The 72,089-nt window shown below is 36.4% G+C and overlaps 4 protein-coding genes across 4 annotated transcripts; all 4 read left to right on the top strand.

Annotated features, from left to right (window-relative positions):
* Window positions 1–7,652: 7,652 nt before the first annotated feature.
* LOC133882209 (receptor-like protein kinase FERONIA) lies at window positions 7,653–10,565 on the top strand. Its single transcript, XM_062321327.1, has one exon. The coding sequence runs from the start codon at window positions 7,686–7,688 to the stop codon at window positions 10,344–10,346; it is 2,661 nt and encodes an 886-aa protein (XP_062177311.1). The 5' UTR covers window positions 7,653–7,685; the 3' UTR covers window positions 10,347–10,565.
* Window positions 10,566–23,417: 12,852 nt separating this feature from the next.
* LOC133880955 (peptide methionine sulfoxide reductase B5-like) lies at window positions 23,418–25,896 on the top strand. Its single transcript, XM_062319926.1, has 3 exons — window positions 23,418–23,855; window positions 25,279–25,435; window positions 25,531–25,896. Exons 1-3 carry the CDS (start codon window positions 23,518–23,520, stop codon window positions 25,693–25,695), a joined length of 660 nt encoding a protein of 219 aa, XP_062175910.1. The 5' UTR covers window positions 23,418–23,517; the 3' UTR covers window positions 25,696–25,896.
* An 837-nt stretch (window positions 25,897–26,733) lies between these two features.
* Window positions 26,734–28,336, top strand: LOC133880954 (uncharacterized). The gene is made up of 2 exons (XM_062319925.1): window positions 26,734–27,099; window positions 27,174–28,336. Exon 2 carries the CDS (start codon window positions 27,252–27,254, stop codon window positions 28,119–28,121), a length of 870 nt encoding a protein of 289 aa, XP_062175909.1. The 5' UTR covers window positions 26,734–27,099; window positions 27,174–27,251; the 3' UTR covers window positions 28,122–28,336.
* A 682-nt stretch (window positions 28,337–29,018) lies between these two features.
* LOC133880953 (K(+) efflux antiporter 3, chloroplastic) lies at window positions 29,019–51,133 on the top strand. The gene is made up of 19 exons (XM_062319924.1): window positions 29,019–29,390; window positions 30,378–30,767; window positions 31,489–31,590; window positions 32,920–33,000; window positions 36,291–36,392; window positions 37,724–37,801; window positions 39,884–39,952; window positions 40,132–40,182; window positions 42,845–42,958; window positions 43,035–43,136; window positions 43,242–43,376; window positions 44,282–44,463; window positions 44,558–44,693; window positions 45,166–45,237; window positions 45,367–45,468; window positions 47,971–48,132; window positions 49,247–49,336; window positions 49,438–49,599; window positions 50,563–51,133. Exons 1-19 carry the CDS (start codon window positions 29,340–29,342, stop codon window positions 50,854–50,856), a joined length of 2,475 nt encoding a protein of 824 aa, XP_062175908.1. The 5' UTR covers window positions 29,019–29,339; the 3' UTR covers window positions 50,857–51,133.
* The last annotated feature ends 20,956 nt before the right edge of the window (window positions 51,134–72,089 follow it).

The raw sequence follows: 72,089 nt of genomic DNA, 5'->3' as shown, positions 1-72,089 counted from the left end.
TGAACAAAAATAAAACAATTACTCTTTAAAATATTTAATATTCTTTTTAAAGTAAAAAAATTAAAAAAGACTTACAAAAAAAAAAAGAAGAAAAAAAGAGCACTTAACAAAGATAATTTATACTCTTACGTCACACCAAAATATTTTTTGAGAAAAAAAAATTTCAACTCATGCTTTGTTTGTTTCGACGTAAAATGATTTTCATTGTAAAATATTTTCAACGAAATTATTTTTAGAAAAAATGATTTTCTCGAAAATATTTTTCGGCGTTTGGCTCGCACGAAAAAACTATGAAAGGTGAAAATCAAAGTCCGGCAACTGCCGCCGGAATCCAGCAATGTTCGGTCGCCGTTGTCGAATTCCGGCGAGTAGGTTTGGCCGGATCCGTCCAGATCTGGCCCGATCTTGGCATTTTGGCCAGATCCGGCCTGATAAATGCCCGGACTCGGTCAAATTTGGCCAGATCCCGGCCATTTTGGCCGAATCCGGCCAGCCTGATTAATGGCTGGATCCAGCCAGAGTCGGTCGGATTCCGGCCAGAGATAAATGGCCGGAACTGGTCCCACCGGATTCGGTGCCGATAGGATTCTGGTGGCCGGATTCCAGCGCCAACTGGATTCCAACAATTGACTATTGTCGAATTCCGGCAATCAGATATCAAACATGAGTACAAAGACGAAGAGTTTAATTTCGTAAAACGATTTACGGTTTTAAAAATCTTAAATTGTTTTCCAAAAATTAAAGAAGCTTTTACGATCAAACTGAAAATGATTTTCGTTAATCATTATTTTCGCCCTTACCAAACACCATAAAATACTGAAATCATTTTACGCCGAAACAAACGGAGCATCAGTAATAAACCCCCTAATTATATTTTTTAGCCCCCGCTTGTAAAGCAGATTCTCCTCTTAAATTTAGTATCTCCCTCTCTCTGTCTCTCTATGCTACAAGCCTACAAATGTGCATGGAACCGAACCAAAACACGTCTTTGGACAACGTACCCCCGACCCTCACCACGTTTGATACCATTCTATCTAGTCTTCTTGCTAAACCACCTGACGATCCTGACCACCGCGGTTGCTGGTGGCTCACCATCTCCTTACACACCGATCGATAATATTCTCCTCGACTGTGGCTCCTTTGAGAATTCAACAACATTAGACAGTCATAAATGGATTGGAGACGTGAATCCAGGATTCTTCCCTTTGAACAATCACAAAACCAGGCCTCTCTAAACGCCAACACAGTACTATTTGTCACAATCCTAAATTACAAGGACTAAAAATGTATTTAATCCTTTATTTTATTAAAAGATTGTAAGCCTGAAAGGCCTAAGTTACTAGGGTTTGGGTTAATTTGGAGACTAGTAGGGTTTCAGGTATTAGGGTTAGGTCTCTTGTATTATTTCTCTATAATAAGCCTGAAAGACCTAAGTTTTGAGTTTGGAGACTAGTAGGGTTTCGGGTATTAGGGTTGGGTCTCTTGTATTATTTCTCTATAATTTACAATACGTCATAAAAATTAGATAAAGTTTTCGAATCAACTTTCTTATATGAAAATTATGGGAGATCTACTTTCCTTGGTCCAATTGCATACGTGAAATCCTTGAAAAAATACAACCACTTCTAGGAAGGTAATAGTAGTTTACATGTTAAAAAAAGAGGAAAAGTTTAAATATCACCCCAAACTATCTAATTAACAATGTCTCTCATAAATTTTTAACTTAGACAATGTTTCTTCTCCAAATTATCAAAAAAAATTGTCAATGTCACCCCAAATCTAAAAAAAGACAAAAATGACATTTATTTTTTTAATGAGACAAAAATACCCAAATAAATTAAAAAAAAAATGAAAAAATCAAGTAGGTCCCTTGGCCAAATGGGATTGGCTCAGTCACCATCTCTGGCCGGCCAGGGTGGTTCCGAACCACCCCTAGCCATTTGGGTTTTTTAAGATGACCTTTTATGAATTGTAAATTAAAATTGTATTTTTAGGGTACTTTAAGAATTTAATTCTAATATAATTCTAGTATAATATTTTTCAGGGATAAGATCGCACGGTCATAAGGAGAACAATGTGGGGGGACTTTGATAGGATTCTTTGTCCCAGTTTGGCAGCTAGATCAATACGGGCTGCCTGGGCGCCTACACGTACGGCACAGCTGGTTTGGATGCGATTAGGGCGAGTTCAGTGAGATATATTGGATCGTCGGCGAGCATTCCGCTCATTCCCGAGTCCATCATAAACCCCAAATCCGCGTAGTCATCCGCTATAAGGCACTACTCGTCTGTGCAGCCGTTGCAATAGTTGTACGTTGCTGCATGCTGTTCTTCTTCGATCAGTAAACTAGTAGTGGTTGTTCCACAAGGACTTGCAGGCAGAGCCAGAGCTATCAGCATTACTTACTAGGAATGCTACTGAGAGAGCCCTCTTTGCTTTAACTTCCATTCTCTCTTTTCTTTGCCTCTTCCTTTAGGGTCACATTCGATGACTTTGGTGGTACAGAGAGCTACCTAGCATCTTCCTCACTTAATTTGTGGGGAGTCAGTCATTCGAATTATTGTACGTAGCACTTACTCTAAGTCACGCCATCGATGTTAAGAATGATTTAACGAGCAGCGCGCCGGCCACCATTTTTTCCACTCTCTAGCTCATCCACTAAAAGTGCTCAACTCCCCCACCCACTCTAGTAAGTGCTTCCTCACACCCCATCCCACTATAAGTTGCCAAAGGAGAGTAATCGGACAAGAAGAAAAAGAAAGCATCCCTGACCGACTCATCATGATCATACTCGATCATGCCTCTCATGATGACCAACACCAAGTAAAAATTCTCAGTATTTGGTTGGTGTAACACAAAAGGCATTTTAATTAGAGAAGAAAATGGCTCATACCTGAAATATATAGTTAAAAACATTCAATATATCTGAAATTATTATTATTTCTTAGATAAATTGGAACAAATATTGATTGTTTACAATGGTACGTAGTTAAAACAAAACAAAACGTTATTTGTAATTTCAAGTTAAAGTTTCTTATATAAATGCCTTTGAATGTTTTCTTGAAGAATATTATATGGTAGGTTTAGTTTTCCAGGTAATTTCAAGTGGGATAACTTTAGAGAGATTATATGTAGTTTGCTGCTGATCTTTTGTTGGTGGTGTTGACATGGGTCATGGGTGATGGGTGCATGGTTCTTGTGCTCTTTTGATTGTGCAATGGACGCCTGAAAAATGGGGCTATAGATGACTTGTACAAGTCTTCGACTGAACTAAAAATTTCTTAAGCAGAAGAGTGCAACTTCTGTCCGGCCATGACAAAAAACATGGGTTTTTTGCCCACAAATAATCACTCAACACGTTAGCTAAAAACAAAAAAATGAAATGCTGCTTGATGTACCGGATCTCTCTCACAAATAACAATTTTTTCCTTCCAGAAAAAAAGAAAACCCTTCCCATCGCCCAAATCACAATCATTCTAAAGAACAACTCCCCCAACCGATGGCAAATCTGCAGCCCCACCATGGCACTGCGCAGGCCGGACGCTACCGCCATTGGCTAGGCCGGATGCTACCGCCACCGACTGGGTCGGACCACGCCACGAACGCCCATGCCGAACCCCAACTTGATCCAAATGACAGGTTGGTAGCTGCAAGCCGACCTTCATACAAGGCTATGAAGAAGATGAGCTAAGTAGTCCTAGAGATTATTTTTATATTTTTGTAGAGCTAACAAATACAGATTGGCCGTTCTCTAACTACATATTGTTGAAGCCTTACACTAAAGAGCTGTGTAGAAAATCTTGCATGAAAGATTGTATGTGTGCTGTTGGAAGAAGAAGCTACCTCTGTCAAATGGGAGAGTGGACATCGGCCTCAATTGGCTTCGGTTGGTCGCACATCTTTGTGGCGGTATAATTTGTACACCTTTATAATGGTATTATGTTCACTTTTATGGTGGTTTACGTACCCCTCTTCATATTTCAAAGAAAGTGTTAACTTTCCCTCAAAATTACAGAACAAATTAATAGCTTTTCTACCAGCTCCCAGAGACATCTTGCGGTACAATTTGCTTGGGTGCACTGTGCACGATCTACATATGAACATTACACATCAGCGATAAAACTCCTTTTTATTATGTTATTCTTTTCTTATCTTGTTGGGCCAATTACGTGTAGACAGAATACACACTGACAATGAACATCCATCACGTGACTTGACGGTGAACAAAAATAAAACAATTACTCTTTAAAATATTTAATATTCTTTTTAAAGTAAAAAAATTAAAAAAGACCTACAAACAAAAAAAAAAAAAAGAAAAAAAAAGCACTTAAGAAAGATAATTTATACTCTTACATCACACCAAAATATTTTTTGAGAAAAAAAATTTCCAACTGAGTAACAAATTAACCCCCTAATATATTTTTTTGCCCCCCCTTATAAAGCAGATTCTCCTCTTAAATTTAGTATCTCCCTATCTTCGTCTCTCTATGCTACAAGCCTACAAATGTGCATGGAACCGAACCAAAACACGTCTTTGGAAAACGTACCCCCGGCCCTCACCACTTTTGATACCACTCTATCTAGCCTTCTTGCTAAACCACCTGACGGTCCTGACCACCGTAGTCGCTGGTGGCTCACCATCTTCTTACACACCGATCGATAATATTCTCCACGACTGTGGCTCCTTTGAGAATTCAACAACATTATATTAGACAGTCAGAAATGGATTGGACACATGAATCCAGAATTCTTCCCTTTGAACAATCACAAAACCAGGCCTCTCTAAACGCCAACACAGTACTATTTGTCACAATCCCAATTTACAAGGAATAAAATGTATTTCACCCTTTATTTTATTAAAAGATTGTGAGCATGAAAGGCCTAAGTTACTAGGGTTTGGGTTAATTTGGAGACTAGTAGGGTTTCGAGTATTAGGGTTAGCCGGTTAGGTCTCTTGTATTATTTCTCTATAATAAGCCTAAAAGGCTAGAGTTTTGAGTTTGGAGACTAGTAGGGTTTCAGGTATTAGGGTTAGGTCTCTTGTATTATTTCTCTATAATTTACAATACATCAATAAAAATTGGATAAAGTTTTTGAATCAACTTTCTTATATGAAAATTATAGGAGATCTAATTTCCTTGGTCCAATTGCATACGTGCAATTAATCCTTAAAAAAATACAACCGCTTCTAGGAAGGTAATAGTAGTTTACATGTTAAGAAAAGAGGAAAAGTTTAAATATCACCTCAAACTACTATTCAATTAACAATGTCTCCCATAAATTTTTAATTGGGGCAATGTTCCTTCTCCAAATTACTAAAAAAAATTGTCAACGCCACCCCAAGTCTAAAAAAAAGACAATTATTTTTTTAATGAGACAAAAATACCCATATAAATTAAAAAAAAAATGAAAAAACCAAGTAGGTCCCTTGACCAAATGGGGTTGGCTCAGTCACCCTCTTTGGCCGGCCAGGGTGGTTCTGAACCACCCCTAGCCATTTGGGTTTTTTAAGATGACTTTCTTTTCTAAATTGTGAATTAAAATTGTATTTTAAGGGTACTTTAAGAATTTAATTTTAATATAATTCTATTCACTAGTGTATTCTGGGTAATAATTATTTATTTTGTCAACAGAATAGCCATTTCACATACAAACAGTTAATTCATTGTGTGCACTAATTAAGTGATAAATATTTACGCGTACCCACCAAAATTGAAATAATTTAATCTAAAAATAATGAGTAAGATTTTAAAAGTTCCACATTAATCCTACTGTGGTGATAAAGTAAAACAAAATCAAGAGAAAATAAGCGGTGGTGAGAAGGTTTTCGTAGGAAGATGTCTGAATTTTTTCAGCATTTTTGTAGGGTAGTAATTAAAAGAGCCAAGCGGCGGTGAGTGAGACGGTCTTGAAAGAAGTCGAATTTTGCTTACTATTTTTCTTTTTCTTTTTTCTTCAGCTAAATTTTATAAGAAATGTATTCATGCCGTATATATATATATATATATATGTGATTTTCAAACCTTGAAATTATTTATGTTGTGCAATTAATTTGAATGTTGAAACTCTTTAACATGGATTAATTATTAAAGAGGGTGTTCATAAACAATGCGTGGAAGTAGAGTTTCAATGAAAAAAGAGATCAGTTGAGCACTTCTGTCCCTAAAGATGAATTCTAATTAGCTCTATCTGCCACTGCATGGATTAATATTACTTTATTGATCGATCTTCCCCAAAATGCATGTCTGTCATAATTAATAAGCGCACGCTCTATTAAGATCTGGATTTGTTTATTTTTATTTTTATTTTATCATAATTAGGACTACAAGTCTACAATGTTCGGGTTTCGGGATATTTGTAGGCTTCAATTCGTTGTGCAGCTGTGATGCTGCTCACCGCGTACGTCTACCTCACAGAGCTTGTTCGGGTGCGATTCCGGTGTGCCATCAGTATAATATTTTGCAGGGATAAGATCGGTCATAAGGAGAACAATGTGGAGGGACTTTGATAGGATTCTTAGTCCCAGTTTGGCAGCTAGCTAGAATACGGGCTGCCTGGGCGCCCACACGTACGGCACAGCTGGTTTGGATGCGATTAGGGCGAGTTCAGTGAGATATATTGGATCTTCGGCGAGCATTCCGCTCATTCCCGAGTCCATCATAAACCCCAAATCCGCGTAGTCATCCGCTATAAGGCACTCGTCTGTGCGGCCGTTGCAATGGTTGTACGTTGCTGCATGCCGTTCTTCTTCGATCAGTAAACTAGTAGTGGTTCCTCCACAAGGACTTGCGGGCAGAGCCAGAGCCCTCTTTGCTCTAACTTCCATTCTCTCTTTTTTTTGCCTCCTCCTTTTTCTCTTGCTGTACCTATCTTTAGGGAAATCAAGCGGAGTCTATGGCGCACTTATACTACGTCGTCGTCGATGAAGAGTGGTGGCATGCAGAGGTATAATAATGGTAAGATATATAGCTAGTGACTCGAAACTGAGGAAAAGAAGAAAAATGAATCGATCGATCATCTCACATTCGATGACTTTGGTGGTACAGATAGCTACCTAGCATCTTCCTCACTTAATTATTGGGGAGTCGGTCATTGGAATTGTACGTAGCACTTACTCTAAGTCACTCCATCGACGTTAAGAATGATTTAACGAGCAGCCGGCCACCATTTTTTCCACTCTCTAGCTCATCCACTAAAAGTGCTCAACTCCCCCACCCACTCTAGTTAGTGCTTCCTCACACTTCATCCCACTATAAGTTGCCAAAAGAGAGTAATCGGATAAGAAGAAAAAGAAAGCATCCCTGGCCTACTCGTGATCATACTCGATCATGCATGCCTCTCATGATGACCAACACCAAGTAAAAATTCTCAGTATTTGATCATGGTGTAACACAAAAGGCATTTTAATTAGAGGAGAAAATGGCTCATACCTGAAATATATCGTTAATATGAGCCATTTGGGTAGTGGCGGGAGATGCTATAACAGAATCCATATAAAAGTTCAGAAAAAAATACCAAAAAAGAAAAAGAAAAAGATTGCAACTTAAGGTATTATATATAAGCAGCTTCTCTTCTTGATTCGCTTTATGAACTCTCTCTCTCTCTCTCTCTCTCTCTCTCTCTCTCTCTCTCTCTCTCTCCCTGCGCATGCAACGGGCAACCCTAGCAACAATTATCGTTGTAACATGCCCCAATCGAAGTTCTCTTCTCTCTTTCTCTCGTTCTTGCTCCACTACCTCATCATCCCTATCGCTAGTGATCACTCAGCACCTCCTTATACTCCTACCGAAAACATCACCCTCTCCTGCGGCTTCTCCGGCAACTCTATTCCATCACTAGATGGTCGAATCTGGATTGGAGACATACAACAATTACAGAACAATCCATCAGTGACCTCCGCAACCGCTCAACCACCACCCTCCATCACTGTACCCTACTTCACAGCACGCCTCTCTCGCTCCGTGTTCACCTACGTATTCCCGCAGGTCACTTCTGGTAAAAAATTCATCCGACTATACTTCTACCCAGCTACATACCAAAACTTTGAGCGCTCTAAAGCCCTCTTCTCTGTCAAACTCGGTTCCTATACTCTTCTTCACGAATTTAATGCATCGGTTACTTCCGATGCCGATGCTAATCCGTTAGATACTATACAAAGAGAATTCTGCATCAATATTGAAGATGATCAAGGGTTAAACATAACGTTTGTTCCAAGCCCTACTGACTTGGAGGCATACGCATTCATCAACGGAATAGAAATCGTATCGATGCCACCATACCTCTATTATACTCCAGCCGAAGAGGAAAACCCGGGGTTTGAGTTTATCGGCCAACCAAACAATTTGGCGCGCATCGAAAACAACAGTGCTCTCGAGATGCTATACCGAATAAACGTGGGTGGAGCTGACATCTCGCCTGCTAAAGACACAGGTATGTTTCGGATGTGGTTAGCTGACGACGACTATTTGACAGTGCCAGGGTCAAGTGTTTTACCTGTTAACTTGACTATTCACCTCCTGTTTAACCGAATTGCTCCTTACACCGCGCCAGAAGAAGTCTTTCGAACAGCTCGGACTATGGGGAAGGATAAGGCAACAAACAAGAACTATAATCTCACCTGGGAGTTTCCTGTGGATTATGGGTTCGAGTACCTGGTTAGATTGCATTTTTGCGAGTTTCAGCCAGAGATTAGTAAAGCGGGTGATAGAGTGTTCCTCATTTACATAGATAATCAAATTGCGGAGAAAAGATTCGACGTGTTTTCATCAGCTGGTGGAAAAGGCGTTCCGATATATATGGACTACGCAGTCTTGATGCCTAGTGCCCAAGGAAAGGAGAAGAAATTAAACCTCTCTGTCGCGTTGCGAGCAAACCCAGCTGATTGGGAGACCACTTACAATGATGCTGTCTTGAATGGTATTGAAATTTTCAAACTAAGCGACTTCAACCGCAATCTAGCTGGACCCAATCCTGATCCACTACCGATGACCCCAACAACGACTACGCCGCCGAGCCAATTATTTGAAAAGCAAACAAGGGTTAGAGTCTTGAAAATACTTGGAGGTGTGGTTTCCGGAGTGGTTGTGCTATCGATTATCGGCTTCTTTCTTTTCAGGCGAGCCAAGAGAGTCGAGCGCGGGGGCTCGAGTGACAGGACAACGTGTTGGCATCCGTTTTCGTTTTCTAAGACTAAGTCCACCCAGGCTAGCGGGAGCGGGACATCTCTACCGTCTGATTTGTGCCGTTACTTCTCATTGACTGAGATCAGAGCAGCCACCAACAACTTCGACGATGTTTTTATCGTTGGGGTTGGGGGTTTTGGCAATGTCTACAAAGGGTGTATTGATGATGGGGCCACCCCAGTTGCGATCAAACGATTGAACCCAGGATCACAACAGGGAGCCCACGAGTTCAAGACCGAGATCGAGATGCTCTCCCAGCTCCGTCATCTCAATCTCGTCTCCCTAATTGGCTACTGCAACGATGGCGGCGAGATGATCCTCGTCTACGATTACATGGCCCAGGGGACCTTCCGTGACCATCTTTACAACACTGATAATCCACCTCTTTCGTGGGAACAGCGGCTCGAGATCTGTATCGGTGCGGCCCGTGGGTTACATTACCTTCACAGGGGCGCGAAGCAAACGATCATACACCGTGACGTGAAAACAACGAATATATTATTGGACGAGAAATGGGTGGCAAAGGTGTCGGATTTTGGGTTGTCCAGAATCGGTCCCATTGGTGTGTCCATGTCCCATGTAAGCACAGTGGTGAAGGGCAGTATCGGGTACCTAGACCCGGAGTATTACCGACGTCAGCGGCTGACTGAGAAGTCCGACGTGTACTCATTCGGCGTGGTGTTGTGCGAAGTATTGTGTGGAAGACCACCGTTGATTCGCAATGCTGATAAAGAGCAACTGAGCCTTGCTGAGTGGACCCGGCAACGGTATCGCAGGGGAAAGCTTGATGAGATAGTAGATCCATTTTTGAAGGGAAAGATTGCGCCGGAGTGTCTAGAGAAATTTGGGGAGATCGCAGTAAATTGTATGCTTGACGATGGAATGGAGCGGCCATCGATGAGCGATGTGGTGTGGGGCCTTGAATTCGCATTGCAACTGCAGGAGAGCAAAAATCATAAAAAGCCCGCGACTAGTGATCATTGTGATGAAGGATTGACAAGTAGCAGTGGACGAGCGGAGTCGAATGGAAAGAGTGGCAGGGTGAACAGAAGTATGGTTTCAGATAGCTTCACATATGGGACAACGTTCTCTGAGAGCTTATGGATCCTAAAGGACGATGAAGAAGATGCATGGTCGCTCGCAACCAACTTGTCAACTATCTAGCCAATTGAGAGAGAGAAATGATTTCCAAGTTCCATAATGTACTAGCTAGGACGTCCTTAATTAAAGTCTGGATAACAACATTCCATGCTACTACAATGTGAAAGATCTTGCATGCCCCCAAATATTTATTAAGCGGAAAATATCTAAAATTAACACAGAATTCATATTATTAAAATTATTACTTAACCCAGAAGTCTAGAAAAGATCGACCGGTCAATTGGAAAAAGCTAGAGGATGGTTATAATTATTAAATATTGCATGTACGTAGTTCAGAATGCTAGCTAGGTGCATGATGAAGGTACGTTGCTTATGGCGTAGCGAAGCAGATAGAGACAAGAATATGGCGGAGTAGTACTGCGTGTGCCAGTGGAACTTTCTGAAGTTATCAAATCTAATTTCTAAAAAACAAATTCAAGAACGGGGCAGATGCAAGCAGGAGGGGCTGAAACCGAGACATGCATCATCGATGAAGAAGCAGTCTGCAAAACTGTTGAATTGAGATATGTCACCAGCGGCAACAGATAAAGCCCCCAAAGAGGCAGATTGGACCTCAAAATAGATAAATAAGACCGCTAGCTGAAGAGACATGAAAGGGTGGGGGCAAAGAGAAAGAGGGGAGTAGGGGGGAAGAAGGAAGCCGAAACTCCCTCCTCCCCTGGCAACCGGAGGCTCAAAATTGATGCTTTTTCTGCATAGCCACATAATAACACATGTAGACATAGTTTTTAAGGGCTAGTTTAGTCGGTTAGGAATTACGCCTCATTAAGCGAAGGTCACTAGTTTGAATTTTCTATTCCCCTCTTGTATGGACATGTAAAATAATAATAAAAAAAAAAAAGAAAAAAAACATGCAGACATAGTGGGAATTCAAAAAAGAAGAAGAAAAAAAATGAAAAGAAAGAAAGAAAGGAGGTAGCCATTGTGGGTGGGCATTGATGATGATGATCATGAGGCCTTTCGTTTTTACCCTAGTTCACAATTAATTGATCCTTTAGGGTTATATTGGAGATACGCAAGTACATATATATTTTTTAAATGAAGATCAAATCAAAGTCTCAATTTTCTTGATAATTAATTTTTTTTTTTTTTTGACATGTCCACACAAGAGGGGGAGAGAGATTCGAATTAGTGACCTTCGTTTCATGATGTGTGGTCTCCAGCCAATTAAGTTACCCCTTAGAAGAATTAAATCTCTTTTTAACTCTATCCAATTATCACTCGGTCAGTTTCTACTTTTTCATGATGAATTCTTGGAATTCTTGACCACAATAATGAAAATATTGAATAGAAACTTCATAATTTAGGTAGTGTTGCACCTATAATTAACCAACCAACGATGAACTAACTAGTTGATAAAGACCAATACGCAATAAAATGATCTCATTTGGTCACTGATAAAATGGAAGATCTTAAAAAGCCAATGAACGGTTCATGCAGCTACCACCATTCTAGTTAGTGTCATAAGCAAAAGTCAGAAATGGTGGTTCATATTTTGAATGTGAAAGTAACACTAGCTAATAAGTGAATGATTAATCATAGGTAAAAAGAAAAAGAAAAAAAGAAAAAAGAAAAAGAACACAATGTATATATATATAGTATAACTGGAATTGAGGCTTAGATCTAGTGGAGCTTTTGTTCTTCTAGTTCTTCTAGGGTTATGGAGCTTTAGGTCTCCTAGTCCTTCTAGGGATATGGAGCTTTTGTTCTTCTAGGGCTATGGAGCTTTAGGTCTCCTAGTCCTTCTAGGGATATGGAGCTTTGTGTTTTTTCTTGTTTTTGGTTTCTTCACGAGACACCTCGTAAGGAAGCAGCCTCTTTGTCCGTGTCCAATGGCGGAGCCAGGACTTTGGTTCAGGAGGGTCAAGATTTTTTATTTTTTACTTTTATATATTTTTATGAAAAAAAAATTAAATTTAAACAAAAATTAATTAAAAATATTAAAAATATAACTAAAAAAAATCAATTATTGTTTGAAACAATCAATTGTTGTTTTTGTAATTTTTTTTTTTTTTTTTTTTTTTTTTTTTTTTTTTTTTTTTTTTTTTTTTTTTTTTTTTTTGTAAACGACAATACCTAAACCTAAAATCCTGAAATGTTGAAACTGTGGCAGAAAATTTTCCAAACTTCTCCGATGCTTGAATCGTTTGCCCCTAAAGTTTCGTGACTGAATTTCGATTGTCCCTGATTTGCAGTTGAGAGTGGGCAAACAAGGCATCTAGAGGATTTTCTACCATGTGTAAGAAATTTTTTTAGAGGTTGAGGGGGGGGGGGGGGGGGGGGCATGTGCCCCCTCTCGACCCCCTTTGCTCCGCCCCTGTCCGTGTCGCCGGCAAAAGTTTGGTTGAGCTTTCTTCTTTTACGTCTATTTTTGAGACCAGATCTATGCTTTTCCGCCGGTTCTTTCAAGACACACACAGTTTTTCTTCCTGCGTCGACTTATGTGGGTGCTTTCTGTAGTTGTTTTTTTTTTCTATTTCTTTTAGAGTAGTTTTTGAAAGTCTATCTGATAAATTTGCAGATTTTACTGAATTTTTTATGGCTTATTTGCTAGATCAGCCTTCTTTCCCTTGTTAGGGGTGCTTTATTGTTAAAGAGTGGCTCAAACATATGTCATTGTAATATTTGTTTATTTATCAGCAGCACACAAGTAAATTTTTTTTTACTTAGTGTGTAGGGTGTCGATGTGCCTCTATCCACTATATTTGCCGTATAAATGGAATTGATTGATGTTAATGGACGAAATACAGTAACGCACACGCAATGCGCGCAAAACAAACAATATTCTTATTGCCCCAAAAATATAAATCAAATGGAAAGTTCATCGACAAAATAAAAGAAAATTTCAAAGCATGTTAACACCATATATAAGTCATGATCATTTTTGCTAAGAGCTTTTAAGGGTAACATTTTAAAGAGATTGTTTACACATGTGAATGGCCCTTATATGCGCGCAAATGGAGTTCCACTTTATGCTTAATAAAGAAAATAAACATAGGAAATTTTATATGGTTCGATCTATGATTTACTGTGTGTCCACAGTTGGAGCTCAAATTGCTATATTTTACTCTTATTCCTTATGATTCATTTGGTTTGCGGAATGGGTATTCCATTAAGAAAATAAATAGTTATTACTGAGAATGAAAAAGAGTGGAATGAAGTAATTATTTCAATTTCTTAGTTTGGTGACAACACATATACCATAACTGAAATTGACTCAAAATTACTAAAAAACCTACATAATTTCTTTTTTTTTTTTGTTTGAAAAAACTCAAATATTAAAAAAATAAATAATAAATGTTAGACCACCACAGATCTGATCTAAATTCCTTGTTTTTTTTTTTTTTTTTAAAAAAAAGGTTGTCTATTTCATCAAAAATAGCTATTCCTCTAAAAAATGAGAGAAATAACCATTTGATTTGATTACCATAAAATCTTATTACGACGTACAATTAAATCAATCAGATCTGATTATAGGAAATTACAATCAATTACAACAACTCTTTAAAATCAAATCCCATGATATATTCTAACATTTAGTACTTAGTTCAACCATTATGTACCTTATGTAATTCAATCTATTGATGCCCTGTGCATGTATTTAGACTAATATCATTCTGTCAAATAATAGAATTAGCATATATGTTTTATATATGCTCGTCTTGATCGATATTATATTATGTCACTAATTGGAGGGAAGTTGATGTGGATTTCTAATGCCTATGAATCTATCATTTCTAGTTCAACAAGACACATTCAATACAAGTTGCATATGGGATACGCATATATGCATGATCGATAAATTTAAATCTTGCATTGCATAATAAATTTTCCCAAGAAATGTATGTGGTCGTCGTTGTTATTGCATTTTGGCTTAGAGTTTGTGCTTGATTTAGTGTACGTGAACTGGTGATTGTGATGCATATATGTACCCTCGATATCTCCATGCTCTATGGATTAGTTTGTGGGTATATCTCTTCTTGATATTTTTTTTTTTTTTCCTTTTATAGTTTTATTCATAGTATACGTACGTACTTAAGTTTAGTTTGCTGCAACATCATTATTTTTTTTTCAAGTTCAAATCATCATTTCATGTTCTCTATTAAATTAGACTAGCTGGTATAGCATTGATGCTTACCTTGTGCAAGTCATTTTCATATAATCTAGTTAACTTTTCCATTTATTTCTGGTGCTTTATCATTCTTTTTTTTTTTTTTATCCTTTTGAATTATCGTTAATCACTTCGATCATCATTATGTAAGTGTTGTTGTCATGCACTGTGCATGGTTCCATAGTCTCCTATATGTTTCTTATGCTTTTAATTTAGAGTAATTTATAGTCTTGGGTTATTGTTTTAGGAACCATATATATGATGTTCCTTCTGTTCATCATCTGTGTCTTTGTTTTGGTTGGAAAATTAGCTATTATGGTTTAATTTTGAGGGACGATCGAGGATTTTGTGGCCACAGATTTGATTGGTAAGGGGATAGGCATTGAGCATTTGAGCGTGTTAAAACATTGTCATTAATTATGAGATGCCAGATTCTGAAGACACTTACTTAATTGCATCAATCAGATCCTCGTTGGTGATTATTTTTAAGGTTTTAGTAATTTTGGTGTCAATGGGCAATATATGAATCAGATGGAATATTAAATGGGTACATGTAACATTTTGCTCGATCTAATAGATGCTTTTGCATCTCAATAATTACCAACCTTTTTAACCTTGGTTTAGGAAGAGGTGCTACAGGCCGAGGCTTGGATGGGACTTAATTAGCTTGGAGCCTAGCCTACCAGGCGAGGCTGGACAAAGGGTCTTGCTGGCCATGGCCTACACTTAACTTATCTTTGAGCATTGTCAGACGAGTCTGAGCAAGGGGTCTCGTCGGCCGTGGCTGCATGAGACTTAGCTTTAGAGCTTTCCCAAGTGAGGCTGGATAAGGGGTCCTGCTAACCGTGGCCTGCTCGAGACTTGACTTAGAGCCTTGGACGACAAAGCTGGGCAAGGGGTCTCGCCACTACCAAAAAAAAAATTGAAATTCTGGACGGTTTGAAATGTCCAGATATTGCAAAAAACCATCTGGAAAAAAGTCCAGACTGTTTGAAACTGTCCAGAAAAATGTGTTGTGAATCTGGATTTTGGACGGTTTTGGCCAAACCAACCGCAATTCCAGACGGTTTGGCACAAACCGTCCAGAACCAATTCTGGACGGTTTTTTCATGGCATGTGCTAGACTTGTCTTAGAACGGGGCCTACAAGCTCATGTGGATTGTGCGGCCCTCAAGCTGTTGCTTGAGGCCTTTTTTCTAACTGTCACATCATTCTTTATCCCTTATTAATTCTCCAAGTTTTCATTTAGGTTTCGTAATTTTATTTTAGAACGGGTATTACACATAGGTAGTTTAGTCGATTAAGCTTTGAAAGCTTACTTTTCAACTAAACTGATCAAAGTAGATACTTTCTCTATTCTCTCTCTAGTCAATATTTTCTTCCTCTCTTTTTACAACCAGCTCAGGGAGGAGGAAATGACCTCGTCTCTTCCCTCCTCTTTCCTTTATGTTTATTTTTGTTGATGCTGCTAAACCTCTAGCTCTTCTCACATCTTTTGAGGTTTTATCCGTCGTCATGTATGATTTAGCCTGCCCGAATCCACTACTTGCTGTCTTGGCTTCTCCACCGAGCTGGTGCCTCTCTCCTCTACGTTCGTCATCTTCTCCCCAGCATCAGTAGCCGTTTTTATCCAAATTCTTAGATCTAGTTTTTTCAAAGCTAGATTTACGTTTCTTCGATGGTCTCTATCTCCCACACACCACTACCCCACCATCACCGGCATTTCAATTCCTCGATGCCACCAGCCACTCCTAATTCTGCCTTCCACGCACTTGTGCATGGATCTCATGCGCCGATGTTGGGTGCCTTGTAAATCGTTGCAAATCGTCCACTTGCAAATCGTTGTATATCAAGTTGTTATGCTAACTCTTATGAATTGAAATTAAGGCTTCTTAGATTTTTATTTTTATTTTCTATGCAGTTGACTCTTCTTAGATAAATTAGAACAAATATTGATTGTTTACAATAGTACGTTGGTACAACAAAACAAAATGTTATTAGTAATTTCAAGTTAGAGTTTCTTATATAAATGCCTTTGAATGTTTTCTTGAAGAATATTATATGGTAGGTTTAGTTTTTCAGGTAATTTCAAATGGGATAACTTTAGAGAGAGTATATGTAGTTTACTGCTTTTCTTTTGTTGGTGGTGTTGACATGGGTCAAGGGTGATGGGTGCATGGTTCTTGTGCTCTTTTGGTTGTGTTGTGGACCGCCTGAGAAATGGGGCCATAGATGACTTGTACAAGTCTTCAGCTAAACTAAAAATTTCTTAAGCAGAAGAGTGCAACTTCTGTCCGGTCATAGACTCATAGCAAAAACATGGGTTTTTTTCCCACCAATAATCACTCAACACGTCAGTTAAAAACCAAAAAATGAAATGATGCTTGATGAACGAATCTCTCTCACAAATAACCATTTTTCCCTTCTAAAAAAAGAAAAGAAAAAGAAAACCTTCCCCATTGCCCAAATCACAATCATCCTAAAGAAAAACTCCCCCAACCGGCAGCAGATCTGTAGCCCCATTGTGGCACTGCGTAGGCCGGACGCTACCGACTGGGTCAGACCACACCGCAAACACCCATGCCGATCCCCAACTCAATCCAAATGACAGGCATGGTAGCTGCAAGCCGGGCTTCATACAAGGCTGTGAAGAAGATGAGCTAAGTAGTCCTGGAAAAGATCTTTATACTTTTGAAGAGCTAACAAATACAGATTGGCAGCTCTCTGACTACGTGCTATTAAAGCCTTACACTAAAGAGCTGTGTAGAAAATCTTGCATGGAAGATTGTATGTGTGCTGTTGCCATCTTGCGATAACTGTTGGAAGAAGAAGCTGCCTTTGTCAAATAGGAGAGTGGACTTCGGCCTCAATAACGGGAGGCTCTTATGAAAATCAGAAAAGTGCTATTGAAGCCTTACACTAAAGAGCTGTGTAGAAAATCTTGCATGGAAGATTGTATGTGTGCTGTTGCCATCTTGCGATAACTGTTGGAAGAAGAAGCTGCCTTTGTCAAATAAGAGAGTGGACTTCGGCCTCAATAACGGGAGGCTCTTATGAAAATCAGAAAAGTGCTATTGAAACCTTACACTAAAGAGCTGTGTAGAAAATCTTGCATGGAAGATTGTATGTGTGCTGTTGCCATCCTGCGATAACTGTTGGAAGAAGAAGCTGCCTTTGTCAAATAGGAGAGTGGACTTCGGCCTCAATAACTAGAGGTTCTTATGAAAATCAGAAAAGATAATTATTTCACCTTGTCGGGTCCTCGTTTGCTGATGAGTGCCAAATATTGCATATGTGAACCCCTTAATTTGCATTTACTAAATCTTTAGCTTTGTTATTTTCTAATATTTTTGGTTAGTTTTGATATTATAGTATTTTGCAGGTCATTGAAAAAAACAATAGCTTTAGGATGTAAAATGCAAAGTTTGAAAGAAAGCACACTTTGAGAAGACCTAGATGATGTGGTTATGTTCATCCAAATCAAGGAGATGACTAAATCGAAATTTCTCTAATTGGAGTCAAAATCGGATTGGATTAAAATTTCAAATTCTGCACATGTCATAGTAATTTGGCCATAACTTTCAGCTCAAGTATCGGATTAAGGTGAATCAAGCCGAGTTGGAAATCTAACTCAAAGTACTATAAATCATTGTGAAATAGGATTTTCCTGATTCGGACGTTAGATATGCCAAAATAGCCCTGCAATAAAAGACCGCAAATCTGGACAAATTTGGAATCTTTTTCCTTCTTGGATTGAGTTTTGAGTATTGTACTCAAACTAGAAGACTAGCCTCCGATTTTACTAAAATATCTAGGGCTTCTAGGACTAGTTTTCTCCCTACAAATAGACCTCTAAGCCTTAAGAAAAAGTGAGTGAAGCTAGAGACCTAATATATTTTCTTCTTTTTAGTTTAGTTTTTCTTTGTTTAGGATTTATTTTTCAAAGTCATGTGTAGCTAGATTTTCAACTAAGGTTGATGATGAAACATCATCAATGAAGAACAACAATACTTCCATGTAAGTTTTTATTATCCGATTTTATTTGGTTTAATTTTTTCAATGTTTTACTTATTTTCAATGTGTGAAATGATTCTTAGATATCTTCTCTGATTCAAGGATACATTTGATGATTTGAGATAATTTCACAAAATTGATTGCTTGGTTTTCATTTATAAAACAATTGGATATCTCTTATGATTTATTCTATGGATATATTTGATGATTTGGTTTAAACCGGATATCTTTTGTGATTTGTGTAAAGAATGGATACATGAGATGTTTTGATTAACTGTTTGAAGCATAGTAAAACATACTTAAGATTTTAATTGTGAGAATTTCGGATTAATATTGATGAACATGGAGTATGTTATTATGATTCGGTGAGTGTGGATTCCAAAACCTTAGTATTTTTCTTTTGTTTTATTTTATTTTATTTTATTTATGTTTTTCTTTTATTTAAATCAAACATTTTTTGGAACTAGGTTAAGATTTAATTAGTTTAGAAACAAAATTATTTTTCAAAAACACAATTCTCTATGGGATCAACCTCGCACTTGCAAAACCCTTTACTGCTAACGATTCATGCACTTGCAAGTACAAATAAAATTCATATCATTTGCCAATCCCAAAACCAAAGAAGAATGACAAGGACAATTTGATCATCATTGGGTCGGTGCTTCTTAGTGGCTCTGTTTTTGTTAACGTTATATTTTAATTGGTGGGATTTGTGTTGGCTTTTTCCTCATTTACCGGAAGAAATTTTAGAAGATTATCACGAAGGGCAGTGCTGTGGACATGAATTTGCGTTGTTTTACTTGCAAAAAGCTTGTAGAAGGTACAGATGGGTTCAAGGAAGAATTGGGAAATGGTGCTTTTGGTGTTGTTTATAAAGGAGTAATACAATAGGGGACAGGTGGACACAGGTTCTTCTTCCAACCGTGTTCATGTGGGCAACCTGTTTTGGTCCTGTTCCTAACCTCCCAGTCCCACCTTAAACACGTCGATTGGACCCTTGCCCCGTCGGAACAGGTGGAGCACCTACGTCTTCATAGTCCCCGAGTTCCTGGTTGGATCCATGCGTGAATGAGAACCATCCGTGATTGAGATGGGGAGTTATCGGTGTAGGATTTTCTCAGAAGTTCCGGCGTGGGCAGCGGCATTCGAGCCTGGGCAGTAGTCGTCTTGGGCGACATATGGGAATAACAGTGTTCGGGCCTTTCTCTGGTGTTTTGAAGAAATCAGAGTTGAGTCTCAAGTGTTTTGTAGCAGTGTTGAAGAAATCAAATATGGTGTTTTGATTCTATTTGATATTTATGTTCCTGACTGTTTTGGCTTACGTGTTAACTCCTCATTGGAAGGCAAAAACCAAGAGGTTTTTGCCGCTGCCGGATTGAAGTTATACTCCACTTGTTTTATATAATAGATTGTTTATGTCTTATTTATACCTTATTTAGACCTATTGTATAAAATAAGATGGGCTTAGCCACAAGGATGGCCGTATGTGCCGATGGAATATACTTATGGTGCTTAAGTTAATTATTGTTGCCAAAAAAGCTCTACAACTTTAGAAATTAATGGAAAAAGCTTCGAGAATGAAGAATCTCCCTACCTTAATCTCCCTCATTGGTGAGTGTCATTCTTTATGAATGGTCTCTGCCATGTGTTGCTTCGTGGTTAGCCAATACATAGGTCAGGTTTTGGCGTGCAATTATCGGCACGATCCACCTCGGGGATGTGCATGACTCATATGACATTAAATGCCACATGCTACAGAAAAAAAAATAAAAAAAATTGCCACATGCTACAGTGACTTTGGAACGTAGGGCATGGAATCAAAATCATCTCAAATTAGTCATTCGAATTTGAGAGAATAACTGGTTAGCAAGTACATAGGTCGGGTTGTGGCGTGCAATTATCATCACGATCCACCTAGATGATGTGCATGACTCATGTGACATTAAATGCCACATGCTACAGTATTTAGAAAATAGAAAAAAATATAAAATTGCCACGTGCTACAATGACTTCGGAACGTAAGGCATGAAATCAGAATCCTCTCAAATTGGTCATTCGAATTTGAGTGAATAATTGGTTAGCCAGTACATAAGTCGGGTTGTGGCGTGCAATTATTGGCACGATCCACCTTAAGGATGTGCATGACTCATGTGACATTAAATGCCACATGCTACAGTATTTAGAAAAAAAAAAATTAAAAAAAAAAAATGCCACATGCTACAGTGACTTCGGAATGTAGATCATGGAATCAAAATCCTCTCAAATTAGTTATTCGAATTTTTTTAGATAATTTAGACAAGTGATTGTGAGATATCACTTATGAGATCCAATTGACCGGATAAGCCCAAATTTTTTAAAATTCAGACAAATAATTTAAGAGAATCCTAATTTAGAGCATAGAACGCAGTCGTTGGATATCGCGTCAAAAATTTGGAAGTTGAGTTTGGTGAAGATAAGAGATGGATAAAGTGCTTCGTGGCTCTCTCGTGCTTAGGGGTGTTGGATGAGCCCGACTCCTCGCGAACTCGGTTCGACTCGGCTCGCTTAAGTTCGATTTAGTATCGATTCGAAAAATAAATAAGTCATTCATGAACACAATAATCCCTTCGTATATTAAGTGAGACATACTCGTATAAACTTGGGTCGGCTCGAACAAAGCTTGCGAGCTCGGCTTGTATAAATTCAACTCAACTCGTTCTACTTAAATTGTTAGCTCGCTCGTGTGTGTGTGTGTGTCTATATATATATATATATATATATATATATATATATATATATATATATATATATATATATATAAATAAGTTTTATAAATATAAGATTCTATAATTATAGTGTATAAAATATTAACACAGTAATCATAATATAACACTACAAACGTTATATTTAGAATGCGAAATGTATATCAAAGTTAAAATTATACTTAATTTGAATTATTTTTTTTGAAATAAAAATTATTATAAAACTTCAATCGAGCTCAAGCCACTCGAGTTCAATTGGAGGCTCAACTTGTTAAGCTAGCAGAATTCGAACAACTCTTTAAAACTCGGCTTGAGCTAGAGTCCATATTCAATGTATTCGAGCCGAATCTGGCAGCCCCAAACTCGATTCGGGGATGTGCATGACTCATGTGACATTAAATGCCACATGCTACAGAGAAAAAAAAAAATAAAAAAAAATAAAAAAAAATAAAAATTGCCACATGCTACAATGACTTTGGAACGTAGGGCATGGAATCAAAATCATCTCAAATTAGTCATTCGAATTTGAGAGAATAACTGGTTAGCAAGTACATAGGTCGGGTTGTGGCGTGCAATTATCATCACGATCCACCTAGATGATGTGCATGACTCATGTGACATTAAATGCCACATGCTACAGTATTTAGAAAATAGAAAAAAATATAAAATTGCCACGTGCTACAATGACTTCGGAACGTAAGGCATGAAATCAGAATCCTCTCAAATTGGTCATTCGAATTTGAGTGAATAATTGGTTAGCCAGTACATAAGTCAGGTTGTGGCGTGCAATTATTGGCACGATCCACCTTAAGGATGTGCATGACTCATGTGACATTAAATGCCACATGCTACAGTATTTAGGAAAAAAAAAAAAATGCCACATGCTACAGTGACTTCGGAATGTAGATCATGGAATCAAAATCCTCTCAAATTAGTTATTCGAATTTTAGATAATTTAGACAAGTGATTGTGAGATATCACTTATGAGACCCAAATGACCAAATAAGCCCGAATTTTTTAAAATTCAGACAAATAATTTAAGAAAATCCTAATTTAGAGCATAGAACGCAGTCGTTGGATATCGCATCAAAAATTTGGAAGTTGAGTTTGGTGAAGATAAAGAGAGATAAAGTGCTTCGTGGCTCTCTCGTGCTTAGGGGTGTTGGATGAGCCCGACTCCTCGCGAACTCGGTTCGACTCGGCTCGCTTAAGTTCGATTCAGTATCGATTCGAAAAATAAATAAGTCATTCATGAACACAATAATCCCTTCGTATATTAAGTGAGACATACTCGTATAAACTTGGGTCTGCTCGAACAAAGCTTGCGAGCTCGGCTTGTATAAATTCAACTCAACTCGTTCTATTTAAATTGTTAGCTCGCTCGTGTGTGTGTGTCTATATATATATATATATATATATAAATAAGTTTTATAAATATAAGATTCTATAATTATAGTGTATAAAATATTAACACAGTAAACATAATATAACACTACAAACGTTATATTTAGAATGCGAAATGTATATCAAAGTTAAAATTGTACTTAATTTGAATTTTTTTTTTTTTGAAATAAAAATTATTATAAAACTCCAATCGAGCTCAAGCTACTCGAGTTCAATTGGAGGCTCAACTTGTTAAGCTAGCAGAATTCGAACAACTCTTTAAAACTCGGCTTGAGCTAGAGTCCATATTCTATGTATTCGAGTCGAATCTGGCAACCCCAAACTCGATTCGGCTCAGCTTGAATATAGTCCTACATGTGCTCCTTAGCAAGTTAAACATATTAAGGAATTACTATTCATTCCCAACCCCCTCATCTAAATATAAGGTATCTGCTGTGGGAGGTTTTTTGATATTTTTCATGAAATTTTCCCTAAATATAGGAAATGAAACCATTATAAGGTAACTGTTACTAATGATCTAAGTAGCCCAGTAAAATGGAAGCCCACAACCCTAAATGTCTACTTGGACTTCATTTCTATTGGCCTATACAAATAACCTAAGGAAACGAAGGATTGCTGGAATTGAGGTCCATGAGCCTCAAGGCCCAATACCAAACTGGCCAAGACGCACCCAAGGAGACATTAACGGGATAATCTTCACTTCATCTGAACTGGAGAGAGGATCCCTGTCCATATCTGAACCCTCAGTGAAAATGAATCTCACAAAATCGTAAGGTCCAGATTTGCGCTGTCAGGGAGAATATTTAATTTTATTTTTTCTATTCAAATGAGGTAATGGTTAATTGTCTAAATAAATAGAATCCTCAAATTCGTTTTTTTCCGTTTTCCGAGTCTCAATTCGCAGATGGCCTCTCAAATTCCAAGAACATTACCTCTCTCGTCCTCCAAAACCAGAATCCTCAACCCCACAGCCAAACACGCTTTCTCGAAGCTCCTGTGTCCACCAAAATCCGCACCCACCTCTCTCTTCAGGGCTCATTTCAGACCCTTTGCTCCCAAACCCATCATTACTGTTCCTATTTCTGCAACTGGGTTTGGCGGATCATTTCACCAGAGTAACCGCAGCTTTCGTGGTGGGGTTGTAGCCATGGCTGCACCTGGGTCGGTCCAGAAATCGGAGGAGGAGTGGCGGGTCATTCTCTCGCCCGGGCAGTTTCGGGTTCTGCGGCAAAAGGGCACAGAGTAAGTGAGATTCTTATACTCAAAAACTTTTGCAGAGGTTAGTGGCTTCGTAATTTGATTGAATGTTGGTCAAGTATGGTTTTTGGTTGATCTCTTTATAGTGTTTCTATATGAAGACTTGCACCCTGTTTGAGATTACCTTAGGAAAAAAGCCTCATTTTCAAGCTTTGTATATTGAGCTTTTTAAATTTTTATTTTTATTTTTTATAGTGATTTTTAAGTTTGCACTGAACCCACTATTTTTTGCTCGACAACTTTGAAAGTACTTTTTAAACCCCTTAACGCAATCCAAATAGGCTCTTAGCGGCAAAAGTTGGGATTGGGGGTTGGAAATTGTGTAGTATATTTGTGATAATATTGGGGTCTTTGAGAAATGAAATCATTTGGGTTGATATGTTTGAGAAAGTTTCATGGTAGACTTGGGGGTATTGATGAATTTGGTTGCAGTATCTTGGTCATGCGTACGGGTCTTTTGTTGTTGTCGTTTTAAGGTTTGATGTGCCTGTTTGCTAGGTAGTTGTTCCTTTAGTTGGATTCAGAGGACACCAAATTGGGAAATTATATTGGAATGTAAGTGTAATTGTTCAGTTATTGGTAATTTTGCGCTTTTCAATAACTTTTTACTTATCAGAAAAGCAATCATAATTTTGATACACTCCTTGTATGAATAAGAGATTTGTTGTTTGGAGCTGTGTTATCCTCCTTAAGTAGGCACGGTTTCTTTCTCTTTTTTTTTTTTTTTGATAAGTAAGAATTATATCCAACAAGACATTTGCTAGGCTGAGGATGGTGGTTTCTCATTCCATGCATAACCATTTAAGCTTTTGGTTTATGGATGTGACTAATGCCTCAGGCAAAAATGAAAGGTTGATGTGTTTAGAGGTGTACATCACATTGCACCGCATTGGAAACTTACCTCTCTAAAGTGAGAGCCTTAGAGAATGTAGCCTTTCAAGCCTCTGGCTATTTTCTATGGGTGCGTCCTCAAGTTGTTAGCTTATTAGTTATTACTCCTTTTAATAGATGTTAGAAAAGGGAAATTCTGGTTCAGATACAAAAGCCTAGGCAAATTGTCATTTCTAGAAAAAAAGAAAAAAGAAAGAAGAATCAGATTTTTTGTGGTACTCCAGATGTTCTGAATTGGTTTAGGCTGTTAGCCTTATTAGCTGATTACTTTTACGAAGGAATTCAGTGGAGGATTAGAGAACAAGAATCCACCCTATCATCCCTGAAAAACCAGAATCTGCCGTTTGCACATTGGCAATCTCCTCCAACTTGGGATCATGTTCTGATTACAAAGATAAGATGCATCACATGATGGTTTCTGACAAATATCTCAGAAAGAAATCTGAGTGCTGTTGTTTTTTCTTTTAAGATTTGTACATAATTCTTCGCAGTTTGACACTGTTTGGGTACCATACAGGAATCCGGGCACGGGAGAATATAACAAGTTCTTTTTGGACGGAGTTTATCAATGTGCAGGATGTGGAACCCCTCTCTATAGGTCCACAACCAAATTTGACTCTGGCTGTGGTTGGCCGGCTTTCTATGAAGGTCTCCCTGGAGCCATAAATCGCAATGTAGCACCCATACTCTTGTTTTCTCTTTTGTTAATCTAAGTTTCTTCTAAATATTCATTTTGCTCAATTTATTGACAAGATCTTAATATAATCAGCCGGATCCGGATGGGATGAGGACAGAAATCACATGTGCAACTTGTGGTGGGCATCTAGGTCATGTTTTCAAAGGTGAAGGTTTTCGAACACCCACGAATGAACGCCATTGTGTTAATAGTATCTCTCTCAAATTCACTCCAGCAAATTCTGATCCTTCCAAGTGAAGTCTACTATAATGTAATGCCCTTCATATAATCTGTGTTAATATTGGTCATCATGTGATGTTATCCAAATAAAAGGCTGATGCTGCCATTTTTGAGTTAAATGCGACCATAGTTCCCCTTCATATGCATCTTAGAGTTCGTTCGTTGTCCTGTTTCAAGTGCCTTATTGTATTCAAGTAAATTATGGAGATATTTTGTTTATCTTCCTTCCCTTTTTTTTTTTAATGCTTAACTATATTAGTATCTTAGATAATGATATTATGATGGCTCTTCCCCTCCCTCTTTTTTCAAACTGATGGAATCACACAGAATAAGGTTTTCTTCCAAACTGGGTTGAAAGAATTTTTTCAACCCGGTGTATTAAATGGACATGTATGTAAAATGTATATAATTTTCATATGCATTTTTAATTTTATATGTGATTTTCACGGGCATTTTAAACACATCTCGATTTAATAAAGGAAAATTTTGTCTAACAATAATAGTAGATTATACCGCTATAAATTACACTATGTCCCTCGGCCTTTGCCTCCCCAAACTTTTTTCTCCCATGGATTAAGTTCGGGGCCCCCCTTCAAGTATTGCTTGGATGAATCATTGAAGGCTGCATTGGTTGGATAAACTTGAATGGAATTTGAAATTCTGTTTCTGTTGAATTCTCGAATCTTGATTGTCCAATACTCCAAAAGAATTGCTTTAGTTTTGTTTGTGGGCCTTTTGGAAACTGTTCTAGTATTAGTATTTCAAAGAATAACAAGATCCAAACTGTTATTGGATGATATTTCTAATTCCAAGGTCAAAAGACTTAAAACATCTGTGCAGCAAGAGCACCCAAGAAGAACAAAACTCAGAAAAAACCAGATGTAAAATGTAAAATCTAAAGCTAGCTAGGGGATCACTTTGTCATATGGGCAAGGTGGTTAAGAGCTGTGTCTTGAGATAGCAAAAGATTATATCTAAAAAAAAAAAAAAAAAAGCCATTTAAAATATACAACATCTAAAAAAAAAAAAAAAAAAGCCATTTAAAATATACAACATCGGCCAATGTAAAATTGAGGTGATAAAATGATGTGTAGAGTAACATTACTCTTGGCTTTTATAAATTTTGATCTTCTTGCTATTTAATTTGGCGATTGGTGATTGCTAAAATTCTTGGAGTCTTTGATTGCTAGAGTGATGAAGGATAAATATTATCCTAACGGGAATTTTATGTCGGCACAATTGGGGCGTCAGCCATCGAACGCGTGGAGAAGTATCTTCCAAGCAAGGGGGGTGGTGGAGGAAGGGGTGTTATGGAGGGTGGGAAATAGTGCACATGTGCGGATTTGGAAAGACAAGTGGCTCCCGCCTCCTTATTTTACTTTGTTTCACTCCCCTCACCAAAGGTTGGACGCTGATTCTAGGGTGAGTGCTCTCATAAATTGGTCTCCAGGGTGGTGGAATACGTACCCAACTAATTCAGTACAACTTTACTCCAGATGAAGCTGCCCGAATATGCAGTGTTAATCCCAGCCCTTTACAAGCACCTGACACGATGATTTGGCAAGGTACTTCGCATGGAATGTTCACAGTCTGGAGTGCGTATTTTCTGGAGCAGAAGAAGCGAACTCAGGCCATGGGAGAGAGCTCTTAAGCTAGAGAAGATCGAGGACAGGTTTTGGCAGGAGCTTTGGAGATTGGAAGCACCGGCAGTGGTGAAAAATTTTATGTGGAAAGTGGGCAATGACTTGCTCCCAACAAAGGGGAATTTGTTCCAAAAAAATATTGTCCAAAATCCAAATTGTCCTATTTGCTTGCAGGAGACAGAGGATATGCTCCATATCCTTTGGAGTTGCAAGTCTTCTATGGCAGTGTGGCAAGAATGTGGGAAGAAGATTCAGAAGCTTGCACTTGGGGAAACTGATGGGAAGGGGTTGTTGCAGTACCTGATGAGGAAGCTTGAGGGTGAGGATTTACTGATGGCTATTGTGGTGTCATGCATGATATGGTTGAGGCGAAATGCTGTAGTTTTTGATCGTGAGTTCACACCCCCAGGTAGCCTAGTTGCTGACGCACAGAGAGTGGTAAGGGAGTTCACTCAACCTGTAATGAGCTCTGATTTGCCCCTTCGACCAGCTTCTGGATCGGCTGTGACTTGGACTCCTCCCCGTTATGGTACCATTAAGATCAACTGGGCTGCTATCCTCAACCATGTGATGAAACAGACGGGCATTGGGGTCCTGATTAGGAATGCAAATGGTGAGTTGCTCGCGACACAGGCCAAGTTCTTCTCTTCCTTGATGGATTCGTCTCTGGCAGCAGCTTTGGGAGCATGGTATGCTGTAAAACTAGGATGTGATATGGGTGCGCACCTTGAAGGAGCTACACTGAGTGTAGTGGCTGCCCTAAAGAAGAATGGGCCTTGCGGTAGTAGCTTTCTCATCTGATCGAGGATACAAGGCTTTGGCTTCAGAGATTGCCCCATGTTTTTATCCACCATGTTTGTCGAGAGGCTAATGCTGCTGCTCATTGTTTGGCTAAATTAGCTATTTTCCAGTTTTTTGACAATGTATGGATGGGGGATTGTCCCTTTATGATTTGGAATGTGCTTCTTGCTTAGCAAGAGATTATGGTTTGATTAATGAAATATCAACTTCCCAAAAAAAAAAAAAAAAAAAACGCTATATATTCAACTCTTATCTCACTCTCATCCAACTGGGTTGATATAGTAGTGCGGCTAGTGGCGCGCTAATTTATTTATTTATTTTTTTTATTTTTTATTTTTAATGAGGGCAATCTAAGAGCTGATAGCACTGCCACATCCACCCAATGAGATGGGATTAGAATGAGAGTTGAGTATTTAGAATATCTCTTTAATTTGTTGTTAGCTACATTTCTCGGGTGAATTGTAATTTTTTTTATCCCACGTAAAAATGCTATTTCTCAAACTCTTAGCAAAATTTAACAATTTTTTTTAAATAAATTATTAAATATATATGATCCACAAGTAGAAAAATAGAATCAATGATTAATTTAAAAAAAATTGAGAAAGTAGCTTCCTCCTAAAAGTTATGAGCTTCATTGAGAAATACGAAGAGCATGTAAAATTCTAATATTCTATTGATAGTCAATAAACTCCACTCATATATTAAAAAGAAAAAACAGAAAAAAAAAAAATGGAAACCAACAAAAGAAATATATTCCAATTGCCACGTGGTAAATCCCAATTTCCTTTAAGATAAGCACTTGGACCACTTGGTCAAAATCTGCAATCGCCACGTGGACATTACGTTAGCTTCTAAAACTTCAAAAAATTCCGAGCGCTTGCGCACACCCATTTCCTCCTCCACAAACAAACATATAAAATAAAAATCCACGAAATTGAAATTCCTCTCTCTCTCTCTCTCTCTCTGTCTCTGTCTCTCTCTATGAAAGCTCAAAACTCACAGCCTCACAGGGTTCGAACGTGTGCACTTGTCGTCCTCAATTTGAGCCTTTTGTTTTGTTTTGGTGGCTGTTAATCTTTTGGAGGCGTGTAAATATAGCCAAAGCTTCAATCTTTCGGTGTTTTTTTTTTTTTGAGATATTTGCAATTTCCGTATCTGGGTTTGTAAGTAAAACAAGCAAATGCACTTTAACTTCTTCGAGTTGGGAATTCTTGCTTCATGAGTCTGAGCACTATGTTGGAGTCCATTGCTTGTTGCCACAGCTCTAAGGTTATATTCCTTCACCAGTGCTTTAATTTGTTATTTGGTTCACTTCCTGCTTGCGGGCTTCTTGTGCTTTCTGGCCTAACCATATTGGTTTTGTTGTTTCATGGAGGTTTTATTGAATTTGTTTCCTTAACTCAATGTTAGTTGACTTGAGCTTAGTTTTCTGGATGAGATGATATCTGCGCCTTTTTGTGGTATACAAATTGGTGCGTTTTTATTAGTTGATGCTGAATTATTGTTCAAGGTGGGTGGACCGTCAATGACATTTGGACCTTGCATGTTTCTTCAACTTGCCCAACAAACATATGGGATTTGAAACTTATGCTAAAATTTAATTGGGATCCCTCACTAATCTTAAAAATTAGATGTTGCATATCCAAATGTTATTTTGGATACTGAATATCCATCAAACTTCTACAAGCTATTTTATTTTGGCTTCGTCTGGTGTCAAATTTGCTAAATTCCCCGAACTTTCCACTGAAACTTAGGTTCCTTGACAATAGAACTAGATAACCAATGTAGCCACAGGTTTATAATCATTGTCCGGAGTTATTTTGTAAAACCATTAATTTGTCATCCTATTTAATATACAATTTGGTATTGGAGAGAAATCGACATTCGATTTGTCTTAGAAATTGGCTTGTTCTAGATTGTAGTTGAAGTTAAAATTTTTGAATGGACAATATCAAATTAGATATCTCCCTGCTCCTTGGCATGCTCATGCATTCGGTTTTGTCTTTGGGGATTTTCTGGAGTAATTGGCACATCAATGACATCATGATGTTCACATACTAAATTTAGATGCCTGATTTGACTCTTTAAAGTGTTTGATGATTCAAGTATGTCCATCTGAGTAGAAGATGTATTTGTGCGAGATTGTTTTTTAAATTTGTATTTTTGTCAGGATGTGCATTGACTTGATGTTTCGCTTTCTTAAAGGCAAAACCATGCTCTTAATACTAATATATTTCAATTGTCTGTCACTTGCAGGGATATGACATTATCAAACAAAGCAGTCTGATTGGGCCCTCCTCTCATGCTATTTCACGACTTGGTGGACAATATAGTCATATGCCTTATTCCCGAAACCAGCATGTGTGTCTGCCATCATATGCCATCAATTATAGGAAGAGTCCCACTTCTTTTGTTTCAGGATATCTCTTTGAGGGCACATCTTTTTTATTTTCCTCAGTATCTAATTGGAGAGGATTCGGTTTTTCTAACGATAGACTGGCCACTTGGGAAAGATCACGAGTGTATGCAGCACTTGATGTTGCCAGTGCTGTTGATGTCATTAATGATTTAGGTTCAGATACGTTGACATTCTTAGCTGTGACAGTCTTGGTTGTTCCAGCCTTTAAGATCGTTAGAGCTAGCCCTGTAAGTATAACATAGGCACTTCCATCTTTTTCTTTAAGTTATGACTCTCTCTCTCTCTCTCTCTCTCTCTCAAACACATTCACACAAGCATGTGTATATATTCTCTAGGGTTGAGTTAGACTTGTCCCTGAATGTTTTTCCTAAAGATCTAAGAATGTAAGGACAAGCATTTGGAGAACCCAAAGACACCTGCTCAAACAGATGAATGATTCATTCTTAATGATATGCTAGATAACTGTTGTGACTATGGGTACTAAATTATACAACAAAATGCACATGATTGATACTGTCTATCTAAATTTTCTTCTTTTTGTCAATGATTTAATTTGTAATGGTCAGCAAGATATCTAATATGATTTTACTTTGTTATTATTTACAGTGGTGTCTGTGTATGTGTGCTCATTATTTCATTTATAAGCAAATAATACCCAGCATTCTAATATATATATATATAGACACACACATACACGCACACACACACATTCTAATTTTTACTTAATTAGTCAATATTGCACATCTATTGGAACACGTTTTTGTAAAATAATACAAACACATTAGCTGCTATACATGTACGGTGTACATCCTAAGACATTTTTTTTGCTAATTATTTGACAAAGCTTCATATTTTAAGAGAGTGGTAGAAGTAGACAGGTGCAATAGTTCTTATCAATGTATTATTTCATTTTCACAGTTGACAATTTTTAGTTCTAATCATTTGCAGATACTTGGTTTCTTCTTTGGTGGGGTTGTCCTCAATCAATTTGGCTTGTTCAGAAATCTTACAGATGTCAAAGTTCTGTCTGAATGGGGGATTCTGTTTTTGGTAAGCTTAATCACTTATCACTCTTGCTGCTGTTATACTGTTGAAAGTTGAAACTGATTATTATTATCACCCCTTCATTGCCATTTTCTAATGCAATTGTTATTAATGATAAAGATGATGATATCATCATCATCATTGTCATTTTACAGAATAAACATTCATAACCTTTAGAAAATATTTACCATATGTAGAAGCACTAGTGAAACCAATGGTCTGCAATTATGTGTCCATCCCATATCTCCTGACAGTGTTTGTATACTGAAGTGCTTATCATTCTATAGCCTTTTCCACAATACGGTTAACTGTGTTTTATTGATACTTCATAGTTGGGACCTGAACTTGCAACTTGCTTTATCTCAAGGCAGGGAATGAACCATTTAATTCCTCTTCTAGATGGAGACTGACATTTATATTTATGACAGTTTGCATGCTGAATTTGATATTGTTCAGCTCTTTCTTGCTCCAAACTCTGATATGAAATGATTTTAATTTTTGGTAAATGTAAGTTGAGTGCTTGTTAGATTCTGAAAATCTTTCTATCTTAAAGTATGTCTTTTATCAGTAGATTGTTGCTTGCACCTACCTGTAATGTAAAAAATTAGGGCATAGATGTTCTTTTGGTTTCATGTGCTGATTTTTGTGAGCTAATATATGTTAAATCACCACTTGTCTCAAAATCTTAAGTGGATAAGAAATGATGAATTTAATCATTTAATTTATATTTTAGCACTCTTCCTCAAGTGTGGGCTCAAACTCCCCCTTAATTAGTGAGACCCAACGTGTTGAATATTTAATTAAGATAGGAGGTGAATGATAGAGACATGGTTCAAATTCAGAATATCTGCTCTAATATTATGTAGAAAAGAAAGAAAGAAAGAGAGAGAAGAAAAACTCTCATTCTATGATGATTCTTTCTTACCATTACATGGGTTTATATAGAAAAGACTTACAAACTATTATGGAATGAAATAATGAAATATTACAATCAGAATAATAATGGGAATAAATCAAGGAGGATCAAATCATAGCATATCGGTAGTTTCCATCTTCAACAGTATGTACAAGAAGATATCTGGAGGGTCTTTAGTAGGAATGTTTGTCTTCTTTGCATAATTTGTTTAGATATTTATTTCTCACTTGGGATTTTTTGCTCCACAAAAAGAAAAAAAAGAAAAAAAAGAAAAGGAAAAGTAAAGAAGAAGAAGAAGAAGAAGAAGAAAGGATATAATTTGATTAACAATCAAACTGTCCACTTGTGATACATATTGTGCAGCCTACCTTGTTAAGATGATTATCATTAATTTTGGACTAATACATGTAACATTTCAGCTGTTTGAGATGGGTTTAGAGCTTTCATTTGCACGTCTAAAAGCTCTTGCAAAATTTGCCTTTGGCATGGGATTGACTCAGGTATGATGTTGACAAAAGCTAAGATCTTATTGTCCATAGGGGATGAATATTTGTGTAAATCAGATGGTACATATATTTCTTTTGTAATTGAGCATTCTCATTGAAATCCTACATGACATTTCAGGTTACGACTTATTGAATTCTTGAAACATGCATTAGTAAATTTTGGTTTTACCAGATTTCTCAAAGTTTAGTGTACATAGAATTTGATTTCATCATATGCTGGGAGTTTTATTGGGTTGGTCACTTGGTCTTAACAAATATTAAAAGATTATTGTGTTTGCATATGTGAGGTGAATGGGGTCTCAAAAATTCTAGTCCATGCTGGGTTTTGTTTGTAGAGATAAATATATCCTTTTGATAAAGTCTAAACTTGGAACTCAGTTTTCTCTAGCTTGGGAAAAAACTCGCTTTAGGAATTTGCTTTGATTGGATGATATAGTCTCGGTGGCAGAAGTGGAAGAGCTTGGCGTAGACGTTGGATCAACTATTGAAGAATGATTAGCCCAAGGTCGGGTACCACCCCCATAACAACCTCGTACACCTCGAGTAGGCCGGCCATGAAGTTGCCAACAGGTCTCTCAAGCATCAAATAGCAATTTATCCTTCTCATCGGGGGTAGCATTTATTGTTTTTCCTCCATCATGACTCCTAGAATCCCTTTTTCCATTATGTTGGATGTTGTCACCAAGGCCAATCGCTCTTAGGAGGAAGAATGGAGCATGGCACTTCTCATTTTGAATATAGGCAAACACCTCTCGAAGAGATGGGAGAAGCTCATTTCCCAAGATTTGGACTCAAACCAAATCATAATCGGAATTCAAACTTGCAAGAAATTCATGGATCTGACCATCTTCTACAAATTTATGAAATTTTACAGCATCAGCTGCACATGCAGTCTGAAAGTTTTGATAGTAATCTAGCTCCTGCCATAATGCACAAAGCTAATGCAAGTAGGTTGCTACCAACCACTCACCCTGAGTCGTTTCATGCATTTGACGTTTGAGTTCGATTTGTGTTGCATTGCCTATTTTGGAATAAATTTGAGCTGCTGCATCCCAAATTTCTTTCGAAGTATTGAGAACCATGTAACCCTGACTAATATCTGGTTGCATCGAGTGTAACAGCCATGACGTAATAGTGGAATTTTCTGCTTTCCATTGATCATAAGCAGGATATCTAACTTTGGTTCTTGAATTTTACCAGTTAGGTATCCCATTTTTCCTCTCCTCTTAATATATAAAAGAGTGGATTGCGACCAAGCAAGATAATTGTATCCGTCTAATTTCACAGTTGTGATTTGGAGGGTTGGACTTTCACTTTGGAAGGTCACATGACTTCTCATTTTTATGATTTCTTAGGGTGTGACTTGTCTCTTAACATTTTTAAATAGATATCCAACCAAATAGTTCCAATTAGGGGCTGGCAATTCGGGTTGGTGGGGGTTTGGGCTGACCTGTTAAGGGTCAACCTGAATACGACTCGTTTAATTAAACGGGTAAAACATTTCAATCTTGACATGGTTCGCTAGTGACCCGACACAACCCTTTTGAGTCACAAACAGGCCAATCCGTTTGGCTTGACCCAACGCAACCTGTTTGGCCAGTTTTAACCCAAACACAACCCGCTTGACATGTTTGACACATTACAACCTGTATTTATTATATAAAAATATATATATAATTTCATAAACGGGTCAAGCGGGTCGACCCATTTATACCAAACTCTAACCCTTTCATGTCTTGTCGTGTTCGCGGGTTGTGTAAAAAATTGCAAGCCCTAGTTCCAATACACAACAATTTGACTCAACAAGATATCAAAGTTCCAGAATAAACATTAGAAACAACAGCATAAATAATGCAGCATCGATTTCTTATTTCTGTTTTTTTTTTTTTTGAGAAGAAAAAGGGTCTGTCATTCATACCTTGTTGTTTGCCTCCATGTTGTACGGCATACTGTTTCCATCTATATCAAAACGGCGGTTGAACTATCTGTAGTTCTGTTGGGTACCAAATGTTGTCATTTCAACATACCATATGACCTGACATTCAGTGCCTTGCACAGCCACTGTCTCCAGGCACAAGAACTGTCGCCCCTGCCGCCAGTGTTTCAGATTTTTCGAAGAAAATCTCCAGAAAATGCTGCTTAGGCCAAATTACCCTCGCCGCACCAGATCCATGTGAAAAAAAATTGTCAAATCTCAAAATAAAATAAAATAAAATAATGCTACCTCTGGTTGAACTCTAACCAGAGCACAACTACCAACAAAAAAGAGCCTCTTAACAGTCTTTAACAACCGTGGGTTGCTTTGGTGGTTCTGATTGAAACCCTAGGCTGCTTCATGTCAGCATCCGTACGACCCCTGGAAAAAAAATTCTCTTAGGATTCTAATGCTTTGATACCAAGTTGAAGTAAAAACAAAGAAGGAAGGAGAAATCCTAAACGAGTCATGAAAGGTATAACAAACATGCAGCCATACGGTATCTACATGTCTTAAATACAAAAACTAATACCAATTATTATGATAATATAGTTAATGCAGATTACTGCAGTAATGAAATAGAATATGAGAATAATGACTATAAAATGAGAATAAAATCTTATCAAGAATTAAATATGTTTCCTATTCAACACCAACCCAAAATCATTCATATAAAAAAAAGCCCAAAATTCTCTAAAGTCCAACATTGGACAGATGGATATTTCCAATATTGGTTCGCTGGGTAGGATAATCCACTGTTAGAATTGATTATGTTACCAAACCAATTAGCATGGTAGTTTCTGACCCTGATATCTAGATTCCTAGGTCCGTAATCAAATTTTGCGCAGTTGTATTTCTTGTGTTTCTGGGGACGTAACTATCCAGCTTCCTGGTTACTCTCATTAGCTACTTTCATGGAAAAAATAATTAGTTTTCATCCTTAGTTATTTTCTTTTACTTTTGCATTGGGTGCAAAATCCTATTAAAGATGACTTGATTTGGTTCATAGAATTATTTATATAAATATTGTTTAGTTCATAGAATTATTTTTATAAATATCGTTAGAAATTTATTTAGTAAGTTATTGTTTAGGAATGGGAATTCCCTTGACTTAGCTTTGTTATGGTGCATTCCATATATGTGCTGTTTATTGTGATTTTACATGTATTTCTTGCATTTACTCTTTATGGTTGTTCTTGAAGTTGTGGCAAAACATGAGTAACAATTCCATGAATGTTTAGTAAGTCTTTATTAATTACCTTATCTTTTTTCTTTTTACAATTATTTTTTTTAATTTGTGCTCTTGAAGGTTGTGTTATCCACTCTTGCTTTCACAGCATTTGAACTTCCTCCTAATGGGGCTATTGGAACAAAAATTTTGGAATTTCTTTTTCACTCGAGGCCTGATTTGGTGAGAACTCTTTTTTCTAGGCATCCCATGTGATCGCCTTTCTTTACCACTATTGTTCTCCTATTTACTATTTGAACTTGAATCTTATGACATGGACTATTAACTAGGGAATTATCGTTTTGCGTTCTGCCATGAATCGTTTTCACGGTAAATAACATAATCAATTACATACTAGACCACAAGAATTTACATGGCTCTCTTAACATGAGTTATGTCCACAGCTCACACTATGAGGTAGAAAAAAAAGAGTATAAGGGTTATACTTTCTGCCAAATAATGACAATTTATATAGCAGCCACTCGAGTAAGGTTAGCATTTCTTGTATGTCTTAAGCGCTTTGAATGATATACATTATTTATAAAAAAAAAAAAAAAAATACAAGACACTTCTCACAACACTATGATTTGCTCAGCTTGTTGGAAATTGCATTTGCAGGTTTATGTCGGATCTAAAATGATCCACCACTTGTTCTCTCTCTCTCTCTCTCTCTCTCAAGGGTTAGTTGAAGTAACTGGGGTGGACACACAGATGGGGGTTTTGGTTTCTTGATAGTGTATACAAATGGATCAAATATTGTGCACTATAGATGCTATAGTCAATGTAGATAATTCTGTTGCTAAAATGCTTGATACTCAAAGTGCCAATTTTGTTCTTCATTGAAGACTTGGACACAAGTACTTTGGACCAATTCTGTGCCATGCCTTGTCTTGGCATACTAGGAACAAATAGATAGGCAGATTCACTTAAATGGTCAATTTTGTTTCCTTTCCATTAAAATGCATGAAGTGGTTCCAGTTCCTCAAGGCCTGACATGAAACCTACTTGACATATATACTCTGTATAATTTTGATGTATTTTGGCTCGATTCTTTGAAATTTGGTATTATTGTGATGAGATACTATAGTTTGGATGGAGATATTCTGGTTCTCCTTTTTCTTTTGATGGATAAAAATATTCTGGCGTTTTTAGGTGAAGGTCCAACCTATAATTGCTAGAGATATAGATCTGTAAGTTTTATCAATTGATTTCACGTCAAATCAAGTGGGGTTAGGAAGTCAGATCTAGGTTACAAGTTTTCTTACTTTCTTTTGATGCTATATATCATTGCTGTCATTACATCTATATATTTCTCTTTGCTATTCTAGATATACAGGACATATTTGGGTTCAAGTCCATGAATTTACATGCATAGATCAAGCAAACATGTGAGTTTGCTAAATATACGTATCGACCTGGGCCAAAGCCTTGTAAAAGAACCATTCTCTATATTTTCCTTGGTACTCCAAACAAAAAGTTGCTTTATTAGTATCGAGTATAACTGTATGTTGCAGGTCAACATCAGAAGTATTGATGAGGCTGTAGTGATCGGTGCTGCTCTCTCTCTGTCTTCTTCAGCTTTTGTTCTGCAGGTATTCTTTTTTCAAGTGTCTAGAAATGAACTTATATATAGTATGTTCCCATGAGCTGGTATTGGAACTTTGAATTTGCTTGTGTAATTATTATACCTGTGATTAATACTAATAGACAAACTTGAATTCATATTGTGGCGAAGTTTCTAGTAAAATTCAGTGTTGAAAACTTCAAAGTTCCCAAGAGTACAAATTTATTTTGAATTGTCATAATTAACAATGAGCATCCAATGGAGCGATTATGTTGAGTTGCTTCTTCTGATATTATGATTTGATTGTGAGCTGGACTGTTCACTAGCTTCTTGTGCTGCTTTGAATTCTTAGGCACTCGTACTTGGAATCTTACTTCTTGCTGAAGAATTTATAACCAAAGCAACCTCACATCTTGGACATAGACCTTTACTCTAGTTCTATTCTAATGCTGACCATGCGAACTTTTCTCCAAACATGGAAATTTGAAATTGGAGGTAGAGGATGATGTAATAAACTGATTCTATTTTTGTTAAGGTGATTCACACTGTTATTTTATGGTTTTTTTTTTGTAAATAATTTCACGAGTTCTATTCTAATGCTGACCATGCGAACTTTTCTCCAAACATGGAAATTTGAAATTGGAGGTAGAGGATGATGTAATAAACTGATTCTATTTTTGTTAAGGTGATTCACAATGTTATTTTGTGGTTTTGTTTTGTTTTGTTTTGTTTTTTTTTTTTGTAAATAATTTCAAGAGTTTAACTAGTTTAAGAAGTAGATTTGAATCTCAATTGTCTTTCCAAGGTTTTTTTTTTTTTTTTTTTTGATAAGTGCAAATTTTATAAATAACAGTGTAAGGTGCCCCTAGTACACGAAGTATACGAGAAACAAACACCTCAACACCGACCCGTCCCAAACAACATCCCACAAAACAATCCAAACCCCTAAGCCCCTAAAGCTTTCAATCCACAAGCTTATCCTCCCGAATATGCTCCTTATCAAGTCTTATCCTCATCAATGGTCTTTCCAAGTTCAAAATGTCGATTAGCTTGCCTTGAAAGCTTGGTTTAGTAGATTGGCTGTTGTAGAATTGGATGATATACTTCTTGATAATTTCTTTTATAAATGTTTATGCAACTCCAGATTGAAGTCATCATCCGGTGGACAAATTTTCTTATCTGTTCCTCATTTTTTAACCTAGTATATTAATGTATTACCATTGGTTCTAGACAAGGTTTGCCAGACAGGCTTGAGCTTGTAGTCATAGGTTTGTAACCTGAAAGGTGCACGCCAGCCCAACTTAAAATTCATAGCAATTCCTCATAGTTGTGATCATGTCAGTTAATGATTTGGCTTTTTATACATAGGAAACAAGTTTCTGTTGGTCATATGGCATTTTGGGCTGTCATTACTGAAAGTATTGGGACTAAGTCTTTATTTCTTCTCATATATTCGCGGCACAATTTGGGGCATTCCCATCCCACTAATGAGACAGGAACAATGGGAGTAGAATAATTGGTTAGTCTTGGATCTATATGAAACTACTTTTTTCTTGTGATTAATTTGATGGATATTGTGTGCAGTTTACATCCTCACAATAGAAACTCTCCACATAAAGCATTTTTTGGTGGTTCCCTAGTTTGATTTAGCAAAGATAAGAGATAGAAGTTTTGGAATTCATCAGGTAGGATGACTACTGAGACTATCGAATATTACAACTTGACTTTCTTTGGAGATCAACTAAAAGGACAACTATGCAAGTGCTCATGCTGAATAGAAGTAGTTAGTAGTGACTTGTATAGTAAATTTGCTTTACTCTCTATTTCATATATGCATTGACTTAGATTCTCCTTCTCTTCCTCATCCTCATCCTCTCCATTTTTTTTTTTCCCTTTTCTTATTCTTCTTGTTTCCCGTTTTTATATTTTACGAAGTGTATCTAGGTCTTAATGTTAAATTCCTTGAAGAAAATTCGAAACGAACCGAAATGGTTCTCTCCTTTGTTTGGTATAGTGAATATGTGTTGATGTATTTTCTATTCATTGAGTACGTAATATAGCTAATGATACTGAAAATATCATTTTTTATCTTACATTGCATAGTGTATAGATTCTTGCAGAGAAAGGTGAGCTCCCAACAAGATTTGGCTCAGCGACTCTGGGAATACTTCTATTACAGGTTCTCCTTGAGAATCATGCTTGGGCTTACATTTTATAGTTAGTTTGATATGTAATTAATGGTGCTATTATAGTTCCTTTTACTTACCCTTCTGGATTTTGCTAGGATCCTCTTTTCAAAGTAGACATTACAGTATGATGTCAATAACTTTTGGAATCCCCACTGGTTGATATTTGCAGGACATAGCTGTTGTCCCTCTCTTAGTCATACTTCCGGTGCTAGAGAGCCAGGTAGATTGGAGCTTACATGAACTTTTTAATTTCAAAAATACAATTTTCTTGAGTGTTTATTGATGGTAGAGTTTTACTGTTTGAGATGATGCAGCACATCTTTTACTCTATAGATCTGCTAGTGGTCAGTAATCATATGGTTATGGGTTGATTCTCTTTAAGACATATAGAACTTTTTGTGACCTTGTACAATATATAGTGTGATTCCTTCCTGCAAAATAAAAGAAAAAAATAAAGTGCGACGGAAAGAAATCCTAAATACCACTATCAAAACCCAACCGAAAAACTTTGAATTTTTGTAGTTGAGCTTTTTTATCCTAGATCTGTTTAGAAATGTCATTTCAATGAACAAAATTGTTGTCGGCAAAATGCTGTCAATCACCTGTTATCCTTAAGCTAATAGGGAAGGGAGGGCCTAAATCTTTGTCAATATGTGAAACTCTACACGTTAAATATTTAATTGAAATGGAAGGTGAATTACTCATGTTCATTGCTCCGAGACCACATTAAATAGTGCTAGTTATCCCAAAATCTTAAACTAATAGGAAATGTGAGTTTAATTATTTAATTAATATTTTAACAAATGTACTTGTTTGTTATGACTGGGATTTTTTTTTTTAAAAAAAAATGTATACTAGAAGAGGGTTTATGTAGTGCAAATTGTTAAACGGTAATTATGAATTAACCTAATCAAATGGTGTAACTCTCTTTATTTATAAGACACGCATTGTGATGAATAGAATTTATTCTGCTGTGCTCTTACTCTTGTAATTGCCAACTTATAATAAAGCTCTTAATATTGTTTTTTTTTTGCCCCTTGTGAACAAATCAATCTGTGTGAAAAGGCGCTGTGGATATCTAACGGATACGTCATCAATTAAGCATTTCGATTCACTTTTTTACAGATAATCATAGAAGTCTCAAATGTGAAAGAAGAGTTGATATTGCATTTAGCCTATGGTTGCTTCATTTTAAGTTGTGAACTTTGGTTTCAATTTTTGTGGCTGATAAGCACGCATTGTGCTCAGATGACAAGACACTAACTTCCATTCCTATGTTCTCAAGCTTATGTGGGGAATCGATTTTAAAAATGCTTATTTTAATAAAATAGAGAGAAATTTAGATAATCAGATGTAGGATGTCTTTTAAAACCCATTATCTAAACTAGCAAAAGTGGTTTTTGGTTATCTAGAATAGATTGAAACTTACACAAGCCACTGTGAATGCTCTAACCTAGAGGTGGAGCTTGGTAGTTGCTGCACAATTTGTCACCAATGATTCCATGAATTAGAGGCAATCTCTCCCGATTCTCGATCTATAGGATTTTTTCGGTTTTGTCCTTAAGTTGTTCACCTATGATTGTATTTGAAAGGTTCCTAAATCTTTTTTTTATAAGTTAAAATTCATTAAAAAGCACCAGAAGGGCGCAACCCTAGTACACAGGAAGTATACAAAAGTATCCCTAATCAGAGGAAAGAAACGAACAAGAAAGTAAAAAATTAGTGAACAACATACTATCCGGGCTATGCGCTGACACTCAAAGATATAACATAATAAGCACATTTCTACAAAGAGCCTCAACCGGTACCTCCACATTCTCAAAAAGCCTAGAATTTCTCTCACGCCACACGCCTCACAAGACACATAAAGGAACCTGCTTCCAAATACGGTTAATAGGATCACAACCCAGTAAAGTGCCACAACCACTCAATAAATCCAAGACACTACTAGGCATAACCCACTCCACCCCAAACAAGCTATAAAAAGAACTCCAAACAACTTGTGCCACGTCACAATGAAGAAGAAGGTGATCAACGAATTCTCCATGCTTCTTACACATAACACACTACTCTACCACCACAATACCACGCCTATGTAAATTGTCATGAGTTAAAATCTTTCCTAAAGCCGCTGTCCAAACAAAGAACGCCACCCGCTTTTGAGCTTTAACACGCCATATACCATTCCAAGGAAAAGAAGCCGCCTCGTGACAAATTAATGCTTTTTAGAAAGTCTTCACTTCAAAATTCCTCCTTTTAGAAAGATTCCACACCACCCTATCAACCTCCCCATGCCGAACTCGAATAGAGTATAACTGTTCATAGAGGGACATCACCATCTCCACCTCCACCTCCCAATCCTGAGCATAGCGTGTAAAGAGAACATTCCAATGAACCACGCCTCCTACCACATACAAATTATTCACCACCTAAGCATCAGGAGAATGCGCAATAGTGTACAAAGCTGGATAACAGAACTTGAGAGGCCTGTCCCTACACCATAAATCATACCAAAAGCAAATATGAGACCCATCACCCACCTCAAAATGCAAATACTTGGCAACATTATCCCACCCCCTTTGAATAAACTTCCAAACATTGACAACATTAGGCCCCGTCGCCGGTAATGAACACCAACCTCCCCGTCCTAAATCTTATAGGAGATCAAAGTTGATAAGTGATCTGTGTTGATGACTCTTTTTTTTTCATTATATTTACAGTCACATCCCATATTCTCTTTTATTGTATTGTATGCATGCTTTACCTTTATTGTCTAATATTTTGTTTTCTTGCATACAACTCATTCATTGACCCTGCATGTTCCTGCATTTCTCCAATTTTATTTATTTATTTTAATTTTTAATTCTTTTTTTGTTTTGTAGAGCCTAGTAGAGGAGAGTATCTGGCCAATGCTTGCTAAAGAAAGTTTAAAGGCTTTAGGTGGACTGGGTCTGCTTTCTCTTGCAGGAAAGTTCCTTCTTAGGCGAGTTTTCGAGGTGTGCAGTCCTGCTTATTGAATAAGGTCCCAAACAATTTGCATTTTTTATGCACTAATTTAGTTTGTCAAACTAGGTTGTTGCAGAAGCGAGAAGCTCAGAGGCTTTTGTTGCTCTCTGCCTTCTCACAGTTGCTGGGACTTCACTTCTCACTCAGCAGTTGGGCTTCAGTGATACGGTTTGTTGTCTTTTCTATGCATGGAGAATGGTTGAGATTTTATTTTATTTTTTATTTTTTATTTCTTTGTAATTTCCATTCTAATGAAGTTTGATCAAGCTGCAGCTTGGAGCATTTTTGGCTGGGGCGCTATTAGCTGAAACAAATTTCCGGACACAGATTGAAGCTGATATAAGGCCATTTAGAGGCTTGCTTCTTGGGTTATTTTTTGTCACTACAGGGGCAACCATTGATATACAGGTACAATAAAAACGTAATATCACTTATTGTTCCATAGATCTTATATGTGTCACAGTTTTTGTGTATCTGACTGGCAAATTAGTATGATAAGAAACTGATAAGTACATATGCATAAGGTTTTTGTAACACGTGATATGAGGCTCTAGTGAAGTAATAATAAAAGTTCTCTCAAATATAGTTCACTTGGACCTAGATTTGGTGTATTTTTATTCTTTCTACAATCTTTTATGAGATTCATTTTCATAATGGATAATTTGCTAAAATGGACGGGAAGAGTATTTGAAGTAGTTCAATTTTTTTTCTTCTCCTAATTAATTCAAATTTTATTAGAAGCTCAAAGGGGCACAACCCAAAAACACATGGAGTATACAAGAAAAGCACCAAACTAGGTAGAAGAACACAAATAAAAGAAATTCTAGAAAATTAGAAAAGTGAGAATTATTGTGGGCAGTCATCCAAACATAAAGAGACTTGAACATAATATCCTTCAACACTATTACCGTTCTTTCACAATTTTTCGAAATTTCAGGTAGTGCGTTTTCTCCAAATACACCTCATGGGAGCCGTCCTCCAAACTTCTATATTGCGATGACTACCAAACTAATCTCTCCAACTAGCCAACAACTCCACCACTCGTTAGGGCATAACCCACTCTACCAAACTGATTAACTCTCAAGTTTTAGTCACTCTTTTTTATTATTTGTCTTTAAAATTTATCTAAGGAGGACAAGGATAATTTTGGGATAGCAAATTTGAGTCTCTCTTGTTCATTTTTTTGAGAATTTTTTTAGATAAAAAATCCAAAACCTATAAGGGTTCTGCACATTCTGCTGGTTCTTTTTTAGTTTTCTAATAAGTCCAGCTTTAATTTTCTTTTATACACGTCAATTTTATTTTCTATGCAGCTCCTTTTCCGAGAGTGGCCAAATGTACTTTCACTCTTGGCAGGTTTGATCATCATCAAGACACTGATCATAACAGCAATAGGTCCTCGTGTTGGATTGACTATCCAAGAGAGTGTAAGAATAGGTTTACTTCTATCTCAAGGAGGGGAGTTTGGATTTGTAGTTTTTTCTCTTGCAAACAGGTGAGTCGTGAGTTAGTTCAATTTACCACTATACTCAGAGTCAGCATTCCAGGTTTCTTTTTGCTTATAGAATTTTCTGCCTTCTTCAAAACAGGCTTGGTGTGCTACCACTTGAGCTTAACAAGCTGCTCATAATTGTTGTTGTCTTGTCAATGGCATTAACCCCATTTCTCAATGAAGCTGGAAAGAGAGCTGCTGAATTTATTGAGCGCAAGTTTGATGTAGACAATGTATGTCCTACCTTAAGTTTCTTTGTCAGAAATTGGATATAATAAATTGAATATAACAGCCATGGATGGTACTGATTTAGTTGGATCAAGTTTTCATGTGATAAGTAAAAGAGAATGTAATTTAGATGCCATACATGCGCCTGATCTAGTTATTTCAAGGTCTGAACTGTTTTCATTCTTGTGCATTTTCCTAATTATACTTTTCACATTATTCACTAGTTTTTCTTTTGATGTAAACAAGTAAAGGTAACAATTAGTGGAAGTTGTAAAACCAGTTGTTATTAAATAATTAAAATCTTTAGATGAGTAACTATCATTGAGTTTTAGCCCCTTTGACATTACCATAAATAAATGTGCAATATAATATACAATATGTCAGTTCTGTCAAGTAGATGATTCTACAGATTTTATATACTTCCTTTTCTTCTGTAACAATTTGGTAGGCTAAAATTGAAATATGAAAATTTCACAGAAATCTGCTGAGATGGGAAGCTTCGATGCTAGTGAGCCTGTGGTCATACTTGGGTTTGGGCCAATGGGTCAGGTAAAGTAATGATTATATATTTAGGACTGTAAAATTTTAACTGAGCCAAAGCTCATAGTCTCAGGGCCAATTGTTTTTTTCTTCTCTTGTTGTTGTTGTTGTTCTTCTTCTTCAAAACATGATATGCAGGTCCTTGCCAATTTCTTGTCCACCCCGTTGGCTTCTGGATTAGATGGCGATGCTTTGGGATTGCCTTATGTTGCTTTTGATCTTGATCTTTCTATAGTGAAGGTGAGTGTGATCTGTCAGATTCAAAAGACACTTGTTAATTTGACTCAACCGAATGATTTTATTAGTCCAAGGAAAACTCTTTTGATGTACTTAAATTTTCAGAAAATTAGATATCTGCAGATCTAGGCTTCCTATTTTTGATAATGAGTCAATCCTTGCAAACTATACACATTCAGTGGCTTAGGTCAGAGGTTTGAATGTGAATGAAGCAAGAGTTTGTAAATACTAATTATGGAAAGCTAAAGGGTTGCGATAAATGCCAATTTTGATTGGAAAAATGCCATTTAGACTAAATAAACTTTCTAAGGGATTTTCAGCATGATGTGAGGGTAAACATGGCCCACCACATCACATATCCACATTAAACTGAAAAATGGTAATGCATAACTTCTTTATTTTTTATTTTTTATTTTTTTTCCTTTCTAATAATGCAGAAAATTATAATTAAGAACTCTGTCTTTCAACCCATCCTATTGGAGAGTTTTGTGGTACCCCATTAAGGAGAAGGACACCAACGAATGTGTGGATTTGGATAGGGTGCAAAATAGGCATATATTGAGTCTCACATTTGGCGTGTAGTAGGATGATCTGGGCCATGTTAAGTAAATATGCAGAGCCTAATTGTAATGACCCAAGGAAAAGTGCTAGCCATATCTGGTCAATTTGGAGTTTCTTTAGAATTCCTTATAAAGTCCAGTTTCACCTAATAACTAAACAATGTGGAATTTAGTACCCATAGGTATCTTTATAAACCACTCATTCTATGTGAACTATTCATCTCTTCTCAATATGGGACCGAGGTGTTACATTAATTGTGACCATTCGTTTTGGGTATTACATGAGCTTTTCACTCTATGTGAGCTTTTCCTTGTCGTTACACTAATTGTGACCATTCGTTTTGGGTATTATGTAGACGTGTATAATGCGTACTCAGGTTATGATAAATGGTAGTATAGCTGATTTGGTATATATCATGTGGCTTAGGATCATTGCAATGTAATACAAGTTCCTTGGTTGAAGTCATCAAGAATTTGAATGGGTGAAGACTGTCGAATATTGAACGTGTAAAGTAAGACTGTATAATTGATTATGAGGAACCCTAATCATTACAAGTTCTTTTGGGGTATTATATTCTCTCTCTACAGTCTGATTGATTTTATAATCATAATCAACATGAAGGGAGATTGAGTTATTTTATCATTTTCTAAAGAAAAAATTGGCAAAAAACAAAAATCACTAAAAGGAAGAGGATTGTTTCATTGTTTGTAACATCCTGAACTATATGAAAGATTATCTTTGATTTTTTTTTTATTATTATTTTTTTTTTTTATGTTCGACTATTTTATATTTGACATTTGTTCTTTCTTTTGAATGGGGTTTTAATTTTAAGGATAAACTTCACTTAATCCTCATGAACTTTCATCACTTTTGCAATCTCCCCCCAAAGTTCAAAAACTCTCAATTTAGTGTATCATACTTTCAACTTTTTGCAATCTTACCCCTCCCTTTAGGGTTTGAGGTTAAATACTTAAATCCGACGGTCAAAGAGTAAAATGACCCCTATACCCCTGTAAACTTTTTAAAATTACAAAATTACCCTTAAATTACATTTTTTTAATAAAAAAAATTTCTCACCCCTCCGTTAGGATTTACCTTTAAATTCTAACGGAGGGTGAGATTACAAATTTTTTAAAGTTCGATACACTAAATTGAAAGTTTTTGAACTTTAGGGGGGAGAAGATTGCAAAAGTGATGAAATGTCAAGAGGGTTAAGTTAAGTTTTCCTAATTTAACTTTTTTCCTCTTCTCTTTTCTTTTCTTTTTGTTTCTATGGAATTTTGGGTATTTTGGTATGGGTGTGTTTTTTATGCACTTTTTTTTTTTAGTTTAAATATAGTTTTTCCTGTGGCCCTTTTGTCTTATGTAATGATGATTTTGTTGATTTCAATTTGAAATCCATACTTCTTATCAAGAACTACATAAATCAATAGATTTTATTTATTTATTCTTCTTTTTACACGAATAATATGAAATCTGATTTCAAATATTATTTTTTGATAAGTAATAATAATTTCATTAATAGGAGGAGGATGCTCAATTACGTTGGAAGTAGACTAATAGTAAAAGTCCTCTATTTCTCACAAAATGAAGATAAATGGAAAGGAGGAGATTAGAACCCAATAAGTAGAGGGAAGAAGGGTTGAGAGAGTCTAAATTTGGTATTTTTCTAATTCTTTTTTTAGGCCTTTTATGGAGCATACATATGTGCAAACATTACAGTGGCCACTTAAAGAAGCAACTCATTTGGTTAATCGATCCCGAATAGTTGGTTAAAATGTATCGCACCGCTCACTTTGATTTAGTACCTGCATGTTCCTTTTGTCATAATTTAGTAGTGTCGATTCTATGTATATTTGGTAATTCCTCTTTATTTTATGTTAAATAAGAGATTGTGCAAAGTAATGATAATTTTTTTTAAAAAAAAAAACATTGCATCAACAGGCTTCTAGAAAACTTGGCTTTCCAATTCTTTATGGGGATGGATCACGTCCAGAAGTTTTGCAGTCTGCTGGTATCTCTTCTCCAAAAGCTGTCATGGTTATGTACATAGGGAGGGACAGAACAATTGAAGCTGTTCAAAGGCTTCGACTTGCTTTCCCTGCAGTAATGCTCTCTCTCTCTCTCTCTCTCTCTCTCTTGCGTGTGTGAGTGACTCACTAAAGTACCATATATTGGTGAGAAAACCATGACAAACAGGTGAGGAGCCAAGATTTTTTCCTTGGGGGGCTGGAATGCCAAAATAAGTACAAAGCTAATGAAGGTTTATTAATTATTTCTTCATATTTTCTTAACGAAAAGTAAAATTTATTGGATTTGATAGGTTGAACCTAGAATAAAGTTACAAATATACTTTTTAAAATGGAGAAATGCTAGAGCATCTCTTGGTGTTTTTCTGAAATTGCATAGACGCAATTTTTTAATCAAAAAATTTACATTTATGCCATTCCAGGAGAACACCAGGAGATGCTCTAGCATTCCTCTTTAAAATATGATATGTTGAAAAAATTTGAATATTTCGACTTTTCATTAATGTGGGGTAAAAATTACAATATTAAATCATAGACTCCTCTTTGGTGAGCGATCAAAGGCAAGAACAAAAAAAGAAATGAATTTGCATTTTGAATTTTAAAATCTCGGCTAATTATGATCCCACATAAATATTTGAACAAAAAAAAAAAATCCTATCAAAAGGATTTTCTTTTTTTAATTTTTTTTTTTTTTTAAGATCTTAGGGGATCCCTTTATACATGGATAGCCGCATCCAATAGTATGTCAGTTTCTACTTTTCTTGAGTTAGTGGATTTTTGTTCTTTTTTTTTCATATTAGGAGGTTTTTCTTGTATACTTAAGGAAAAAAAAAAAAAAAAACTTAAGGGCCAAACTTTTGGGTTTCATTCTAAACCTTTATATATATATATATATATATATATATATATATATTTTGGGGGGAGGGTGTTATAGATTTTTGGGGTGTCATGGCTCCCTTGCCCACTGGTCCTGCTCTTGGTGATAAACATGTTCAAAAGTGTCAGGTAACTGCCAAAAGCATAAAGACCGTTAAAGAAAGTATATGAAGTTGAATAGGTGCTATAGTAAAAGACTATTTTTTATTACATAGATTTTTTATTAATATTATTACTTCAATTGATTATTATATTTATGGTTTTATTTTTGCTAGTTTGATTGTTAATCTCGTGATAAAAATTCAATCCATCAGATCCCAATTTATGCCCGAGCTCAGGACCTCATGCATCTATTAGATCTGAAGAAAGCAGGTGTAACAGACACTATTTTGGAAAGTGCAGAGGTATTAACAGACGGAGTCTTATTTTCTCCTTTGTTATTTTTAAAGTTCATCCGTATTATGCCCTGGACGTGTTGGCTAAAGTTTTCTCTTTATTCATGCAGACAAGTTTACAGATGGGCTCTAAACTTTTGAAAGGGCTTGGTGTCATGTCTGATGATGTGAGCTTTATCAGCCAGCTTGTTCGTGACTCCATGGAGCTACAAGCTCAAGAAGCACTCGGCAAAACTGAAGATCGAGAACTTGATATTATGAAGCCATTACAGGTACTTACATTTGATCTGAAATCGAACAATTTGTCCTGTGCTAATAATTTCCAATACAAGGAAAGGATCTACATTGAATACACATCGAATTGTTATAGTATTTGTGATCCAAACTGGGATTGGAATATTGTATCCTTCGACTCTTTCCAAATTTTCTTGTCCACTTGAAATATAAATACGTTTTTCTCTTTCCAGATAATATGTTCTTTCTCTGATATGTCTAGTTTGGCTATCATCTGTGAGAATCTAGTTGGTTAGCATTGGTGTGAAGAGATCCTAACGTTGTGCAAAAGTTTTGAATTTCACTTGCTTCCAACCTTTTCAGTTCATGCCTAATCTTATTCACAAAACTTCTATTATAATTGACATAGCAGAAGCTAATTAACAAAAAACCAGAAGCTTCTTCGTCTCCAGTAAGGAAATGAAATAATTAGAAATAATGTCCTAATTTTAAAACAGAATCAAATCAAATAAAAAATCCCCAACTTGGCGGTCACGTCTTTTCCTTCTTTGATTCTCGCCATTAATGCGCCAGTTGTTCACGATCTATCCTTTGCGCTTTCCTTCTTGGCCTCGGGTGCTCTCGGGATGGCCTCTCGGAAATGCTCTCAGAATGGGCTCTCTAATGGACTCTCAGAATCTGTCAGTAAGCCCAATCCCGTTAGTATGGAGTGTCCTACATCAATCATGAATGATTTCCTAATTAGGGCGAGATTTCTACAGTAACTAGAACCATCTTTCTAAACAGGTGTCCCTTCTTTCACACGGTATTTCCTTTGTAATTTCCTATTGTGAACTATCGTTTGTGACAAGTTTGATGACCTAAAGTTTGTTGTAATGACATATTGCTGTTCCCTACTTCTTTAACTATAGAAATTACTGTTCTATGCTACACATTTTATTTTCTTAGCATTTATAAGTGGCTTAACATTTACTTTTTAACTTGTGGGTTTGATTGATAAGGTGAGAGTCGCTGACCTAATTGGTGACCGAGTACCGAATTCTTCAATAGCAGCTGATGACAAATTATCAGCGGCGAAGCTCAGCGATGCAACTCGTATCTTGGGGTTTCGTGGCGAAGATGATCAAGCAAATCAAAATACTGAGTTTGAACAATCTGAAAATTCAGCCAAAGGCGTTTTCTATTGTGACCTAGATGTACAGAACGGGTCATCTGTCAAAACTGAAGATGCTGAGGGGGAGAAAGATATGGTGGACCCATCAATCCCATGCATAGCAACTACAGAGGAACTTTAGAAAAGAGTAATTCATGAATTTTTGGCTTAAAGTCTTCTTCATGATTTTGGCTCCTCTCTCAAAGATGGCAGAAATTCATGAATTTTTTAGATTCTAACTCCACGTGTAGTAACAAGCTAAATATTTTCAATGGGTGACAGGGATTTATCAGGAAAGAGAGAAGAGGGGCTGGCTAGGGCTGGCCCTTTTAATAGTGTTTCAATTCTTTTTAAACCACACCATGTATATTCTAATGACAAGTTATTGAGCAATAAAGCTTTGATTTTTTTTCATCTCAGATTCTATCTTCATTTTCTCAAGCCTCTTTTTTCTTTTTTTCTTTTATCTTTTTTTAACTTTTACTTTTCCCCTTTATGTGGCTTTGACAAAAATCAAACATGGCACTGCTGAAGCAAAAGCCAGAAATTTTCACCTAGTTCTTGCTGGTTGGGTTTTAGTGCTAGAGTGACTCCAATTTTTTTGTTTCTTTGTCAAAGATCGACTCATAGATATGGCGGCTGGTTCAATTGGAAAAGGATATAATGATATCAACATTATCATTTTCTCCATTTTCATTTAAGATGACTCAATGCTAAGGCTAAATACTTGAAGAAATTGATTCAACTAAAAGTTTATTTTTACTTGAAAATATAGAAATTCAGGACCGGCCGGATGCTTAGGCCAATTAAGCCATTGCCTAAGGCCCTGATTTATAAAAGGCTCCTAAAAATAGTATTGAGACATGATTGGTGCATACCATACTAAAGTCTGCCCACTTTCTTTTCATATTTCTTATTTTCTTTCATCACCTCTAATCTTTGTTTTATCATAGACGACTAGAGTGTCTGCTCTACACTTTGATGTGATCATTGTATTATCTGTTTGAGAACCACACAATAGGGGTCTAGACAGTTAAAACTACATGCGCTCCCTCAAGTCCAATTGAACCATAGCCTAACTCAATTCCATCATGACATCAAAACGACCCAAAGTTACTAATACTAATTAGGTTTGGAGATTCCCATTGCAGGAGTTGAATGCTTGGCTTAGTATTTGCCCAACCACATGGAGATTACTTTGACACCACTAAACCACCACCATTTATGGTAGACTATTTTTGATAGTTTTAGGAGAATATTGATAAATTTTGATAGTTTAAGAGAACATTGTCTAAATTAAAAGTTTGGAAGGGCATTATCAATTAGACGGCAACTTGAAAGAAGTGTTGTGCCGTACCCTAATCATAAAGAAACCAAATTAAGTTATGCTTTTACAATGACCCCCAAATGAATGGAACTAACAAGAAACAAAAAGCACATAACTGATTATATATCTAGCTTAATAAGGGCCAGGTGGGGCCTTTGGTTGACTCTGAATGATCAAAGTTGTACATTATAGGTGAGACCGTGAGAGAGGACATTATGAGATAAAAATGTAGTACATAATATTACTCGTAAAATCATATAATGTTGCACACATAAATCCAAGCACTTATTTCTTACTCAAATACTAGGTCGATCAAAAAGTTATAATCTCGATATTATTTATGGATTCGGCTTAGATTTAGTTTTAGTTAGATGATGTGCAAGTTGTCAATGCAATCAATTCAGATAGCCCGATTTTCAATAGATTTGGGCATTTCATTGAGAGTTTACAAATATGAGTTATGCTCTATGAGGTATTCTCATGTTGTTTATGTAAGGAGAGAGGCAAATTTAATAGTTTATTGTTTAGTTAGAGCGGCCGTAAAATATTCTACAAAGTATATTTTCTTAAATCCCAACTGTCACGTCCCTAATTATGATATCAAAGTATCACACTTTGATACTTTGATATCATAATTAGCCAATTGAAATATGAGAAATGCTTTTTATCTAACTTCCATCCTTTCCATTCATCTTTTGTTTTGTTTTTTCAAATCAATCATATTATTATCTCCTAGCAAGTGAACTGAAAATATATATATACATGCAATGATATGATATTGAAAAAGAAAATACTAAAGGATATTACGTACACTAATTAACGTTTTCATAAATGAAAAGATCTGACGAGAAACAAAAATCACATGCAGAACTAAAAGAATGAAAAGGAAGAAAACAAAACAAACAGAAAAAGAAAGGAATTAAAGGAGGAAATCCTAGCTAGCTAATTGTCTAGCTTGATGAGGGCCAAGTGGAGGCTTTGGTTCACTCTGAAGGACCAAAGTTGTATAGTATTGCTTGACTCGAGCTTGTTTCTCTTTGCAACTTCTATCCAAGGCTTGCTCAAAATGTAGCAGTTGTTTCTACCCAATTTCCACTTCTTCAAGAAGATGGTCGATTCCTGAAGTTCTGGCTCTATCAATGGTACTTCCACCCCTTTGAAATGTATCCCATCGGCTTCTTTTTCCTTTAGCCTGACTTGTTCCTCTATGCTTAGAAACTCATGCATCATTTCGCCACTTGGAATCGAAAGCCGGCCTTGAGAACCTTTCATATCAGTGATGGTCAATTCTTTTTGAATGACAAGCTTGATGTCCGAACCCTGCATCCCCTTGATTTTGTCCTCGAACTTGGTCGGCATTTGCTTCATCTCTATCGGGTTCTTCCTCTGCCTCTTGGGTTTCTTGGACTTTCCTTTTTCTTCTTCAATTTCTTGATTCTGGTCCAATGGCTTCTTGGGTGGTATAATTGTCAAGACCACACTCTTCTCCTTCTCCAAAGGATTCTTTCTCTGCTTCTTGGGTTTGCTGGTGTAAGCACAGAGGATAACGTGAGTCTCAAGCCTCAAAGTGATAAGAAGTGGTATATATATTTGTAATTAACTCGTCTCCAGCATGTAATTGATGTTTATATAAATTTGTAATTGAGTGAGACTATACACATCAGTCCCATATTGAATTCTATTACGTACCATGAATAATCTTCTTCCTTTTCTTGATTCTTGCTGATGTTTTCAGAGTCGAATTGCTTCTTCTCCAGGTACTGCTCTCTGTTCTTTTCCAATTGGGCTGTAATAATAAAATTTGGCAAGATGATCATCTCGGTTAACCGCAGATCTACCTCGTTTTGATTCTCAACCACTTCTCTGATCATCTCCTCTCTGATTTTATTAAAGTCTCCACATACGGCAGGAGAGCTCTTATTCAGATCATCAACAGAACTGATGGTCATATTTTTCAACGTGGACGTACGTCTTCGATCCTGAAACAAGAAAAAGGAAAGATTTTGAATTCCAAAAACGTTACATGTACAGAAATTAAAGACATGTACACAGCAAATTAAGGAATGATTGGGATCGGAGTGAGTATGAATGATGATCAACACCTAATCTGTGAGAAGAAACAAGGCCCACAAGACGTACGAACAGAGCACAACGTCTTCAGAAGAGAAGAGAAGAGAACAAAGTCTAGAAGACATGAAAATGAGTGCTTATGCAGCTTATTTATTTATAGGTGTTAATCGAGAGTAGTTGGGCAGCCTAATTTTTATTTGGTCAGGCGGATCCCATAAATGCTCACTCACAACTACCTGCCCGAATTTGATAGAATTTGAGAGAATCTTAATTCTAATAGAGAAATACGTACTGTTGCAGACTTGCAGCCAACTTGCACGCACCAACTTTTATTTCTCTTTTGACCCAAGTCAAATTTTGTAGCCATTGGCCAAACTGGACAATTTTGTAGCCATTGTCCATTGTCCATTGGCTAAACAGTCCAAAAGCGGATCTTGTTAGTTAAGTAATTAATGAATTTCTCGAATATCGGTCACCACAAGCACCGTATTAATAGAGATGTAAATAAATCAGTCTGTTCGATAACCTGCTCGATATTCATTCAGTTTAATTCGATCCGAACTCGAGCTCAATACTGTAGAAATTCGCTCGTTACTATAGAAACCTACTCGATTAGTAAATAATACATATCCACCTCGCTTGACAAAACTCGATAGAGGCTTTTGAGCTCAGCTCATTTAAAACTCGACCGGATCACTCGCTCGGTTCTTTAGTCTGACTTGTTAACTCGTTCATATCTCTTATATATTACTAAAAATGAGTTACGAAAATTTAGGCATGGATATCAGTAATTAAGTAATATATGTTACATGTGTAACTTAATATTTATATGTGTGTGTATTGATTAACATATTAACTAGTTAGTTCTAAACTAACATATTATCTAGTTAATTAACATATACTAAGTAAATGTAATTAACTATATGTTACTCGATATTTTTTTGTATATATATATACTAAATAAGCATATAGTATACTAGCTAAGTAAATATTGTATTACATATTAATTATAATACTTTGATAATAATATTTAGTATGTTAAGCTAACATATTAAGTTATTAATAATTAGTATAGAGGTTATTCACAAACTCGGGCTCGAACTCCGCTTTGATCACACATTGAAAAATTTAATAGCTTACCTCGAGTTCTAGTTGAGCCGAGCTTGTCGAGTAACTCAGCTTTATTTGGCTTGAATGTCATTCTCAACGAGCTCGAACTTGAGTTCGTTCGAATTTTAAACGAACCGAGTTTGAATACGCATTTTTTAGTTCGGCTCGAACTTGAACTCGACTATTTAAGCTCAACTCATAAATAAGCCAGTCTTAAAATCTTAAAACTCGACTCGATTACATTCCCAACCGTATAGATCATAAAGCAATAATAAAACACTTGATTTTGTTTAAGCCACTCATGAGTTGACGTGTGTAGTTAGCATGCATTCTCTATCCTAGGATTCAATAAGATACCCTGTATCAAAAAAAAAAAAAAAATGCCACCACCACCAACGCCACTAACAGTAGTCCCAAATGCTGCTCCACATGCAGAATCCAATTATAGTACGTACCCACAACAATTTTGCCACGCAAATTTCATCTCCAGCTGTAAAGCAAAATTCAAAGTGTGATTTTAAGACAAGTACTCATTTATACCATAAGATTCATTACTATACACATCCAAAATGTCACAAGTCAAGATGTAAGACTAGAAATTATATGTTTATCTCGATCTTTAAGTGTTTCACAATATTTTGATCGAGATTGTATTGCATGTAAGATAAATTGTTATAATATATTAGGAAGTTTAAGAATCAAAACTACAGTTGAGTTGAAGATTGTAATCTATCATCTAGTCACACTTAAAGATTATCACTTAATTTTAGACATTGAAGTTTATTTATAGTATTATCATCTACCCTAATTCTCCTATAATAAGAGCATGTTATATTGTAAATATTATCAAAAAAATTAAAGTAAAATGTAGCTCTTAAAATATTATCATGTTGATGTTAATGTTGGTCATATACCGAACCATATTTCTTGCCGTCTTTATTTATTTCGCTTTATTTTAATAAAGCACCCGATCTCAAAAGTCAAACTCCTTTCCGCCGAAGCAAACACCAAAGCCCCACCACCATTTTGCCTCTAACTCGATCGGCCATGAGCCATCCGAATATCCGATTCTGATTAATATATTCTACCTATCACCTTTATAAAATTACTGAAAGAAGAGGACAAAACAGACTAGGGCCGAGACAAAAATATACGTACAATTATTGAAAGAAGAGGACTTCCTTCGACTTCGAAAAGCCTGCGTGCATGGCTTCGGTGCAACAACCTCCAGCTTCTGCATCGCTATGTATGGCAATGTCCCACACCAACTAGAATGACAGAAAATAGGAGTATTTAAACAGTCACATCAACTAGATTCTTTGAATTCGATTGTTTTCTTCCGACTTTTTTCCTTAAAATTTGGATAGGAATAGAGAGAAGAAAGTTAGCATTAAATTTATTTTTTATTTTTATTTTTTTACGAAAAAAAACACACATACCCTTTAAACTACTATCCATTTGTCAATGTGCCACCAAATTACTAATTATGTCAATATTTCTTCCTAAACTACCAAACAATATCAGTGTCTCCTATATGACAAAAACATCATACATAAAACTATAAAAATTATATAAAAACAAAACAAGAAAAAAAATATAATAAAGAAAAAAATAAAATAAAAATAAAACCAAGGTTTTTTCATTTTTCATTTTTATTTTTTCGTGATTTTGTTTTATATAATTTTTAGTTTGGCCCAATCTTTGGATTTTCATTTTTATCATTTTTTTTAAAAAAATAATTTTGTCTTTTTTAAAAAAATTGTTTTTTTTTATAAATCTTTCCAAGAAAAAAAAATCATTTTTTTATTTTTTTTTTTTAAAAATGGCTATTTATTTATTTTGAATTTATTAAATATATTTGTCTTATTAAATATATTTGTCTTATTAAATCTTTTAGTTAAATTTTAAAGAATATTAACATTTTTTTAATAATTTAAATAAGATATTAACATAATTAGTAATTTTAGAGACACATGGACACTCGTTCATAATAGTAATTTTAGTAATTTTGTTACCTTCTTTTTATCTTTGATAAATGAAAAAGTCACACATGGGTGGATCTCACTTCATGTTCCTAGAAATTTGGAGTCTTTTTTCCATTCATAATAGGGGTACGACTCGTATTTGAAATCTTTTACTCCTTACGAAGAATTTTATAGCCTGTTGATTGGACATCAACCTTTTTTTGTCCGGCTCTTTTCTTATTTTAAGCCAACCATGCGAACTTTTCTCCGTACAATTCAAAAAAATCAAATCATAATGGAATGGAAAAATGACTTGCTGGGGGGGGGGGGGTGTGGGGGGGCTGTGGAGATATGATATATCGTTTTTTAGTTAATATAGAAAGCAAATTAGTTATCCATACTCTCCCATTAATTCGATCATCTTTTTTTGTTTTGTTTTTTCAAATCAATCATGATAGCAAGTGATCGAATAATTGAAAATATATACAATGATATGATATTGAAAATTAAAGAAAATACTAATGGATGGATGGGTAGTAGTTTATGTGGCACCAATACAAGGTAATTAAGAGATATCAAAGAGACAACCTCAGAAATTCTTAAACGCAAATATATATATATATATATTAAACAAAACAAAACCATAAATTAGTTCTAACATGCCAAACATATTTCTGCCACCCAAATGAAAAGAACTGACGAGAAACAAAAGTCACAGAACTAAAAGGATGAAAAGGAAGAAAACAAAACAAAACAAAACAATCAGAAAAAGAAAGAAAAGGAGGAAATCCTAGCTAGCTAGCTAGCTAATTGTCTAGCTTGATGAGGGCCAAGTGGAGGCTTTGGTTGACTCTGAAGGACCAAAGTTGTATAGTATCGCTTGACTTAAGCTTGTTTCTCTCTGCAACTTTTATCCAAGGATTGCTCAATACATAGGGTTTGGTGTTACCCACTTGCCACTCCTTCAATAAGATGGCAGATTCCTGAAGGCCTGGCTCTATCAATGGTACTTCCATCCCTTTGAAATGTATCCCATCGGCTTCTTTATCCTGTAGCCTGACTTGTTCCTCTTTGTTTAGAAACTCATGCTTCATTTGGCCACTTGGAATCGTAAGCCGGTTATTATTAGCTTTCAAATCACTGGGCGTCAATTCTTTTTGAATGACAAGCTTGATGTCCGAACCCTGCATCCCCTTGATTTTGTCCTCGAACTTGGTCGGCATTTGCTTGATCTCAATCGGGTTCTTCCTCTGCCTCTCGGGATTCCTGGACTTTCCTTCTTCTTCTTCTTCTTCAATTTCATGATTCTGGTCCAATGGCCGCTTCTTGAGTGGTAAAATTCTCGAGACCACACTCTCCTCCTTCTCCAAAGGATTCTTTCTCTGCTTCTTGGGTTTGCTGGTGTAAGCACAGAGGATAACATGAGTCTCAAGCCTCAAAGTGATAAGAAGTAGTATATATTTGTAATTAATTAGCCATTGATGTTTTAATATCACTGCAGTAAGAGATTAAAGTGATAAGGCTCCAATTCAAGTAGTATATTTGTAATTAACTCGTCTCCAGGATCAGCATGTAATTGATGTTTATATAAATCTGCAATTGAGTGAGACTATACACATTGAATTCTATTACGTACCATGAATAATCTTCTTCCTTTTCTTGATTCTTCTTGGTGTTTTCAGAGTCGAATTGCTTCTTGGGGCCTACAATTCTCAAGGCCACCCTCTTCTTCTTCTTCTCCAGGTTCTGCTCTCTCTTCTTCTCCGGGAACTGCTCTATCTTCTTCTCCGGGTACTGCTCTGTCTTCTTAATGTTCTTCAGGTACTGCTCTCTGTCGTCCTTGTCCATGTGGAGACTAAAAAGTAAATACGGCAACATCTCCTCGGTTCGATCTAACTCGTTTTGATCCGCAACCGCTCCTCTCTTCGCATCCTCTACGATTTTATTAAATTCTCCACTTCCGGGAAAAGAGCTCTTCATAAGATCATCAAGAGTACTGATATTGGTCATATTTTTCAGCGTGGACGAACGTCTTCCTGAAACAAGAAAAAGAAAGATTTTGAATTCCTAAAACGTTACAGAAAAGACTCGCAGCAAATTAAGGAATGATTGGGATCGAGTATGATCTATGCACACATAATCTGTGAGAAGAAACAAGATACCACAAGACGAGCACAAATATCTTCAAAAGAGAAGAGACCTGAACAAAGCAGTCATGAAAGTGAGCACGATCAATACCTAATCTGTGAGAAGAAACAAGACCCAAACACAGAGCACAATGTCTTCAGAGGAGAAGAGAAGAGAACAAAGAAGACATGAGAGAACAAAGCACCCAGCACTCGGTGCATATTTTATAAGTGCATGCAAGTTTCAATCACCGTTCAACAAAATCATTGAGATGAAGCCAACACCGAGTACAACGCTGAAGTAGGGGAATTGACTTTCTTGAAACAACTTGTTAGTTTTCCGCTCATTGAAGTAGTAGGGTGACATTTCCTTATCAACCCATTAAAAAAAAAGAGCAAGAAAAAAAAAATGTCATAAAATATTGGATGACGGCATATAACACAAAGCTAATATCTGAAATTACCTTGTAGTTAAGAAATTCGTACCACTTTTTACCGGGGTTGCTCGAGGTCCAAGAGTACCTTATTCGTACAGGAACTCCATATTTACATAACGGAGGATCACTTGAGAAATCACTAGTTTTAGACATATTTACGCGTGTCTATATCAGGAAGCATATCGAAAAAAAATAAAATTGAACAAAAATTAAGATAAAATATTAAAACCGAAATAAATAAATAACATACACAAAAGAATAAAAATGTGAAAGAAAACCACTTTAATGTTTTCCAATTTAATACTGTTTTTTTGAATATAATATACACCTAGGTAAGTTTGAAATTGAATTTTATGACCGTTTGAAAAAATCAACCCCCCCCCTATTCCTATAGTTGCATTCGTACTTAAGACTTAAATTGATTAAAAAAAAAAAAAAGAAATTTAAATTTCTCTGTTTTTTATTGGTTTTGGAACAACTACTTTACCTATCATGAAATCTGCTCTCTGAATTTCATCAAGAGAATTCAGCTCATCAAAAATCACAACTTAAGAATAGACAATTTTCTTATTTAACCCACATGTGAAATCCCCGAAACTAAGTGAAATAGACCCTGCCTGTCATCTATTTCCAAAGAAACGGTATGAATTTTGAGCTCACACTCAGTCCCAAACAGCCAACAATTGGACCAGCTCATTCCGCTTGTGCGACCCAGCCACCAGGAAATTTGGGATTTTCTTCAAAATCTGGTGAAACTTTTAAATTGAATAGTTCAATACAGATGCTCTTACACCACAAATTAGTAATTACTGTCATTTCTAATTGCCACAAGAAAATTATGAAGAATGCAAATGGTAATAATAGAAGACAATCCAGAGTTAATTACACTAACAGTTAAAGCTAAAAATGAAAACAAAAATTAAAAAAAAAAAAAAAAAGTTTGTGGAAGAAAAATCATATGATCATATGCATGTGCCACCTCATAAACTCAACTCTCAGCATCGAATTGAATAGATTTCAGAAAAGAAAACAGCAACAACAAAACTCAGACTTTTGAAGTCACAGAGAAAAAGTAAAGTAGACCTGGAAGAAGATCAGAGTTAACCCAAAGTGAAACACCGACTGATCGCTAACCAACTACAAAGAACGCCAAAAAGACGCCCCTTTTTTAACGGAGAGAGAGGCGCGGCGTCAAGGCAAGGCAAGAGAACCTAGGTTCCGTTTCTCCAACACCCACAGAGTGAGAGTGAGGAGAGAGAGAGAGTGAGATTAGCTTGCTCTTTGGGCTGTTGGTGTGGGTTCGGTTTAGAGGTTGAGGGAAGTGAATGGGGAGATAGAAAAAGGTAAAGGAAAATCACGAAATACACAGAGCAGTGAAGATGCAGGGAGTTCTTCGTAAGTGATTGACATGAACAGTAAAAAAGGAACATTAGATTTTCCTCCCCTAAAATAGACATGCATGATATTGGATGCATGACAAGTTTATTGCATTAAAAACAATAAGGAAATGGGTTTGCGATTTAAAGATAAAGAGTTTTAAAAAATGCAGTTAAACGTACACATGGTAAAATCGTAATTTAGATTTTTTTTTTTCTTGAGATTTGAAAGTGTAAATTATATTTTTTACGTTTTCAAACCACAATTTTTAAACAATACACTTTATATTTGTGCAATTTTAATTAAATAGCACTTATAATCTGCAAAATTGAACTCTCAAACACTTCTAAGAAAAGTCTATCTAATTTTTAAATTAAGAAAAAGAGATTTACGTACCCTAATTATCGTTTTCATAAATGAAAAGATCTGACGAGAAACAAAAATCACATGCAGAACTAAAAGGATGAAAAGGAAGAAAACAAAACAAACAGAAAAAGAAAGGAAAGGAGGAAATCCTAATTGTCTAGCTTGATGAGGGCCAAGTGGTGGCTTTGGTTCACTCTGAAGGACCAAAGTTGTATACTATCGCTTGACTCGAGCTGGTTTCTCCTTGCAAATTTTGTCCAATCCTTGCTCAATGCATAGGGGTAACCTTTACCATTTTTCCACTTTTTCAAGAAGATGGTCGATTCCTGAAGGCCCGGCTCTATCAATGGTACTTCCATCCCTTTGAAATGATTATCGGCTTCTTTTTTCTCTATCCTGAATCGTTCCTTTTTGCTTAGAAACTCACACTTCATTTGGCCACTTGGCATCAAAAGCCGGTTCCTTTTTCACTTTTTTTTTTTTTTTTAAAAAAAAAAAAATTACAGTAAGATGAAAGGTGTATCACTTTTTGTAAATATGTCATTTTGATTTTTTTTTTTTCTGGTTTATGTGACACTTAAATCATTTGTCAAATCTGAATATATGGTGGACCCATGCATGCCAAGCACTTCAGAGGAACCTTAGAAAAATGCAAATATGTATATCCACATGCAGTTGGAGGTTGGAGTTTGGACAAACAACCTTATAAATCAACCTTATCCAATTAGGCAAAGCAATCCTTTTTCAAGAGAGGGTAACTCAACTGCTCCCTCTCTCTCTCTGTCGGATAAAGATCAAAAACTTTTCAAATTTTCAATTCACCCCCTGAAGTAAAGGACAAAAACAACTTTTGTTTGGTTAAAAAGAAAAAGAGGCAGAAAGTAAAAATGAGGATGTAACCTTAACTCGGAAAAGAAAGAAGTTCATGCATTATTAAAGGGCCGGGAGATAAGACTCAATGAAAGACAGAGTGAGAATCAGTGAATTTGGAGTACTTTTTTAATTCTCTTATATAGTGTAATGCTTTTTCTTGCTATTCTAGTACTCTGTCAGATATGTTAATCCTCTAGAAGGGTGGTAAACGACATTGGATTTTTCAGATTCTAATCATGATAGGTGGAGCAAGGGTCATTTTGAGTTTGAAATCAATCTGAATAAGAAACTGTGACAAAGTTGTTTTCAGTGCCTAATCCATAATGTGACAACTTTTAGAGATTGATCCAAATGTGACAACTTTTTCTTTTCTTTTTTTTTTTTTTTTTTTTTTTTTTTTTTTTTTATAGATCGAATCTGACAGCTTTTATTTGTAAGTGTCGAGAAATAGTTTTGCAGCTTGCAAGTGCCAACTTTTATCTCTCTTTTGGCACAAAGCCTTTGCCACCCTTTTTCAGAAGCGCAAAAATTTAATTATAAGTTTAAATTACAACTCGATCAAAAATTTATAAAAATTAATCACAAGCTCAATCGTAATTTTAAAAGTTATATAAGTTATATTATTGTTGAAGAAATATAAGAATAACAAAAAAGTGATTTTTAACGTTACTCGAACAATATTTATTGTCACATGGGATCAATCTTAACAGAAGAGGTGCTCCAATTGATATAAAAAGTAACGGTCTCTCTTTTTTTTTAAAAAAAAAAAAAATGAACTAGCCATTATTGATATACTAGTAGATAGAAAGTGTATGTGACCAGTGTGATTGTTGTGTATTATTTCGAGTAATGCTAGAAGTAACTCATGTGTCCTTCTAAAAATAATGTGGCTTTTAAAATTACAATTAAGTTTGTGATTGATTACTATTAAATTTTGATCAAGTGGTGAAAAAAAGTTAGAATGTTTTGGATTTGATTTTTTTGATAAAAAAGAAAAAAAGAAGAAAAAAAAGTGTGAGATGGGAGATGGTTGCCAAACACCCTAGATTAACTGTCCAAACTCCAAGTTTTTGCGACCTTTTTTAATTAGAAGCACAAAAATTTAAATTATACCTTAAAATCATCGCTTATCAAAATTTAATAGTGATTATTTATAAATTTAATGATAATTTTAAAAATTATAATATTTAAAAAAAAAATATAAAATATAAAAGTGACAAACAATAATTTTTAGCATTATACCTCATACGTTATTGCATGGACTCGAATGCTACTGCACCACTCCCCTAGGCGATGATTCTGATCAGGTTGTCTTTTGATATACATTTGACAAGGGTTGACCCAACTCTTGACAACCATCATTACCTTTTTTTTTTTTTTTTTTTTTTTTTATTATTATTTTTTAAAAAGAAAAAAGAAAAAAAAGCAAAACTGTGGAGGGATGAATGATTACATACGCACACAAACATTTTTTTTTTTGTTTTTGAAGGGAGACAGGCACACAAACATAATCACGTGCATGTGCATGCACACGTACGCATCCTTTTTTTGATATGTCTGTAGTGTGGTTACTGTAGCATACTTAACAAAGTCTTCACTCCTCCGGGTAGCTTAGTTATAGAAGCCCAAAGAGTGGTGAGGGAGTTCACCTCTGCTTTTTCTTCCCTTGATGAGCTTCAGGTTGCTCCCCCAGGTCAGCCTCTGTCATGGATCCCTCCCCCTTTTGGCACTATCAAGATTAACTGGGCTGCTTTCCTTAATCCGGCAGAAAAAAGGACAGGAATTGGGGTGCTGATTAGGAATGACAAAGGTGAGTTACTCGCTGCTTAGGCAAAATTCTCCCTTCTTTGTTGAAGCTGCGTCTGGCTGTTGCTTGGGGAGCTTGGTATGCTGTCAAGCTGGGAAGCAATATAGGTGCATCCCACGTGCACCTGGAAGCCGAAGGCGATAATATGGAGGTGCTGGCTGCCTTGAGGAAGATTGGTCCCTGTGATAGCAGCTATGGGCACTTGATTGAAGATGCCAAGATATGGATTCAAAGTCTGCCCCAAGTTGCTATTCATCATGCCTGCAGAGAAGCCAATGTAGCAGCTACTTGTTTGGCTAAACTAGCCAGTCTCCAGTGCTTAGATAATGTCTGGATGGGGAATTTTCCTCCTTTGATCTGGAATGTACTCTTCGCAAAGAATGTTTCTTTGTTTTGATTAAAAAAAAAAAAAAAAAAAAAAACACAAAGTCTTACATAAAAGTAACACGGTCCAATTGGAGACCAGAGAGTCTCTTGACTCTATTTATTTATTTATTTATTTTTTTTTTTTTTTATTTATTTTTTTTATTTTTTTAGGTACGTTAAGAAGAAATTACATTAAACTAGGGCTGGACAACCCATAACGTTAAGAAAAAAACATTAAAACCTATGAATGAAAGTACGCGGAAGCAATGCTTCCGAAGATGCGTATTTTTAATATGTCTATAGTGTGGTTACTGTGGTATACTGAACGAAGTCTTAGATAAAAGTAACACGGTCCAATTGGGGACCAGAGAGTCTCTTGACTCTCTTCAACCTTAGCTGTATGTATGGCTCAGATGAACTATTTACATAGAACCAAAATGCCAGTAAGCTTTCTCGCTGGCATGCATAAGGCAATAGAAAATAGTTTGAAGGATCTTAATTCCTCTGATATATTAATGCTTCGTTTAGGTTTGCGGTCTCAAAAAGTGCGATTTGAAAAAAGTAATTTTTAAAAATGTAGTTAAGCATTTTCCAAAATTACAGTTTACCCTTTAAAATCGTAAATTAGTCTTTAAAATTCTGCGTTTTCAAAAAAAATCATCTTACTTGAGATTTAAAAAAGTAGATTTCTGCATTTTTAAATCGCAATTTTTAAAAACGCAATTTCCAAACGATTTATGTTCTGCAATTTGGTTTAAAATCGCACTTATTATCTACGAAATCGCAATCTCAAACGCACTCTAAAAATAATCCAGCAAGTCTTTAGCCACTTCCTATACTTACAGCAGCATTTTCTGCACTCAGGACATCCAACCATGTGACATCTCCTTCAGCATCAATATGATCATATAGGTTCTTTTGAACAAATTCATGTCAGGACATAAACTGTTCTATCTAAATGAACAAGTCGTGCAGTTTTTAAATAAATTCTAAATTGTACCGATCGAGCTCGATCAGGATCTCGATTTATGTAAAGAAACAAGTCATGAGATTGCTCAATTTAGTTGTATATTGTAATTTGTGCCAATTCAAATGGTTTGGGGTCCAAATCTTTAACCATTATATTTTGGGTTAAATACCCTATTAGTACTTAAGTTTTATATGTTTTTAAATTTAGTACTTCAGTTTTGTTTTGTATCATAAGTGATACCTGAATTAGGAGTAAAAACCCATTTGGTATCTCTGTTAGGTTTTCCGTCCAAATTTTAACGACTCGCCACGTGTCAACCGCTGAGGTTGACATGTGGCATTACATAAAAAAATTAAAAATTCAAATCTTTAAAAAATGATTAAAAATTAAAAAATTAAAAAAAGAAAAAAGAAGAGGGGTGGCTGAGCCACCCCCCTTGGCCACCAGGGGGTGGTTCGGCCACCCCAGACCAGCCAGACTGGCCAAGGGGGTGGCTTCTTTTTTCTTTTTTTTTTTTTTAAATTTTTTTAATTTTTTTTTTTTTAATTTTAATCATTTTTTAAAGATTTTAATTTTTAATTTTTTTTATGTAATGCCACGTGTCAAACCTCAGCGGTTGACATGTGGCGAGGTGTTAAAATTTGGACGAAAAATTTAACAGAAGTACCAAATGGGTTTTTACCCCTAATTCAGGTACCATATATGATACAAAACAAAACTGAGGTACTAAATTTAAAAACACCTAAAACTCAAGTACCAATATGGTATTTAACCCTTATATTTTATCCGCAAGGAGAAACATGATAAAAAGGAGAAAAGTTCCTTCGTAGCACTAGTAACAGATTCTCAACCATTTTTCCTATATTTAAAAAACAAAACTACTTTTTACTTTTCTATAAAAAAAACACTCCACAATAAATTCTCTTACATTTTCCTATATCAATTAAATATTATTTTTTTACTTTTTTTTTTTTTTTTCTCTCTTTCCTACTTTTTCTCTTTTCCATATATCAATCAAATATACTTTTTTTTTACATTAAAATAATACATAGGGAAGGAATAGTAGACATGTATACATAGGGGTGTAAACGAGCCAATCTTGAGCGGGTATTGCCTGTTCGGGCTCGGCTCGTTTAACAAACAGTAAAGCTCGAGCTCGACACGAGCTGAAAAATCTTGTGCGAGCTCGGCTCGCGTAAGAAAAACTATTGTCCGAGCTCGAGCTCGAGCTCGGCCATTTTGGTCGATCCCGAGCTCGAGTACTCGGCTCGAGCTCGGCCCGCATCATAATTTAAATTATTGACTTTAGCAACAAAAAAAAATTAAAAATTAAAAATTAAACCACAAAATTTCAAAATAATGTGCACTTGCACGTATTAGGATTATGCAATAAAGCAAACAATAAGGCAATTGCCAATGAGTCTAGAATCTGAATTACAATTATCTATGAATCTATAATAAGTAATTAAATATGGTCAAATTGATCATTACGAATTTATGAGTAATAAATCATAATTCATAACTACTTACTAATAATACTAATATTGTATGATCATACGATCCAAGTATTATCATATGATAGCATATTTAACATATTAACATGATTTAACAACTCGTATGATATTAAATCTTAGATCTTAGATCACGTGATATAATGATTATTAAATATTTAATGATAAACTCATAACATATAATAAAGTGATTGCATTTTATATTTACATGTCATATGGCACAACATTATATTATTATATGATTAAGTATACAGATTGTCCATTATATCATATGACTAATAATTAATTATTGATATTATTCACTTTTATTATTTTATATACCTATAACCAATTAATATATACTAACTAATAACTATTGTTATTTATTACTTAATTTATGCTTACATATAGTATATTATTTATTAATATACTATATTATAAAATTATTTATATATATATATATATATATATATATATATATATATATATATATATACGAGTCGAGCCTTAATAAACGAGTCGATCCTTATACGAGCGGGGTTCACGAGCTTTAGTCGAGTCGAGTCGAGTTTATACGAGTTTGCATCGTTTAATAATCGATTCGAGCACGAGTAGAGTTTATTCGAGCCGATCTCGAGTAAGCTCACGAGTAGCTCAGCTCGTTTACACCCCTATGTATACATATGAAATTACTATTCATTCTCAACTCCCTCATGGCCTCATCTAAATATAGGGTATATACTGTGGGAGGTTTTTTTTTAATGTTTTTTATGAAATTTTTCCTAAATATAAGGAAGGAAATCAATATAAGATAACTACTGCTAGTGCTCTCAACGAACATCATTTACTGCAATTCAAATATCAAACAGTACCTCCAGGGGTCATAAGCATGATAAAGGCATGCAACTATGCAAGGCAAAAGACAGCTGAGAATTGGTATACACTACAAAAAAAATTGTAAATCGCCACATGCAGTTAGCCGCGTGTACAGTAACTGTACACGTGGCAAACAGTTCGCCGCGTGTAATTAGCCGCGTAGATACACGCGGCAAACTTGGGCAATGCTAATTGCACATTTGGCAGCGTGTATTTTAATACACGCGGCCAATTTGCCGCGTGTACAATAATACGCGCTGCCAAATGGCAGCGTGTGTAAATGTACACGCGGCCAACATCTGGCCGCGTGTACATTAATACATGGCCGCGTGTATAATAATACACGCGCAAGATGTTTGCCGCGTGTACATTTATACGCGCTGCCAAATGTTGGCCGCATTAAATTTTATATATATATATTAATTCTATTTTGTAATTTCTTTTTATTTAAAATATATTTATATATTTTATATAAATATTCTTTTATATATATATATATATATATTTTTTTTTTTTTTTAACTAAAATTCTCCAAATTTATTTTATCCAAAAATATCACAAAATCAAATTGCACAAATTAATCAAAACAACTTTTTTTAAAAATTCGAATACCATGTACTAATAAATATATTCATTACTATATATAACTACTTACACAACAATATCAACAAATTTGAGATTCTTAATTTAATAAAGTTATTCGGTACTAAAAAAAAAAAAAAAATACACAAAATATCTACAAATCTGGAGGACGTCTCTGCGGATCACGAGGTGCAGTCCCGGGCGTGAGCTCGCCAACTGTCGATTGTCCCGCAAGAGATGGTGTAACGGGCAAAGGAGTCCCGAGAGGGGATTGTTGGCTCAGCAATTGTCCAGAAGGCGACAACGGACCAATCGTTGTCGCATTACCTGCAAGTACTAAAAATAATTAACCTACATAATATTATATGCAAATTTAAACAAGTAATGAGAACAAATTAAAAATAAACCTAAGTGTATACATAATATGAACCATACCTGCAGGCGCACTACTAACAGATGACGTACTACCGACGTGTGCAGGTGAAGACTGCTGAGCACCAGGGCATACGAACGATAATCCTGTAGAGGACATGAAGGCCTCAAAATGTCGCATGCGCTGCTCCATAGCATCAAAATCTCGCATGCGCTGCTCCATATCATCAATCTGTCGTATGCGCTGCTCCATGCTGTCAGCCCGCTCTCTCTCGGCCCGCACTATGCCCTCCAACTCCGCGATTTTATTAGCAGCCCAATCCTGAGACGTGCCCTCGGCCGGTCCCCCCCGTGTGCGGCCCCTATACGAGAAACAAGTCCCGCAAACAGGAGTAACGTTCGGCCCAACCTGCCGAACCCTACCCGCATACTCGGGTCGCCCAACCGCTTGCTCGTACGCGTCGCCAGGTGCCCAACGCACCGTATCTGATGAGACAGGGTCCGAGGCAGCAGGATCAGTGGACAAACTCTGTGTCATCCGCTCCTGTACGTCGTCAACATACAAAACAATGGTAATTAATAAATACTTTATCACACGCATAACTAATAATAATCGATAACCTATAACAGTAGCATACGCATAGGTCCCGTGTCCGCTCGTTCAGGTAAGTGCCGTCTTTCTTTGTGTGCGTCTTCACAAACGACTCGGCGCGAGTGGGGGGCGTGCCAGATATAGATGCCTGTCGCTATACAGTATAAATATATAACAAACATTGGATATTCATTTAACGTTAAGAAAGAACAATTACGCACAAATAAGAATTAGGGTTTTTACATATTGTTTCATACCTCATCGTGATTAAATCTGGCATAACTTTTGGACCCCAGACTATGGGGGATGTCTTGCTGCTCCCGCAGCCACTTCATTCGTTCAGACCTCTCCTTTACATTGAACATTCCCAAAAAAAATGTCAGAATTGATACTTTTAATTACTTATGTGTTATGATTGAATGAACTGTTTATTAAAAAAACACAACATTATAGTAATACATTCAAAGACCTACATACCACATTTACTTTTGTGCACCACTCGTGCAGTACGTCCTCCACATCCGTTCGGTCATACTTATCAAAAAACGTCTCTGGCATTCTCGCACGTATTGTCAATGGCGTGTCACCGTCTCGAATATTTAGTTGGGTCCTCAACTTCGACTTCCACGAACGGTGCTTACGGCCCATATCACCCCAGAATTCATTCTGTGCCAGGCGCTGGTCGACGGATACGGGTACATAAAATTCTTGCTGCACATTCAATCTAATGATTAATTTTAGCAGTTCAATAAAGAAAAAATCATCTTAACTTTAATTTCACAAAATACATATATTAGTTTCATACACATACCATTATGGCATCCCACATAGCCTGCTTAACCTGTTTATCTACCTTTCCCCATTTGTCCCGCAAGTGAATATGGGACCCGCTCCGTAACAGCTTGCCCGCAGCCCGTCTATAACGATTGCATGCTCGTCCCACTGGTTGTGTTGCAGCATTGTACTGCAACACAACTTTCTTACCCCTCGGGAGCACCCAATTTCTCTCAGGGTCCTTAATCACCTCAAAATATATGCTCCCGTCTGGGTTATACCCTAGTCAATAAATATAAAACGTTAATATATTAACACTAAATAACTTAATTATATCAATAAATTAAAAATTAAATTTAAATATTATACGAACTTACTAAATTAATTAGTTTATAATGATGTATACAAATGTACTTACCCATCAGCCGAATATGGTCGAACGCTATGTGCTCGGTCGCTGGGTCACCAGCATGCTCCTCGCCTGCCTGATCTTCTGGGTGATGCTCATCATCATGATCGTCATCCGAAGGCATATCCTGGGGGACATCATGTGCTAACTGATCAAGCCCCAACATCACATCATCCCCCTCGCGGGGCAGCTGGCTCTCCCCCACATCTGGGTCCTGACTCTCCCCAGGAAGCGGCAACTGGCTCTGTCCATAAACATGCATCTGGCTCTCCCCAGGTGCCGAGACCTGGCCCCCAGCCGGTGCCGACAGCTGTCCCGACCGCATAGCCGGCATAGGCATCCCCCCCCGCTGTGACAGCGGGAATCTGTCATCCTGAGTCTCACTATCAGGAATGACTGGCATAGGTGGTGGAAGGGGGTATGGATAGTACAACGGAAATCTGCTCAGATCATGACACTCTAGCGCCCACCATCGATCAACATGGCCCGGTGAAGTCAGCCCCAACTGCGATAACGTCGTGAATGGAGAAGGAGAATATCCAGCTGAGCTTGTCTGGCCGGGATCTGACCTGCTCATCCCCGCCGTACCCGGGGGCAATGGTCTATAAACGGCGTCCGGGTGGTGTGGCCACTGTGTAGTATGTAGTGCCGCTGACATCACCGGTGTCGACGTAGGCGGGTATAGAGAAGGAGAATATCCAGCTGTGCTCGTCTGCCCGGGATCTGACCTGCTCATCCCCGCCGTACCCAGGGGCAATGGTCTGTATACAGCGTCCGGGTGGTGTGGCCACGGTGTGGTATGTAGTGCCGCTGACATCGCCGGTGTGGATGTAGTCGTGCAATGCACGGGCTGACGTGGTGCACGATGTGAGCAAGTAGGGGGTCTCGGGTCCATTGAAACCTGCGAACAAATGTGAGACAAATTACTTGAAATTCGTTTTAATTTTAATATTAAAATAGAATATGCATAATATACAATGAGCTCTATGCAAAATAAGAAAGTATTTTGAGTTTAAGCAAATTGTACCAATAATAAATATAGCAATCATTGTATAACATGTGCTTCAATCGGATCAATGTCGGGTCTGTCGTGATCGAATTCATCATTCGTATCATGCAGGTCATCAGTGGGTAATACGATCGGTACACACTCGTGATATGCATTATCTGCATCACTACTCCCTTCCCCCTGACCAACATCGTACACGTTGCGCGGTTTAGTCCTCACGGCACAAACCCAGTTTGGGTTCCTTTCATCCTCGACATAAAACACTTGGTCTACCTGAGATGTAAGCACGTACGGCTCGTCAGTAAGCAGTTCTCCCCTGTGGACGAGGTGAGTGAAGTTGACAAACGCTAGACCATAATCGTCGACTCTAAATCCTCTGTCCATCGTGGGGTCTGCCCAATTGCACTTAAATAGGACGTACGTAGTCCTATCGTAGTACTCGACCTCAACCACATCAGTTAACTGCCCGTAGTAGGTT

The sequence above is a fragment of the Alnus glutinosa genome, chromosome 11 (assembly GCF_958979055.1).
Source record: "Alnus glutinosa chromosome 11, dhAlnGlut1.1, whole genome shotgun sequence".
Lineage (NCBI taxonomy): Eukaryota > Viridiplantae > Streptophyta > Magnoliopsida > Fagales > Betulaceae > Alnus > Alnus glutinosa.
This window is presented reverse-complemented; position numbering and strand designations above follow the sequence as displayed.

Bases quoted from the DNA above. Each gene is read 5' to 3' on its own strand.
- LOC133882209 (XM_062321327.1), top strand. From the start codon at position 7,686: ATGCCCCAATCGAAGTTCTCTTCTCTCTTTCTCTCGTTCTTGCTCCAC.
- LOC133880955 (XM_062319926.1), top strand. From the start codon at position 23,518: ATGGCCTCTCAAATTCCAAGAACATTACCTCTCTCGTCCTCCAAAACC. The intron at 23,856-25,278 runs GTAAGTGAGATT...GGTACCATACAG, and splicing joins CTGCGGCAAAAGGGCACAGA to GAATCCGGGCACGGGAGAAT. The intron at 25,436-25,530 runs GTAGCACCCATA...TAATATAATCAG, and splicing joins CTGGAGCCATAAATCGCAAT to CCGGATCCGGATGGGATGAG.
- LOC133880954 (XM_062319925.1), top strand. From the start codon at position 27,252: ATGGAATGTTCACAGTCTGGAGTGCGTATTTTCTGGAGCAGAAGAAGC.
- LOC133880953 (XM_062319924.1), top strand. From the start codon at position 29,340: ATGAGTCTGAGCACTATGTTGGAGTCCATTGCTTGTTGCCACAGCTCT. The intron at 30,768-31,488 runs GTAAGTATAACA...AATCATTTGCAG, and splicing joins AGATCGTTAGAGCTAGCCCT to ATACTTGGTTTCTTCTTTGG. The intron at 37,802-39,883 runs GTATTCTTTTTT...CATAGTGTATAG, and splicing joins CTTCAGCTTTTGTTCTGCAG to ATTCTTGCAGAGAAAGGTGA.